General features: G+C 50.6%; 2 protein-coding genes across 2 annotated transcripts; both read right to left on the bottom strand.

The window, feature by feature from the left end:
• Nucleotides 1–9,603: 9,603 nt before the first annotated feature.
• On the bottom strand, nt 9,604–18,989 carry CENPA (centromere protein A). The gene is made up of 4 exons (XM_043604344.1): nt 18,715–18,989; nt 12,628–12,737; nt 12,032–12,109; nt 9,604–11,727 (listed from the first exon to the last, which is right to left on the bottom strand). Exons 1-4 carry the CDS (start codon nt 18,806–18,808, stop codon nt 11,593–11,595), a joined length of 417 nt encoding a protein of 138 aa, XP_043460279.1. The 5' UTR covers nt 18,809–18,989; the 3' UTR covers nt 9,604–11,592.
• Nucleotides 18,990–19,626: 637 nt separating this feature from the next.
• On the bottom strand, nt 19,627–37,342 carry SLC35F6 (solute carrier family 35 member F6). The gene is made up of 6 exons (XM_043604345.1): nt 37,124–37,342; nt 28,506–28,578; nt 27,577–27,748; nt 27,114–27,326; nt 26,193–26,303; nt 19,627–24,642 (listed from the first exon to the last, which is right to left on the bottom strand). The coding sequence occupies exons 1-6, from the start codon at nt 37,198–37,200 to the stop codon at nt 24,173–24,175; spliced, it is 1,116 nt and encodes a 371-aa protein (XP_043460280.1). The 5' UTR covers nt 37,201–37,342; the 3' UTR covers nt 19,627–24,172.
• Between the last annotated feature and the right edge of the window lie 15,184 nt (nt 37,343–52,526).

Below are 52,526 nucleotides of genomic sequence, written 5' to 3' on the forward strand. Positions count from 1 at the left end.
AGGAGACCAATCACATTGCCTTGGGGCCCACTCTAATGACCTCATTTTATCTTAATGACCTCTAAAGACCCTGTCTCCCAGGTACCGGGGTTAGGACTTGAAAAATTGAATTGGGGGGATGACACATAATTCAGTCCATAGCAAGGGCCAAAGGGATATTTCAGAGGGATCTCCGAAGACAGAATCTTGCACAAGTGAGGACAGTGCAGCAGGGAGGGGCCTGGGAAGGTCCCCTGACTCCTGCCTTGTTCTGCAGTACCTGGTGGTTGCTACGGCTTCAGCTCTTTCTCTCCTCACAGAGGGGCAGGGGCTGGAGTGCTCCCTGGGGCCCCAGGAGGGTTGGACTCTGTTTTTGGTGGGAATCGGTTTGGGGAACACAAGATCCCCTAGGATCTTGGCGGGGTGATTGGGGGCTGACTCATGTCATAGTCTAATGCTGTCTTTCTTTTCTCTGTCACTTCTCTCCCCTCCCTGTCTCCCTGGTGGGTCGTCCCCATTGCTGCAGCAGGACTGAGAATCCCTCCCTTGTCCCACCTCATGCCTGCAAAGTCCCCTTGACCTCAGGCAGGAGAAACTCTTTGCCCAAGAATTCACTTACCCTCCCTGGGCTTCTGTTTCCTTGGCTGTGGAATGGGGAGGCTGGGAGAGGCCCCAGGAGGAGAGCCCAGTGAGGCCCCAGGCCTATGTGACCTCTGGAAATCTCTTGTGGGTTCTTGCAGGACTGGCTTCTCCTGCTCGGTCTAGGTTCTGGGAGAGAGAATGAGATGCACTGGTTACCGCTAACGGCCCCTGGGGCTGGGTGTGCCGACCCATCCATCTAGCTGCTCCTTCTTCCCCAGTAAGTCTTCTGGGGTTGGTGACCTTGGGTTTGGTGTGTCATAATCCTGGTCCAGCAGTTAGCATGGGGGTCACCCATGTACGGCCTGCTCATCAGCACACCAAATTACCAGGCCGTCTCTTCACTGTCATACGTATTACTAATATGCCTGGGACACCTCTGTGTAAGTTTTACTTGGATTGTGCTTCTTTTTTCTTTTTAATTTGAGAGAGAGGGAGAGAGAGAGAGAGAGCCCAGGAGCGGGGGAGAGGGGCAGAGAGAGGGGAGAGAGAGAGAGAATCTTAAACGGGCTCCACACTCAGCAAGCAAGTGCATACACACACACACACACACACACACACACACACACAGGGTGTGCCCTGTGTGCATATACTTGTACACTGAGGAAACTGAGGAAGCTTGAAAGATTGAAGAGGCTTGGAGAGACACTTGTTACATGCAGGGATGGTTTCATCTTACAGTGGACTGAATTACAGTTCTCTCTCCACAGCCTTGGCTGGCATCTCAGTATATGGCCCTTTGCCTTCTGCTCTGATGAGCCCTGCCTCCACGCAAGCTGATGGTAAGACTAGAGAGGGTGTCCACGTGGACCTCTGCGTCTGGAGTGGTGCGGGGTCTGTCTAGAACTTAGTGAATGTACAGTGAGAGCCATCTTGTGAGTTCTCTTCAGCTCAGCTGGGGACTCTGAAAGTTTCTTGTTTCTCTGCTGGATTGAACTACATTTGGTTCTTTCTGGATGCCTCTAGAGGCTGGGCATTTGGAACCAGTTGTACATTCTCATCAGTTTAGCCAATAAGAACAACAGCTGTTATCAGCAGGGATTCAAACATATAAACATTGAGGCCCGAGTCTTTTTTTTTTTTTTCTCCCATTGGAAAGATGTAATAGTACAAAATTTGGAAAGCTATTTTATTGAATGTTTAAAATGACAAAACTAACATTCTCTGTGCAAAATATTCAATAATACAGACGTGGATAAAGGAAAGTTAATTATCCCCTCTTCCTCTCCTGATCCCAACCCCATATGGACAGCTTGGGGTGGATCTTCCTACCCTTTTCTCTACACCCTTGCAAACATGCACAAACACAAATTTAAAGTTATTAAGGAGGGGCGCCTGGGTGGCTCACCTGGTTGTGTCCAACTCTTGATTTTGGCTCAGGTCATGATCCCAGGGCTGTGGGATTGAGCCCCAAGCCCCTGCTTGGGATTCTCTCTCTTTTCCCCTCTGCCCCTCTACCCCGTCTGTGCACTCTATCTCTCTCTCTAACAAAAATAAAATAAAATAAATAATAAACTTATTAAAGAAAATAGCAGCTTTGGGGTGCCTGAGTGGCTCAGTCAGTTGGGCGTCTGACTTCGGCTCAGGTCATGTTCTCACGGTTCCTGGTTCGAGCCCCACATCGGGCTCTGTGCTGACGGCTCAGAGCCTGGAGCCTGCTTCGGATTCTGTGTCTCCCTCTCTCTGGCCCTCCCCCACTCATGCTCTGTCTCACTCTCTCGAAAATAAATAAACATTAAAAAAACCCAGCTTTATTGAGATATAATTCACATGCTGTGCAATTCACCCTTTTAAAGTGCAGAATTCTATGGTTTTTAGTATATTCACAGAGTTGTATACCCACACACGATAGATTTATTACCTCTTAAAATAAATACCATGTTTCACGTGTCTATCCATAATACTTAGTAATTTTCCTTTTTTACTTATTATATCACGAAAGTCCCTCCTGACCAATAGATATAGGTTTTATTTATTACACTAATAGCTACATAGGTAATATGTATATGGGTATATGGGCATACCATATTTCATTGTATGGATATACGATGGTCTATTTAAACATTCAGGTAATTTCCCATTTTTTGTTATAACTAACAGAAGAATAAAGAGTGAGCAGAAATAAATGGAAGTATCTATGGGAGCTTAATGTATAGTAAAGGAGGCCTTTTCATCCTATAGAGGAAAATTCAATAGGCACTTTACTTAATAAATCATGCAGGCATATTTTGCTGGCCATCTGGAAGAAGATAAAATTAGACACCTATCTCATACCATGTATACACAAATAAATTCTTCCCAGATGTCAAAAAATATTTGCAATGTATTTGATTTAGTAAGGGTTAGTACCTCTAATATATATGTTTCTATAAACTGAGAAAGGAAAGTAGGTAAAGAATACGTAGGGTTTATAAGGAGGGAACGTAAATGGCCAATAAACCTGCGTTCAGCTTTTCTGCTGGTTAGGAAAGTATGAATAACAGACAATAAAATACCACTTTTTTCATACTTGCATCTATGGCTCAGGTGTTTTCCCCTCCCGGTTGGGAACCTGAGGGTTTACCATTCAGGGCCACAGAGCCACAGTCTGCAGGGGACTCTCCACAAGCTGGTTTATGGCCCAGCCAGGCAGCAACGGTGGCTAATTGGACTCTTGGAGGTAGGTCATGAATGAAGGGGTACCTGAGTGACAGGAGAGTACTAATGTGATGAAGATGACGACAGCTCTCATACTACCCAAAGAACAGTAGCAAAGTAGATCTGTAAGTCCCGGCAAACTCACGGAACTGCGTGGGATGCACCTGGGGGTGGTGTGGAGACGGGTGGTGATGGAGAAACTTCATGGAGGCAGTGAGTGGGAAGTGAGTGGGGAGAGGAAGAACAGGGGCTGTGGGCTTCCCTTTGGATATCCAGTCTACTTCCTCTATGGATTGCTGATGTTCCCAACAGGGGACAGTCAACACTATTTCTTTTTTCCACGCTATGATCTGGCACCCTCTGCTTATGGGTCTTCTGTAATGGATAACTTGCTTGACCATAGAAGCAAGTACGTATTGTTGTCCACACCCACCTCTTCAGTGCTCTCTTGGTTACTTTGGGTTCCAGACATCATAATTTTCATAATTTAGAAACAAACCTGCCTAGTTTATTTTTTAATATATATATTTTGTAATGTCCATTTATTTTGAGAGAGAGAGAGAGAGAGAGCAAAAGCTGGGGAGCAGACAGAGGGAGAGAGAGAATCCTAAGCAGGCGCTACACTGCCAGTGAAGAGCCCAACTCGGGGCACAAACTGTGAGATCATGACCTGAGCCGAAATCCAGAGTCAGAGGCTTAACTGACTGAGCCACTTGGATGCCCCTGCCTAGTTTATTTTTATTCTTCTAAAGATTTTATTTTTTAATGTAATCACTACATCCGACATTGCACTCGAACTCACAACCCTGAGATCAAGAGTTGTATGCTCTACCAACTGAGCCAGCCAGGCACCCCAAAATCTGCCTCATTTAGACCTCTTGGACTTTGGAGAAATTTCCAGAGGCTGATAGATGCCCAGACATGTAGTCTCAAAATCTCTAACATCTGTAATATAATATGGGTTCTAGCCACAACTCATTCCTTCACCCACTCCCTCATTCATTTGTTCGCTCAGTAAGTAGTTATTCTAAGCTGAGAACTGGGCTAAGAAGTGGGGACACGGAGACAGGGATGACAGAGATTCTGTTTTCCAGGAGCTCAGAGGCCAGGCAGGGTTGCTTACCAGCCAGCTCTGTGAGTGAAGAAAAGCTCTTTACTCTCTCTGTGGCTCAGTTTCTAATTTTTTAAAAATGTATTTATTTATTCTGAGAGAGAGAGAGAGAAGAGTGCAAGTGTTCATGTGCACGAGTCAGGGAGGGGCAGAGAGAGAGGGAGAGAGAGAATCCCAAGCAGGCCCCATGCTACCAGTGCAGAGCCCAATGTGGGGCTTGATCTCAAGAAACCAGGAGATCGTGACCTGAGCCGAAATCAACAGTTGGATGCCCAACCCACTGCGCCACCCAGGTGCCTCTCAGTTTCTAATTTTTATTTATTTATTTTTGGGAAAATGCAATGGGGGAGGGGCAGAAAGAGGGGAACAGAGGATCCCAGTGGGCTCCACACTGACAGGCTGATAGCAGTAAGCCCGATGTGGGACTCGAACTCATGAACCGTGAGATCGTGACCTAGATCGAAGTTGGATGCTCAACCAACCGACTGAGCCACCCAGGCGCCCATCAGTTTCTGATTTAGAATAGAGAGGCTGTGCAGGATGGCTTCTAAGCTCCGATTATGAAGATTCTAAAATTCTGCATTTACTGAATGCAGAATGCATTTAAGACTTCCCAGGGCACATGTGTTACCCAACTCTTTTGGTGAATAGAGTGGCAAATGTGGTCTCTTTGTCACGTAACTGTGACTGTCTCCATCTTAAGACCATGAAAAAGGGGTGGTGTTCCGCTGGCATCTGGAGCCATCATTCCACCGCTGCAGACAGCTGACAATGGGTGTTTGCCCAGTGGAACCTCAGACGCACCCTATCTGCCAGCAGCAGGCAGGTTCCATTGTTAGGTCTCCTCAGGTGCCTGGTGCCTTCTGCTGGATGGAGGCTCAATTTATGTTTACAATATAAACTGGCTCATGGATACTATTTAAAAAACCTTTTTTTAAATTGTGGTATAATATGCATAACATAAAAGTTAACCATTTTTAGGTGTACATTTGGATTGTTGTGCAATTATCACCATCATCCATCTCCAGAACTCTTTCCATCTTACAAAATTTAAACTCTGTATCCATTAAGTACTAACTCCCCTTTCCTTCCCCCCCCACCCAGCCCCCGAGACCTAGGCTCTGCCAAGCACCATTTTACTTTTGTTCCTAGGATTTTGAGTGTTCTAGTACTTCATATAAGTGGAATCGTACAGTATGTCTCATTGTGACTGGCTTATTTCATGTAGCATGGTATCCTCAAGGTCCATCCACATCATTGTAGTGTCGGAACTTCCTTCCCCTTTAAGGCCGAATGATATTACATTGTATGTGTATATCACATTTTACTTATCCATTTGTCTGTTGATGGACACAAGTTGCTTCCACGTTGTAGCTACTATGGATAGGACTGCACTGAACATGGGTATACAATTTGAGATCTTGCTTTCAATTCTTTTGGGTATTGCTGGATCATATGGTCAGTCTATTTTAAACTTTTTTTTAGGAGCCTCTATACTTACTGTTTTCCATGGCAGTTGTACCATTTTGCATTCCCACCAGAGGTGCACAAGACTTCCAATTTCTCCACGTCCAACCAACACTTGTTATTTTGTTTTTGTTTTGTTTTACTAGTAGCCATCCTAATGGACATGAGGTGGTAAATTGTGGGTTTTGTTGGTATTTGTCTAATGGTTAGTGATACAGAGCATCTTTTCATGGGCTTATTGGCCATTAATAATATCGCTGTTGGAAAAATGTCTATTCAAGTCTTTTGCCCATTTTTGAATCACGGTATTTTTTTTTGTTTGTTTGTGTTTGAGTTTCGGTTCCCTGTATGTTCTATTAGTCCATTAGCCCATTATCAGATATGATTTGCAAATATTTTCTCTTTCTGGGGGTTGCCTTCTAACCCTGTTGATAGTGTCCTTTGATGCACAAAATTCTGAATTTTCATGAAGCCCAATTTGTCTATTTTTCTTTTCTGTTGCCTGTGCCTTTGGTGTCATATGCAAGAAGTCACAAATCCAATGTCATGAAGATTTTATCCTACATTTTCTTCTAAGAATTTTATAATTGTTGCTCTTACTGTTAGGTCTTTGGTCCGTTTTGATTTTTCTAGATGGTGTTAGGTGAGGGTCCACCTTCATTCATTTGCAGGGGAATATCCAGTTTTCCCGGCAACATTTGTTGAAGAGACTGTCTTTTCCCCACTGTTGGAAATCATTTGGCCATATATGGAAGGGTTTATTCCTGGGCTATCTATTGTATCTTATTTCATTGGTTTGTCTGTCTTTATGCCAGTGGTCATTTGAACCACTCTCCTACTGAAGATAACTGAAAAAAAAAATGGACAAATGTATTTTTTTCTTAAAAGCATTAAACTGCTAACAAGATAGCGATTGTTAGTCATTACTGATCCAAGATCAAAGAGAGGTTGGAAATCTAGAGATGAGCTTAACAGCAGCTTTGGCCTGTTTCTCGTGGGGATGTTTGCCAGTCCTAAAAGAAGTAGCCAAGAAATGAGCCATGCTTTTGACAGCCTTGGGGGTTAGGGAGGCAAAAGGTGAAGTACAAGCTTACCAAGGTAAGCAGGATAAGTGGACTGGTTGTACCTTGGGAATAAGGTGAATGAGAAGAAATTCAGATGTGAGATAGACCTTGGCTTTGAATCATCTGGGTGCTTCAGAAAATCTCAAGCTCTAAAATGGAATTATGTTGGTTCTAAATGTTTAGTGCCTCTTGGCACCTGGTAGGAAACAAAACAAAACAAAAAACAAATGCTCTCTAGAGAAAGATCTCCTTCTAAGTTTCAGATTATTTCCTCATATAGATGTGTCAGTCATACTATCAAATGTAATCAAGCACCAAAGAGAAAAAAGCAATGAGTGAGCATCAACAGAAAACACAAATAGAAACAGATCCACAGGGACCCGTTATCAGACACAGTCTGCAAGGCACTGTGCTTACTATGCTAAAAGATATAAAAACCAAGCTCGACATTTTCAGCAGGGAACCAGGAACCATTATGAAAAGTGACATGACAGCCTGGCTGGCTCAGCTGGTAGGGCATGTGATTCTTGACCTCGGGGTTGGAGTTTGAGCCCCATGTTGGGTGTAGAGACTACTTAAAAATAAAATACAATGTGACATCACAATTTTAAAAACAGCCAAATAGAAATTCTAGAACAGAAAAATACAGTAACTGAAATTAAGATATCGGTCAGCTTTAAAAGTGGATTAGACATAACTGAAAGGAAATCAATTAATTCCAAGTTAGGGCAGAAGGAACAATGAGGTGTGCAGCACTGATAGACAAAACGACGAAAGGCAGAGGCGGGAAGGAAACTTGGAGGATGTGGTGATAAAGTCTGGCAGGCAGAAAACCTGTGACCCAGAAAGTGAAGAGAGAGAATGGTGAGAGAGGCATTATTTGAAGAGTAACGGTTGAGAATTTTCCAAAATTGATGAAAAGACATCATTCGCTATCCAGGAAGCCCAATGAATGCCAAGCTAGATAAATAAAAGGAAGTCCACACAGAAGACAGGTCATAATGACATTGCAGAATACCAAAAGCGCAGAAAAATCTTTTAAGGAGAGATAAGTCAGAAAAGTAACACTGGCTTCAAAGGGGCAACTGTCGGACTGACGGCTGACTTCTCAACAGCAGAAACAGAACCCAGAAAACAGCGGAATCGGCTTTCTCATGCGAAGAGAGAAAATAGGTGTCGACCTACAATTCTCCAGTCAGAACCTCAACATGAACTCAAGGGATGGGGAGATGAGGAGAGAGGAAAACTAACACAATCCTAAAAGCCAGAAGGCAGATGGACAACAGAAATCGCCCCCACAAGCCCACGAGAGCGGGATCCCCAAGCCAGCAGTGGGGAAAGTCAGGACCATCACAACCCACACAGCAGAATCTTCTTAAGGCTCGACAACCGGGGGCACCGGGTCCCTCTGCGTCGGGGTGTGCACGGGGTGGGCTAGCAGAGAGGACTGGTTGCACTGTTCAGGAGGCAGCTCCCTTGGTGCTCCTCTCCTAGCACTGTCACTGGGTGACTCTCTCCCCCATCCCAGCACCAGCCTGGAGACTCATTCTCAACAGAAGAAAGAAATGAGGGTCTCTGGACCCCAGGGGAATGGGAGGCAAGGCCAGGGAGAATAAGGAAGTGTATGCAGAGCGGATTTTAAATATGGATGTCCTCACCTCTTGCAGCCAGCAGCTAGACCCAGCTAGGCCTGCCTCCTCCCCGCAGGCTGGAGGACGCTCCCGGGGGCTGCTGGTGAGCTTGAGAGAACAGGGCTGCTCAAAAAGGGCCCGGCCAACCGCCCCCCTGCCGCACGGCTGCCGGGCCGGTCTGTCTGCACACTCGGACTCCCCAGTAGCTTCCTCGTGTGCCATTCTTCATTGCAAGGGTTGTTAAACATTAAAGGAAAACCTCGCGCGAGAGACGAGAACAAAGAGGAGGGGAAAAAAAAATCAACTTGAAAGAATCAGAGACCATGTGGCAAAACAAAAACCAGTAACAAAAATATTGCATCTTGAACGTGGGCATTACACCCACAAAACCAGACTGGGACGTTGTGCAGATGAGGCCTCTGTAGGCTTCAAGCTCCCTTCTTGCCCTTTTGAGTTCTCTGAACCACAGAGGGGTTAGGAGGCGGCCAGTTGTATTCCCAGGCTCTCCTGCAGCTGCTTCTGGTTGCCAGTGGAAGATGCTGGTGGGGGCTGGAAGGTGGGAGGAAAAAGGGGAGGTTTTTCTTCTGCGGTTTGGCGGGGCCCGTGGCAGAAGCAGCAGAGGAGAAGGGCATCCTTGGGGTCAGTGGTGGCTCCAGCAGCAACGGATGGAGCAGGGGTTCCCCGAGTTACTGGTCAGTAAGCAGCAGGTGCGGCTTACACGGCGCTGGTGGGGGTGCTTCCGGCAGAGCACCCGCGGTGGGGGCTGTGGATGCCAACAGCTTCCTGATCTTTGGGTAGTATCCTCTCTTCCCGGCTGCTCTTCCAGCCCTCCTGGTATTATTTAACCAGTCCTTTCCACTAAGTTCTTCTTTGTTGGAAATATCCAGGTTGGTTTCTGGGTTTTTTTTGTTTTGTTTCGTCTTTTGAGTGAACACCGATTGGGATGCTACAATAAAGAAATATTTACAAAACTAAGAGTACTTAGACATTAAAAATGTGAAAGCAGAAATAAAATTGAACGGAAAGGTTAAAGATGGTGATGGAATCACCCAGAAAAACAAACGCAGAACTCCAACAATGTTAAGTACTGTTTATAGTAAACTGTAACATTATTATATAACATTATCATGATTTAAATTACTTATTCTGGTGTTACCCTGTAAATACTACTTGGTGGGTCCTGCCTGGCGTGTGACCAGTGTTGCATGTGTGTCCTGGGTAGTACATTTTATTTATTTATTTAAAAAAAAATTTTTTTTTTTTTTTTGGAAAAACAGTTCCATGCCTGACCTGGGCTTGAACTCACAAACCCCAAAGTCAAGAGTTGCATGCGTTGCTGACTGAGCCAGCCAGGCAACCCTGCTTAGTACAATTTAAGAGAGGAGACAGTCTTCTAATTAATAATACTCTGACAAGCATTTTAAATATATTCATTGACAGATAAGCGTTATTCAGATGTCTGCATAAATAGGAATTGATGTTGAACAGGAAGAAGTTTTTCCAAAGGGCTAAAGTTTATTCAGTGATAGAACTTGGTCCTTCCCTTCAGCAGTCTTGGAATTTGGTTGCCAGGCATATCCGTGTCAGAAGTCCACCCTTGCTAATCATTTCCATCACACGCAAAATCTTAAAAGCCTACTGGTGGCGCTTTCCATTTCTCTGCAAACTTCTTACACTGCTTTCAGTTATGACAACGGAAGGGCAACGTTTTTATCTGCTCACACATACTCTACTCCACGGGAGGCAAAAACACACCCCTCAATTCTCTTGTTTAAGGAGTGGCTACTTGCAAAACAGCGTACAAATGAAGAACTGAACATTCACACATACGACACGTAGTATCTCTATACGCTGTAACTGAAACTTTGCTTTACATTTTTGCCATTAAAGAATTAGTCTAATTTTTATTCTCTCTCCGCCAAGTAGTTATAAGAAACACTTGTAAAAACTTTGAAAAGGCGCTTTACAATCCTGGAACGACAAATTCTAAAGTATAAAAATGAAGACACGTCTTCTATGATTCACAAAGAAGGATAAAATAAAACCTGCAAAGCTAGAATTTCTGAATGCCTTTGATAGGAATTTGCTAAAAGGAACCAGAACGTCAGAACTTAAAGATTTCCTATTTTAACCTGAATTGGGTTTTTAAAAAGCTACACACTTGTGGACAGGTGAAGCTCACACGAGAACTGGCCGCTGCCGCTAACGATGACAGTAACTGAGGGACAGGGACGTAAGCGCTAGGCGTGCCCGGCTCTTCCTGCAACCGATGGAAGCGGTTGGCTTTTATTTTTTTCCCTTATGTTTTAAAGAAAAGTAAATATACATGGGGCAAAAAATTTAAGCAGTACAGGAAGATCTAAAACCATAAGGAAATATCCTTTTTTCCCATAACCCAGAAAATCTGAGGTCTTCAAAATCATTCAGCAGTCATGTGAATAATTTGCAAACCGAAGTGAACCTTGGAGTCTCATTAGCTAAAAAGAACTCTGAGTCATTTGGAATGATGTTGATTTTCTCACAGATCACCTCTGTTACAGAGGAAAGCCACGTAGCCTTCTCCTTCTTAAAACAACCAGTTACAAAAGCAACATGTACCCCGCTCCGAAACAAGTCCAGGCATCTCCTTGCACTTCGTGGATCGGTTCTTGGCTCTGGACAGAGTCCCTGGTATCATCCCTGAAATTCAGGCATCACATTTGACACCAAACAAGATATTTTCAAAAGTTAAGAAAACCTCTTCTTAATCAAAACGAGTCATCTGGTCCTTGTGAGATAGAGGCTGAACTCTGACAGATTCATGTTGCCTGGTGATTACTAAATAGATAAAGATCTTTATTCAACGTTGCACAAAAGCGCATGAGCCATAGAATCCCAAGCGCTCAAGCTAAAACCAAGTCAAACCTTTCCTAGAGAACAAAGGGAAGGTGAGACAGCAAGGGACCAAGGATGGAAACTCCTTCAGAGGAACTCCCATCCTGGCGATGAGATGCTGGGTGCTTCCTCCCCAGAGAGCGCTCTCTCTGGCAAGCAGGAAAGGCTTACAGAGACAGGTGGCGGGAGCTCAGCCAAGCCCTTCCTGAATGCCTCGGATCCTCCTGGCCAGCTGCACATCCTTCGGGAAGAGAGTAACGCGGCCGGCATGTAAGGAGAGAAGATAGGCGTCCTCAAAGAGATGAACCAGAAATGCTTCTGCAGCCTGGGGGCAGAAAGACAAGTCCAAAGACTGCCACATGGGAGGGAGGGAGCATGTGCTGCTGTTCTCTTGGAGCCCTGCTGCACCTTGTCTCCGAGGGCTCACGGGACTGTGTGAAAGACCGTCACAGAACGAGGGGGAACCCTGCTACCAGCAAATGAGGATCTGGCCTCCAAACCCAGGCGTTCCGTGATGCTCTCTCTCAGGAGGCAAGAGTCAGCGCATGACATTCCTCGGGCAGCCCCGTGGATTTCCAGAGTGCCTTTCTCCCATCGTCACCCAGCTGTACCTCGGCCCCCCTTCTTACCTCTTGTAGGGCCAACAGGGCCTGGGCTTGCCAGTAGAAGTCCACACCACGAGTGAATTTAACACATATCTCTCTTGCCTGTGAAGGAGTGGGGATGGTTGGGGGGGGGGGGGTAAGGGAGAAGGGGAGTGTGGGGAGGAGTGAAGAGTTAAAGAAGAGAGATTCAAGCGAAGACGGACTCTCTCCATGAGTTTCCATGAACCTTCACTTCTATTACACCTTCCTGCCCCTTAATTTTAGAACCTAAGCAGTAGCCGGTGTCAACTCCTGGGAGCTTAGGAACTGGTATGTCTCCTATCCGTGGTGGGGAGAGGGGGAGGCAATCTCCCAGGGCAGGAAGAGGGATCAAAGTGGGGATGGATGAGAGGGCTCCTATTTATACAATCCAAGAACACGGTTTCAGAGGTGGTAGGGTTAGAAATTGATTCCATGAAGAACCATAAGGAGCCCTTGGCGGATTCATGCTTTCAAAAGGTGAAGAGTCCTCTGCCAGGTTGGAGGGGAGGACCCCTAGCCATTCAGACAAGAGATGATGAGGTCCCCAATACCTGGGGGATTTAGAGAAAGAAGGCAGCACGGGGGTTGGTGGAGCTCACCAGGCGGCCAAAGGGGCTCTTCCTTAACAACAGGTCTGTGCTTTTCTGAAGCTTTCGGATCTCCTTCAGAACCCGACTTCTCCGGGGACCACGCTGACGGGAGGAAGCGCCTGAGCAAAAAAGTTCGGTCATAGAGTGTAGTGGTCAGTAGGTGGGGCCTCGCAGCCTGCCTGAGATAGGCAAACTGTCAAATCACTAGTCTGTAATATGCTCCACAGAAGCGGGCATTCCGGTCCATTATTTCCTGCCATTATCTTCAGCAACTAGAAATAGTAGTCAGATGCCAAACAGATATTTGTTCAATGAATGCGTGATCCTTTGAGGGTATTCTCTTAAACGCCAACTCTTTCATGAAGCCTCTCCTGATTCCCAGTCCCTTCCAAAATGATAGGTTACCTCCCTCCTCTGAGCCCCCTGGTACTTTGGGCATCTCTTCTACCTTTGCCATCTAGGTTGGAAACTCAGTGATTTTGTGTTCAGGTCTATTTTTAGAGCTGGAAGGAATTGGAGAGGTTATCTAGCACAACTCTCTGTCTCGGTTATCCTGAGGCTGAGAGGCGAAGACAATTAGCTAGAGCTTATGTGTGGCCAAGGAGGGACCTCAGATTTGGCATAACTCAGTGCCAGTGCTGGGTCACTGGGCTAATGGAGCCAGAGCCTTGGGCCTGGTTCCAACCACAACAAAAAAGAAAAAAAGATCTTAAAATATTCCCCAAAGTAGAGGTCAAAAAGCCAAACTCTCCGATCTGAAATTAAAAACACACGAAAAAAAATCTTCTAACTCAAGGAAACTTAATTGAAATTAGACTATTTATTTATTTATTTTAATGTTTATTTATTTTTGACAGACAGAGAGACAGAGAGACAGAGCGCGAGCAGGGGAGGGGCAGAGAGAGAGGGAGACACAGATTCCGAAGCAGGCTCCGGGCTTCGAGCTCCGAGCTGTCAGCACAGAGCCCAATGCGGGGCTCGAACTCATGAACCATGAGGTCATGACCTGAGCCGAAGTCAGATGCTCAACGGACTGAGCCACCCAGGCGCCCCTGAAATTAGACTATTTAGAAATGAATCAAAAGTCTACGTCTCAAAACTTACGAGATGCAGCTAAATAGTACGAGAAAAAAATGTACAGTCTCCAGATTGATTCTCTATTAGAAAACAAGGATGTGGGGCGCCTGGGTGGTGCAGTCGGTTAAGCGTCCGGCTTCAGCCAGGTCACGATTTCGCGGTCCGTGAGTTCGAGCCCCGCGTCGGGCTCTGGGCTGATGGCTCAGAGCCTGGAGCCTGTTTCCGATTCTGTGTCTCCCTCTCTCTCTGCCCCTCCCCCGTTCATGCTCTGTCTCTCTCTGTCCCAAAAATAAATAAACACTGGGGCGCCTGGGTGGCGCAGTCGGTTAAGCGTCCGACTTCAGCCAGGTCACGATCTCGCGGTCTGTGAGTTCGAGCCCCGCGTCGGGCTCTGGGCTGATGGCTCAGAGCCTGGAGCCTGTTTCCGATTCTGTGTCTCCCTCTCTCTCTGCCCCTCCCCCGTTCATGCTCTGTCTCTCTCTGTCCCAAAAATAAATAAACGTTGAAAAAAAAAATTAAAAAAAAAAAAAAAAGAAAGAAAACAAGGATGTTAAAAGACAGCTAAGTGTTCAACTCAAGTGTTAACAACAGAATTATTAAAATAAACCAAAAGAAGACAACCAAATATTCAAGATAATAAAATAAATTAATGAAAAAGAAAATAAAACAAAAAACAATACTGTTGCTAGGTCAATAAAAACAAGGACCAACAAAAATGAATGAACCTCTCATAAGCTGAACAAAGAATGAAAAAAAAAAACAAAAAACCATGAAAATGAACATCTTGAAGGATAAAATTGTTTCAGAAATGTTATTCAAGGGGCATCTGGGTGGCTCAGTCGGTTGAGTGTCCGACTTCGGCTCAGGTCATGATCTCGCAGCTCGTGAGTTTGAGCCCCACGTCTGGCTCTGTGCTGACAGGGCGGAGCCTGGAGCCTGCTTCAGATTCTGTGTCTCCCTCTCTCTCTGCCCCTCCCCACTTTGTGCTCAGTCTCTGTCTCTCAAAAAATAAGTAAACATTAAAAAAAAAAAAAAAAAGAAATGTTATTCAAGGTCCAGTCAAGGAGAGAGAAGCAAACCAAGTAGTTCTGTGGAAGGGATTTCATAGTGAACTAATTACAAAGTGTTAGAAGAGCTGCATGAGCAGATGGGGACAGTGAGACAATCCAGAGACGCCTGTGCCACACAGCTGGCCCTGGAGACTTTATCTCTGGTGGTGGGGGATGTGGGTCAGAGAAACAGGGGCAGTGTCCAGGGGACTGGGGACATTTAGGAGAAAGAGGGAGGCCTCAACTTCAGGAGTCAAGCTGCTGGCATCTGCCTCTCCCGACCACTGGTCCACAATCCACGGTCATCTGGAGGCAGCCTTTAACAGACCGGCGCAGCAGTCGCAGAGAATGGAAAGATTAGCACAACTAGGTATCACCCGTGCAAGAAGGACAACACCGCGGGAGGAACCGAGCTCAACAAATAACCAATGCTGGAGGAATCTGAGTGAATAGAGAAAAAAGACTTTGAGAGCCATATATGTAACAACCTCAGAGGGGTAAGAGAAGGCATGTAATCTATGTCCCAGAACAAGCGGTTATGAAAATGCTCATGGGAAAGATCCCGTGATCTTTTTTTTTTTTTTAATTTTTTTTTTTTCAACGTTTATTTATTTTTGGGACAGAGAGAGACAGAGCATGAGCGGGGGAGGGGCAGAGAGAGAGGGAGACACAGAATCGGAAACAGGCTCCAGGCTCTGAGCCATCAGCCCAGAGCCTGACGCGGGGCTCGAACTCACAGACCGCAAGACTGTGACCTGGCTGAAGTCGGGCGCTCAACCGACTGCGCCACCCAGGCGCCCCTATCCCGTGATCTTTAAGCGGTTAAAGATCATGGGAAAGAACTGGGATTAAATATTCAGTAGTTGGGGGGCACCTGGCTGGCTCCGTCTGTAGAGCATCTCGATCTCATGGTTGTGAATTTGAGCCCCTTGTTGGGTGTGGAGCCTACTTTTTTTTTTTTTTTAAACATTTATTTATTGTTGAGAGACACAGAGAGACAGAGCATGAGCAGGGGAGGGGCAGAGAGAGAGGGAGACACAGAATCCGAAGCAGGCTCCAGGCTCTGAGCTGTCAGCACAGAGCCCGACGGGGGTTCAAACCCATGAACCGCGAGATCATGACCCCAGCCGAAGTCAGATGCTTAACTGGCTGAGCCACCCAGGTGCCTTCGTGGAGCCAACTTTCAAAAAAAAAAAAAAAAAAAAATTCAACAGTTGGGTCTGGCAATGCCAACATAAGGAGTTGGGATTTGATCCTAAATAACAGGGAGCTGAGGGAGTCGGAGAGGTGATCTCCTTACATTTTAAAGAGGAGTCCACCTGCAGTGTAAGGAAAGAACTGAAAAGAGACAAGAGTGGAAGTGGAGTGCAGTCAGGTTAGGGTGCTGGTGGCTGGGACTAGCTGGTGGGAGCAGAGATGACAAGTGGTGCGATTAAGGATGTGATCTGGAGGTAGAATTGCTGGAGCTTACTTGTATACGGGGACAAGAGAAAAGAATGTCTCCCAGGGTTCTGGCTTGAACAGCTGCGGGTGGGGATCGTGCCTGTGCCATTTGCCGAAATGGGGAAAGCCAGGGATGCAGAGGTTGGAAGGGAGTAATCAAAAGTTCGGCTTCAGATTGGCTGCGCCAGACGTAACCACGAGCTCTCAGGCAGAAAGGCAGCTGGACACGGGGATGTGGAGTCAGAGGAGAGATCTGGGCTGGACACGTAAATGTGAGCGCCGTCTGTAGGGGTGGTACTGCCGGACGCGGTGGCGCGCGCCTGTAGTCCCAGCTACTCGGGAGGCTGAGGCAGGAGGATCGCTTGAGCCCAGGAGTTCTGGGCTGTAGTGCGCTATGCCGATCGGGTGCCCGCACTAAGTTCGGCATCAATATGGTGACCTCCCGGGAGCGGGGGACCACCAGGTTGCCTAAGGAGGGGTGAACCGGCCCAGGTCGGAAACGGAGCAGGTCAAAACTCCCGTGCTGATCTGTAGGGGTGGTATGCAGAGCCACAGGACGGGATGAGACCACATGGGGGGCCGGGGGGCGGGGGTGGGGTGGGGAGAAAGGAACCGGACAGCAAGGAAGTCCAACATCAAGTTGTTAAAGAGGGGACACAGACAGTGAAATACACCAAGCAGGAACTGCAGGGTGTGTGGGTCACGGATGCCAAGGGGATAGAGTGTTTCCAGGAGAAAATGGCCCGCTGTGTCCAATGCTTCTCGGAGCAAGAAAAGGACACAGGCATGTCTATTGGATTTAGCAACACTAAAGTAGCTGGTGACCCTGACAAGAGGACTTCAAGTGCACTAGAAGGGAGGGAAGTAGTTGTGAGGGGGTCAGACTGGAATGGATTCAAGGGTGCCTGGGAAGAGGGGAGACACACGTGTGTGTACTCTTACATCTGGCTATTTCTAAAAAAGATAGCTATGAAAGGCAGTAGAGAAAAATGGGGAGTATGCGAGAGGCAGGGAAGGTAGGGGCAGGAAACACCCCTGCCCTTTTTCTTTAGACAGAGCATTTGTGGAATGCCAATGTGGGGAGTAAGAATGTAATTCTAAATGCAGGTGGAGAGGATAAGAGAAAGCCCAGGGACGGAGAGAGAAAAATATGACCAAAAGCCCAGGCAGCAGGAGTGGTTTTTTACTAGGAAGGGGATACGTGGGTTCTCTGCTGTGAGAAGACAAGGGAATCCAGTCTGGAGGCTTCTTATTTCCTCAGTGAGGCAAGCATGAGACCAGGTCATCATCAGCTGAGCGTGAGTGGGGCGGGGGGCGGCTGGAGTTGTAGGAATTTGAAGAAGAAAAACAAAGGTGTGGAACAGTCACTGGGGAGAATGGAAGAGCCGGACTGCCAGACAAGTGCAGGGGGACTGCCAGGAAGCGTGGAGATAAACCAGGCGCAGCAGGATGCTTCCATACCACAACGCAACAGCAAACACACTTAACAGCACCCTGTTAAAATCGGGAACCGGACAAGGATGGCCAAAACGCTGCTCGTATTTCAATACTAATCTCAGGGCCTCCTTAGTACAATACGCTACGAAATAAAACGTGTAAAAATGAAAAAGGAGACTCAGAGGTCCTTATCTGCAGGTAATATAATAGCCTACTTAAACATTTCAGTTGAAGTAACTGAACGCTAGTTAGAACTAACGAGAGAAGTCAGCAAGTTGCCTGGATGCAAAGGTTATTAACGTTCAGGAAAGAAAATAACCCAGAATATATTTTTTTCACCCTGCTCTTAACTGTGTGGCAGAAGACAAGTAAAGCAGTTGTTGCCACAAAGGCACAGCTCTCGCCCTGTGGGTCTGCCACCCACCAGACCTCAGTACAGAAACAGGACCACAGACCAGTCTTCCTTCCCAGCCCGTGATCTCAGGAAGAGAACAAGGCGAGAGCACTCTACTTAAGGCCCAACACAGCCCTCAATGAAGAAAAAACAAAAATACATACAATACCTGGAAGGGCACCTTCTAAAAGTACAATAGTTCTTTGAAATGGTCACAAAAAGCAGACAAGAACTTTGCAATTTAAAAAAGCACAAACACTTATTTTTTTAAACTCCTGTCTGCTGGAGCAAGCCGTGTGTGACCCTGTTCAAGTTACCCGGCCTGCCCGCGCGTCAGTTTTCTCGTCTGTAAAATGGGCACACTATACAGTTGAGGTAATTCACGTAAAGCGTTGAACACAAGGTCTAGTTGGTGGTAAGTGCTCCATAAATCCTAGTAGTAAGAATTAATATTAGGAGCCAGGCCGCCTGGGCCAGCCCTTTCTCCCCCTCGGAACTGCTTTCCCCGGTTCCTCGCTGGGCCTGCACTGGGCCGGCCCGAGGCTGTGCCCGCCCGCAGAGGAGCGCCAGCCGGAGACTCGAACCCCGGACTCCGCCCGCGAGCTCGGTGTTCTGCTCCGTGAAATGGGCACGCGGATGCGGCCGTGCCCACCCCTCACCCCGGCTGCTCGAGGGCGAGGGGCCGCGGCCGGTTACCTAAGGAGGGGCCCCGCCGGGGGGGGCTGGGGGTCGGGCTCGCGGGGCGCCTCTTCGGGACTTCGGGCTTGCGGCTCCGGCGGCGCGGGCCCATGGCGGGCGCGGAGGGTGGCTGCCCCGCGGCTCCTTCTCGGCCTTCGGGGTCCGGGGACAGAGGCTGGCGTCCGGGAGAAGCCCGGGAGCGTCCTGGCCGCGTGCCCCGACGGGGTGCGTGCTCGGCCGCTCCCGGCGCCTCCGCGGTTCCAAGTTCCCGCACCACTGATTCACTGGCGGCGTTTTTTAAAACCCGAATTCAGCAACTCTTAGTGGCTGCCTCTGGAACGCCCCTGGCGCAGAGCGACTGCGGAGAGGACCAATCAGGGCACAGGACGGAAGGCTAGCGGCGCGCGGTGATAAGAGGAGAGCGCGGGGCTGTGGCGGTTCGACGGTAGGAATCAGCCAATGGGAACTTGGAGAAATGAAAGGAGGCGGGAACTTCTTCCGCCCTCCGCTTGCTAGTAGTGGTGCTCATTTTTGAGTGCCCAAATGGTCCAAAAAGGAAAGCTCTATTCTGAAGATGTAGACGGTGAGTTAGTAGAACACATTTCTCTAGAAAAATCACTTTGCTCAGACATTTTATGTTTTGCCCTGTCACCCCTGAGGTGGCTTTTAAACAAGAGGAGGCAGATTCACAGGAGAATGTGACAACCACATGTCGCCCCTGTGACCCTCCCAGGAACACCCCACGAAAATGGTTCAGAAGCCAGTTTAACTGCGTGGACGTTATTGATGACTGGGGTCGCGGGGCAGCCAGGTTCCGGGCTCTGGATCACACTCTCCAGCGCTGCAATGGAATCCTCCTAGAGAAACGACCCCTTTCCCTTCCCTTTACTATCGAGGATAGTACGCACTCAGGTCAAATGTACATCTGGGTAGTTAGAATAAAGGGAATTTTTATTTTCCACACGTTTTCTTGCAGTTCCTCAACGTTCTACAGTTAACACGTAATCAGGGGAAAATGTCGTTATAAAATCAGTGATTTCATGGAACTCTTGTTCACTGGTGGGAATGTAAAATGCTGCAGCCATAGTGGAAAACAGTATGTTGACTGGCCAAAAAAACTAAATGTGCAATTACCATATGATCCAGCAATTCCACTTCGGGGTATACACTCAAAAGCAGGGACTTGAACAGGTATTGGTACACTAATGCTCACAGCAATGTTACCCACAACAGCCCCCAATGTCCAAATAGATGACTAGATAAGCGAAATGTGGTACATACATACAATGGGATATTATACAGCCTTAAAAAGGAAATGACACGTTACAGCACGAATGAACCTTGAAGGCATTATGTTAAGCAAAGTAAAACAGACACAAAAGGAGAAATACTGTTTAATTCCACTTACATGAGTCCACTTTCACGAAATTCATAGAAAGTAGGATGGTGGCTGCCAGGGGCCAGGGGAAAGGAGGAATGGGGAGTTAGTGTTTGATGGGTATGGAGTTTCAGTTTGGGAAGATGAGGAAGTCTGGAGATGGTGTGATACTGCACAACAATGTGCACGGACTCAGTGCCACTGAACACTTAATAACGCTCAAAATGGTCAGTTTTAGGTTGTGTGTATTTTACCACAATTTTTAAAAGGAGGGACAAAAGGGGGCACCTGATTGGTTCAGTCAGGAGAGCGTGCGACTCTTGATCTTAGGATTGTGAGTTCAGGCCCCACATTGGGCATGGAGCCTACTTAATTAAAAAAAAAGGGTGGGGGGAGGAAAAGGAGCAAAGTAAGGAACGGAAGAAAAGGGAAGGAGCTGTACCCGGGGATACTCAGTGGGTCCACTGGTGGGGGGGGAATGGGGTGAACAGCCTGGCCTAGAAGACCCACTCTTTGGTGGTGCCGTACGCGACAGAAGATCCGAGAGCCAAGGGCTCTGTAATGTGAGCCTACTCTTTGGCTCTTGTATTCATCCTCTCCACCGTTTCTCTAGTTCAGACGCGAATCACAATCAAATGTTGTTTTACTTGTCTCTACCTTTAGTGATCTTTCCAAACAGCAATTTGGATCATGTCACTGCCTTGCCTAAACTCCCCATGGTACTCTACGGTCTACGGATTGAGTTCTGATCCCTCAGCAAAGTCTAAAATGTACAGCACCATCTGGGCGCCTGCCCACCTCTCTGACCTTGACTCTGGCCACTTTTAGGGTTGCGTGCTTATTGCCAGGCATACTGGTCTCCTTACCTACAGTTCTTGAATACGTCACTTGCATGTTTCTATGCTTTTTACAAGCTTCTCCTTTCTCCAGGAATACCCGCTCCCTCCAACCCCACCGGCCTGGGAGACTCCCTGCTCATTCTGTAACACCCAGCTCAAGTGGTACTGCCTCCTCTGTATCTCAAAGGCCTCTTACGCACGTCATGCTGTGCTGCAATTCTTTCCTTCCACACTCATCTCCTGTTTTCTTTCATGGACCCACAGTCCTTGGAGCACATCAGTTCTCAACACGGTTCAGTAAATTCTGGGATAGTAATCCTTTACTAAAGACTCTTGGACAAGTGTTCCTAATGAAGAAGGGTGATTTGTGAACTTTTATAGCTAGGGGAAACTCCTTGCTGACTTTTACGTTTTGAAAGGATGTAGTTAACGTAAGGCCAGAAGGGTTCTGAACCAAGGCAACTATGAAACGAGGTCAATCTGTAAAGCAGGTCAGGGAGGTGTACATATTTGGCAATGCTGAGAACCTCTCCTTTTTATAGGTAGCTAAGGTCTTGAGAGGGTGTCCAAGGTCACCCAGCCAAGGTAGAGGTGGGGCTGAGACACAGCTCTCTGACTTTGGATTCTGCTTCTTTCCTCTATACGAGGTGGCCCTTCGCTCCACTCCTCCTCCTGTCCTCAGCAGGGGTCAGAGCTTCTGACCTCTTTGAATGCTGTTTGCTTGTTAAAGTGGCAGAGACCTTTGGACAAAGTGAAGACAAAACAGAACCACTTGGCTTGGTCCTAAATCTCTGCCTTGTGGGCAGCTTCCTGGAGGAGAGGAGCCTGAGAGCTACTCCAGGTCCCGGATGGCAGTCCTGCAGGAAGCCCCTGCCCCCCCCCGCCCCCCCCCCCCCCCCCCCCCCCCCCCCCCGCCAGCTCTCCCAGGACCACCCTGCGAGGGGGATGGACTGAGCAGTCCACCACAATGCAGACGCTTAAATTGAACGTCAGTGTGAACCGATGTTTACAGAAGTCTGTTATCAGTCAATTCTGATTTGGGGGTTCAGAACCTTCACACCAAACTTCCACCATTCAGGACCCCCTTACTCCACTGAAAATATTCCCCAGAACCCTCCAGCTTCAGTGAGAGTGGTGGTCCTTACCCTCCCACCCACATGACCAGCAAAGCCTCGGGAACTCCCCCTCCAAAGCATCCTTGACAACAGGAGAGAGTGAACCTACTGTCACCGTAAAATGTTCTTGAGGCATCTTGTTGTCTTGAAATAGATGGGGATTTTACACTGGCCTCCATGATGGTGAATTTTAATAAAACCTTTCTTCCCCTCTGAGCAAGACCGATGCTGTGCCGGGCCTCTGCTGGGACTTCTGTGCCCCTGGTGGACCACCCTGGTGGGCAGCGCAGCCTTACAGGACGCTCCACTGTGTGTTGACACTTTCAGGCACCTTCAATTTATTATCTTATGTAATTTTCATGCTCATTCTGCAAGATGGAGGCTGGTTTTCCTATTTGGGAGATGTGAAGCCCCAAGCTCCAGAGGTAAAGTGATTCACCCCGGTCAGTGGCAGGCCTGATGTTTAACCCTTGTGCTCCTTCCCTCTCATTAAAAAAAAAAAAAGAGAAAAAAAGAGCTTACACTGCTCATTTCCCTTTTGTTTTTAAAAATAAAGCCTAAAACATTCTAAGGCCCCAGTTTTTTGGACAGGGCAGCTGGAGTCCCAGCACACTCACTCTCTGATTACACACTGTTGCCCGCAGAAGCTCGGGGGCCCCTGGGACTTGGAGCTGCTGATAGGGAGAGTCCCTCCTCACCCAAGAAACCGTAATAACCTGCTGATTCCCACACTGCCTGAAGGCTTTGCTTGTCAAATATCTCTTCCCCCAGAATCTATTTTAAGGAAGGCATTTGGTGTTTTCTTTTATGATGGAGCTGCCCAGAAAAATGGTCTGAGGCTCCAGAAACTGCCACGGAGTGAGGAACTCAGCAGTGAAGGGCTGCTCAGCTCCCTGGGGTCCCCACTGCCAGTCCCCTCCCTTTGTGGTGGGGTTACAGGGAGGACAACAGCACATGAAGCTTCTAACCCAGCCATGGGAAAAGTGCCCAGAGAAACCAGTAAGGTGGGTGGGGCTGTAGGTTGGGAATCAGGCAAACCTAGCTTTGGAAAGCTGGCTCCGTGAGGAAGTCACTTAACCCTCTCTGGGCCAGCGGTTTCCTCATCTGCATCCACCTGTCAGGCTGCTTTGCAAAAGTTAGGCCTTTAACACATGCCTAGGATACCAGAGTTACTTTAAATGGTGGAGTCCCGGTAAATTCATCGCCCTGGAGGGTAATCGGTGGAGTCAGGTTGCTGGGGGTGGGGCTGAGGTCCAAGTGCTCCGGATCCCAGCCTGTTGCCAGATCGGATCACGTGGCTGCACGGCTAGAGTCCACAGCCAGAGAGCCCTTTGCCAAACAACTCACATCTCTGGGCCTCAGTTTTCTCATCTTTAAAAGGGAAGGTGAAGAGATCATAAAAGCTGCTATTAAGGGCTGCCTGGAACTCCCCTCATGATCTCTGCCAGGCAGGGAGGCCTTGAGTGTGTGAGCAAGGACAGCAGGACTGGCATGGGGAGGAGGCGCCATGGGCAGAGGGACAATTCCCAAGAAGGGGCGGCTATTACTCCTTTCCCACAGAATGGGCCCAGCTGAGTCTGGAAAGCACCGAAGCCACAGCGTCTACACCCGCTGCTTTCTACAGGAGGACGCCGAGGCCCAGAGCAACTAGGTGATGGGCTGAGGGAACTTTCGCTGAGTTTATGGGACAGCCCAGCTAAAACTTAGGTCTCCAGACAGGGTTAAGGAATACCCTACACGTTTTAGAAAATATGGTGCTTAGTTCTGGTTTGAATTTGCTCACTGACCTCTCTTCTTTGGAGAACCACGTTTAGCTTATGGTTCAGGAGGAAATCTTAGGGTTGTTAGCTCCTGCGATCCCACTTCATGATTTAGTGCTAGGGCTGCAAGGGGGGTGGTGGTGCTGGGGGGAGCCTGCCGGGAGTGGGTCACTGCACCCAGGCCTGTGGGGGATGCAGGGGGTGGTGACAGAAAAGGACCTGGGTGTCTGGTGGTCTTCTGTGGCAGCAGCTGCCCCGGGGGTCTGTGGGGAGGGGCAGGGTGAGGCCTTAGGGAAGGGGCGCTGGAGGGTCCCCAGCCCGTGTGGCCTCAGCCTCAGGGTGGACAAGGCGCATCCAGGTAGCAGCAGAGAACCCACAAGAGGCTCAGCTGGCATCGTTGATGGGAGTCCGAGAGCCGCCGAGCAGTCTCTCGTGCTCGCCCTCCTCTGCGGGGGGCCGGCCCCTGGACAGGCGGACCAGCAGCGGCCGGTGCAGCCCGTTGTAGAGGGCGGTGCCCATCAAGAGGATGAGGAAGCCCAGGATCTGCAGCGGGTGGAAGGCCTCCCAGCCCAGCGCCAGGCTCAGGGCCCAGATGACGATGGTGCGCAGGCTGTCCAGCACCATGCGGGTGGTGGCGCTCAGTTCTTTGGTGACGCTGATGCCCGCGAAGTTGAAGAAGGCGATGCTGCTGATGTTGCCCAGCAGCGCCAGGGCGATGAGCGGTTGTCGGCCCACCTGGCAGAAGGCGTCCAGCGTGTCCTCCAGCGTCCCTCGCGGGTTTCCGCTGAAGGAGCCGGCGGGGATGTAGTACATGGGCACCAGCAGCAGGGAGAGGATCACGAAGCCGAAGAGGCCTGTGGGAGTGGAAGAAGTATGCGGCACTCTCTGCCCACCCCGAGATCCCCAGCTTAGCCTGCCCCGCAGGGGCTCCCCTGGTGTCCCTCCCGCCACCCCTCCCAGCTCCTCCCTCACACCTGCGCCTCCCTGCAGGGCCTGGGGCTGCCTGCTCATCTGGAATTCACGGCGGCCTGCTGAGGGGGCTCTAGCTGCCCTCTTCCGCTTTAATCGTGTTTTCTGTCTGCACCCAGAGTATCGTTACCAGTATATGTGTGCGCAGGCACGGATACGCTTGTACGCGCACTTTCACGAACCAACAGCCACCCTTGCAATGTTCTCTGGCTCTTTTAAATTCTATGGTATTCATTTAAAAAAGAATGGCCGCTGCCGCCACTGCACTGCTCTCCCAAGTGTGGAAAAACACCGTTCTCTAATTCAGTGCCATTGGTCTGTGACCAGGAGCTGGATCGGAACGTAAATCAATGCGCTGCTCCATTCAGAAAGTCTTGCAAGGGAGAAAAAAAATGAGTGGATCCAAACAAACTGCTTGATGATGTGGTTGACTAACTAGTCGATGATCCAGCCGATTAACACTGTGCCAGAAGCCCTCGGCGCCCTGTGGGCCAGGCGCACACAGCTCCCTGACTGGCCCGCAGGCCACACTTGGCTAGGACTGCTCTAATCTGCCCTGCTGGTGTCATACTTTTAAAGCTTATCTGCTTTGGGAGTTACTTTCCTGCTCAGACACCCTTCACGCTTCCAGGCGGCCTAGATGGCTCAGTCAGTGAAGCGTCCGACTCTTGATCTCGGCTCAGAACATCTCATGGTTCGTGAGATGGAGCCCCGCATCGGGCTCTGTGCTGGAAGCACGGAGCCTCCTTGGGATTCTCTCTCTCCCTCTCTCTCTGCCCCTCCCCCACTGGCATGTGCATATGCACACTATGTCTAATAAATAAATAAAACACGAAAAAATAAAAACCTTTGGTGGTTCCTCCCTGCCCATCACGGAAAGTCTAATCAACTTCCCGGACGTTCAAGGTTCTCCGGGATAAGACCCTGACCCATTCACTTCCTGATCACTGTCCCAACATCAAACCCATACCTCACCCAACTACTCCTCACTGGTTTCCACATTCATGGCCAGCTCCCCGCGCCTTCACTTTGTCTGGAGTTCCCTCCTTCCCACTCCTGTTGCAGCTCAAGTGCCACCTTCCCTGTCCTAAAGACACTCAGATGTGCTTGGCAAGTGACACATCATTTGAGCACAAGTGGCCTGAGCCCAAATGCGCTGTCTGGTCCTTTCTTGCTGGCCAACTCCTCTACAGTGGGGCATGTATCCCCTTCATCCTCCACCTCGGCCCCCCTAGCTCCTGGCTCTGTGCATGGCAGGCGTCAGAGTATCTGTCAACACACACGTGGTGAAGGGAGGGAGGAATGGGGGGGGTCACCCCCTCCCCGTGGACCCTGGCACCTTGCCCCGTGCTCCTGCTTGTGTGTCCCCTCCACGTGCTGCCCTCCGGGGTGTCCCAGCAGCAGCGCCCTGCTCCCAGCCCCCATGCTCACATACCCTCAGTGCCAACTGCTCGCAGTGGGTGCACATTGTGCCTGTAGACGAACTTCTCCTCTAGCACCATCTGGATGGAGACGATGATCTGGGCCATGATGATCAACAGGTCCCCTGTGGGGGAAGTGAGCCAGGGTGAGACTGGGCTACACGGGGTCGGGGGGCAGGGATGGAGGATGGCTGTGGAGCCAGAGGCAGGGTGGCAGGCCCAGTGCAGGGTTAGACGGCTCCCACAGGGACACAACCACCCCCACAGCCCCTGCCTTTTGCAGGGCACCATATAGTTTATGACGCAATCATGACAGTCCTATGCCTGGTTTCCTAGTCCCTGAGGGGTGGGGTAGCCCTGCAGGGCAGGCACTGTCACCACTCTGGGCCGAGGCTCCAGAAGGCCCAGAGGCCTGCCTGGGACTGCGAGTGGCACAACAGGGTGATAAGCAGGTCTTTTGAGAAGCACAAGCCTTTGTGATAGACATTTCTGGTTTAGTCCGTCCTCGGAGGACCAGAGGGGTCCCATCATCATAGAAGAGGCTGCAAGGCCTCCTTTCCGGGATGTGGGGATTACTATGATGATGACCTTCAGCACTCATGCCGGACTGGGTACTTAGTAAATGCTCAAGAGACATCCGTTCCCTTCCTCTCGCAGACCCAGTAGTTTGTGTGTTTATCATGGCACAGACCCTCTCCCTCCTGACCTCCCCTCCTTAGCCACCCCTCTCTCATGCTGCTTGTGCCTCTGTGCACTCTATCCGCCACCTCGAGAGCAGGTGCGTGCCCAAGTCGGCCCGTAGGTCCCCCATGTGCCCTCACCAAGGGCCTGGCATACAGAAGAGCTTGCAAAAGTCTGTCGACGGACTCTGTGCTTGGCTCCCAGGGAGGACAGGACAGGATGGGCAGCCCCTGGGTCCCTGGCCCTTGTCGTACCTGTGATCACTTCGCTGAGCTTATGCTGATCATCATGCTTGCTCAGAAGGTCAGCCAGGCCGACGACCACCAGCCCCGCGATGGTGGCAAGGATGCCCAGCCACTGGCTCAGCGCCAGCCTCCGCCCCAGGAAGGCCACCGAGAACAGGCCTGTGAATATAATCACTGCTCCCCGCAGCATCTGGAAGCTGGACGCACTGGTCATGTTCAAGGCTAGAAGAGGAGAGACACACAATGTTAGCTCCCAAGGGCCGAGGCTATCTTTTCACTGAGGTGTCTTCAGGGCTGAAGACACACCTTGCACATAGTATGTACTCAGGAAATCTTGTGTGTGTGTGTGCGTGCGTGCGTGTGTGTGTGTGTGTAAGTCTGGGAGTGGGGCAGGAGTGAGATGAACTGGGGTGGGGGTGGCTGTTTCACCAGTGGCCCCCCGGGCTCTTCTCAGCCTGGCCCAGCTACTCACCCACATACATGATGCTGGTACCCGTCATGTCGCAGAGGGCTGGGGGCAGGAAAAGAAGGGGATTGAAGGGCTGCTGGGGATCCATGCTACCCTCTGGGTGCCTCGCAGCTCTGCACCGGAGCAAGTAGAAGGCAGCCAGGCAGGAGAACTCTCCCAGGAACATGCCCACTGCCTGCAGGGGACAGAACACTAGAAGTTTAGAGCTGGAAGGAGAATCACCTTTGACAAAATTTTAACACAGCATTTCTTCAAACAAAAGCTCATCTATAACTTGATGCGTCCAACAGACAAAAGCAGAGCTACTGTGTGTGAAAGGCCAGACACTACCTCCTAGGTCTAAGCCCTCAGCTCTAGAAACATCCTGATGGGAACCTTAAGGCTGTGTACAGCTGGTCTGAAAACCATCAGGGTAGGCCAACCTCTGGTCAAGCTCCAGAATGAGAAACAGAGGCTCAGAGAGGGTTAAGAACTTACTTAAGGTCACAGAGCAAGTCTGCTGGCAGAGCTGGGGCTGAAATACTAGCCTCCCGCTTCCCAGCCTAGCGATAAGGTGCTTTCCATTTATGGTGTCTGCTCTATCCCAGAGGAGTCCGGGCTGCCCATGGGTGCAGAGCGGGCTTTGCTCCTGGGGTTGATGTTTTCCAAATGTGTCCTGACTTGGACGTGGGAGGGCTGGCCTTACAGCGTCCGGGGCAGGACTGCTCACCAGGACTTACGCAGGCCTTCCAGAGAGGGCTGTGCCCTCTGCCTTCTTCCACCGGCACTCACACCCTGGCGTCTGTTCTGGGGAGGGAGGGAGGGAAGGAGATGGTTCTCCCGGGAGCAGGGGAAGGCGCCACCCTGGGTCAGGAAGCAGCAGGGCCTGGTGGGCACACGTGACCTGAGGCCTGGGTGGTCAGAGGTGGGGAGGCAGGGACGGGGCTAGATACCTGAAGGAAGGGATGCTGGAAGCTGTGTTCCTTGCTCCCTCCACAGCCCGGGGCCACGAAGTTGTCTGCCCACCTGCAGCGGAGAGAGAGAGAAGGTCAAATCCTGGGGCGCGTGCGGGCTCTGCAAGCCTGGCTCTGGGGCCTGCGGACAAGCTGGCTCCTCTCAGAGCCAAGAGGCCAGACTTAGGGGACTTGGCCCAGCTTGAGACTCCCGCTCGAAGGGGCCGGATTCCACAGCACAAAGTCTTCATCTGGGACCGTGGACAGGAAGCGGGGGCCTAGAAACTTTTAGCCAAAACACAGCATTTCCTCAAACTGGGAACGTAGCCCCGCAGTACCTGTGACTTTGTCACACGCACAAGTCACAGTTATTCTCACCAGCCCATCGGAGTCCTTGCGGATACTGTGAAGTGCCAATTACATCCATCGCTACTACAAAATTACGGCAATTAGACCTACTGCTTATCATTTTGTGTTAAGAAGCATATACACACATATTACTCTATCACAAATAGGATTTTTCAATGTTCTGATAACTTTACTTCAACATAAGTGGCTTTTTCTGTAATCCTATCCTTTATCTGCACGTTTTAAAACAACATTCCAGGCTTTACCAGACTGTCAAAGGGGCCCATGGCACGAAAAATACCAGGCGCCTGTGGTCTACGAGGGCATCTGGGCCCTGGGAAATGACTGTCTGGCAGAGAGCAGCCGGTCACCTTCATATCACCTGAAGGGTCTGGAGGGTCTTTCTAGCACTGACTGTAAAGCAGGTGGCAAGTGCGTGGCTCTAGCAGAGGGCACGCCCAGCCGGCACCCTGGCAGATGGCATAACCGAGTGTGGCGTGCTTCCCCAGCAACCCAAGACACAAGCCCAGGACCCCTCACGGCCCTGTGCCCTGGCAGCTACCGCCAATCATTCTGCACCGTCTGCTGTCCGTGCACTACAGCTCCCGCCCCTGAACTTCGTTTTTGCTGGGCTTTGTCGTGTCCCTGAGGTCTAGTCTAACCTCTTCCATTTGAAAGTCCTTTAGATATTTGGAGACTTTTTCCACCTTCTTTTGAATCTTCTCATCTCCTGCCTAAAGAGCCACAGCTCCTCCTAACCTTTTAATCCCCTGGCTGCTGACTTCTGGAAGCGTGCAGGTGGGCCCGGGCCCAGAGCTGGGTGATCTGGCTTGGACTGAGCCTGGCAGGAGGGCACCCCCACCCCCCTCATGTTGCATATCCTGCCGTTCGTCGACATGGCTTCAACCGCGTCTGTCATATCACAAGCTGACTCAAGCCAATGCAGACCCAGGGCAATGTCCTGCGGGCCATGGACCTGCTCCTTGTGTAGCACCCCACGCATAGGTGGTGGCTGTCTGTAAACCGCAAGACTCAGGACTTTCTTTTTCTTAGATGTCCTTCCTTGCAATGTCTGACAAGAGCAACCACACGGTAGTACCTAGCCCTACTCTGCTGGCTCATTTCTGCAACAAGGCCAAGGTCCCAAAAGGTAAGGGGAGGCTTTTGTTTCCTGTGCCCTCCACAGTGCTACAAGTATGGGCCACTGGTTAGGGCCTGGGTTTGACAAAGATCCTGGCCAGCCCTGGCTTCTCTCTGCCCTGAGTTTGAGGAGGGGACCAGGGAGCTCTTTCCCACAGCCCGGGGCAAGGGCATAAGGCCCGGATGCTGGCAGCATGAAGGGCAGGTAGAGCTCCTGGGCAGCCGTGAGGGCAAGACCACATCCATTCACTGATCTGACCACACCCCAGGGCCAGTGAACAAAACAGGGCCGTGGCAAACTGATCTCGCAGTGAATGAGCGGGAGACCCCGGCACTCCAGAGATGCCAACAGGGGCAGGTAGGAGGGCCTGTGGTTCTTGGGAATGGTGAGGGTCAGCGGAGAGCTGAAGGGTGGGAGTTCTGACAGGACTGGTTGGAAATGTAGGGAGAAATCTGGGTCAGGGGACCAGGCTGTGAGCAGTCCCAGTACCAATGTGGCAAAGAAAGCCCCCACTACAGAAACCACCGGCTCTCTGAGGTCTCACTTCTGTCCGATTTGCGGCGAGTTCGGGCTCTTGGATCTCCAGGCAGGAAGGACTACTCTCACTCTGGGAGGACCTGGGGGTGAGGCACCCAAGTGTAACAGAGGAGATGCGAGGAGTAAAGAGGTTAGGCTTTACCAAGGTGTATAGCCAACTGCCCCAGGTCAAGTCAGAGATGGAAATTCCTGGAGCTGGAGCCAGGGCTCTGCCAGGAAGAATGGGGGAGGTCCTGCCAAGTCCATGAAGATCAGCCAGAAGCTCAGGGCGAGGGCATGCGTGCAAGCCCCTTCCTCATCATGGTACTACACCCAGCATACATGGTAGGCTCACGAAGTGCACCCCCCCCCCGCCCCCGCCCCGCCTCGATCTAGGGGTAGCGGCATCTCCCGGGACTCCCCCGGGGTGACTGCCTATGCAAGCTTATAGCAACGACAACTCACATGTCTCACTGTGTGTTCCAGAGTCACTATCACTTAAGAGAGTGGAAGCTCAGCATCCAGCAACTTCTCTATCTCTGGACCCCCAGCTCCTGGCACATGACTATACGGAAGCTCCAACATTTTGTGGTCGGATAAATGGGACTGCCAGACTCCACCTAGCAAACAGGCAGGTACTACAGTCCAGAGGCAACGTCCTCTGGGTCCTAATTGCCCACTTGGGTGAGGTGCCACCTGCTGGTGGGGCCGGCCGGGCTTGTCCCCAGGGGTGGGCAGCGAGCGCAGAGCCGGCTGTAAGGCAGATGCTGAGCTCCCCCTCCTGCCCCGGAGGCCTTCTTTGCTTTCCCCAAGGGGTGGGTCTGCCTCAACAAGTTGGGGCTGGCAGTGTTCCCAGCTTGGGAAATGGAGTCCTCTTGTATCTGAAGGCTCAGAGCAGGCTTGCAGCCCAAGGGATTGGGTGTCAGGACCGGCGGCCCTGGCCAGCCTCTCTGCAGGCAGGGAAGAGTTCGGACCTGCAGGCACTTAGGGCTGGAGTCAGGCTTCCCGTCCTGGTCCTGAGACAGGCTTCAGCTCACTGTGTCGGCACAGGTGGACCCCAGACAGCACAGAACAAGAGACCAAAACCAGCTCCAGTTCGTGGGGGGATGACAGCAATGGCCCCTAGGGTGGGGTTGTTGTTTGCAAAACGCTTCACTACATGTTTTTAGGAAGGTACAAGTCACTGAGCACCGACTTCGTGCCAGGCCTGTGCTGAGCACTTCACGTACTTCATTTTCCAGGCGGGGACTTGCGGGCTTGGGGTGGAGGGGTGGAGGGGTGGAGGGAGCCGGGCTCAGACTCACACAGTTAACAAAGGGCCGGGTCTAGCGCCAAACCCAACTGCTCACATGCTTTCCGAAGAGGCGGCAGGATACGTGGAAAGCTCACGACTTTTGAGCCTCATAGGTAGGACAAGTGAATAGGTTTCTCATTTATAAAATAGGGATGATGATGCCAATACTGACGAACTGTCAAAAGCAATAAATAATAGGAGATATGTAAGAGGTGGCCCATGGCGGGTAGTCAATGAAAGTCCTTTTCTGCCCCTTCTCCCTCTTTCCCCTCTACTGAGCAGGAGTCTCACCCCTCGTGTTGGGTCAACATTGCCTGCTCTGCTCCAGTCCTAAAGCTGGAGCATTCTCTGGGACCCACCCTGCTGGCTGAAGCAGGGGCGGCTGGAGGGGCCACAGGGCCAACAAGTGCCGATACAGGAGAAGAAACGCAACCATCATCTCAGGAAGCACCTTATTTGACAGAGAACCCGGGGACCAGAGAGGGCTGGCTTGAGGGACACGGGGCTCCTCGGGTGCAGAGGAAAGGCCAGCACCCAGGGGCCTCCTCCTCCAGTTCTGTGCTCCTTCCTCAGCACCTGAATTTCTCCCATCACCTTCTCATTCCAGATTCTTCCCACTCCCCTCGCTGAAGTGGAGAGAGGTCAGCTCTGCAGATGGGCCCTCTCTTCTCTCTAGATACTGTACCCTAAGGGAAAGCCATGGTCTCATGGGCAGGAGGCCTGTGGGACTCCGCAAGGGTCCGGCTCACGCTACATGAGTAGATGCCTTCTGTTGGCGGAGACTGGCTTCTTTTAGATAGGGTCTTGGCAGGCCGGTGGAGGGGGCGGTGTGGGCTCCCCGTGCTGGGGGTGAATCACTCTGGCATGGCCAAACTCAAAGCTCAGCATTCTGAGAAGCGTGCACAACCACGTGAGGGCAGGGGGTGTGGACAGACTGAGGATGTGGCTGATGGAGCTCCCTCGGACTGACCGGTTGTGCGTCCCATCCCCCTCACAATCTCTGCCACTTCCTCTGGCGCCCCCGGCTTGTCAAGCCTGGTGAGTCAGCTTCTTTCTCCTGCCTGGGATCTTTGGAAGGGCCACAGAGCTTCTCCACTCTCTGGGTGTCACAGCGGTTGGTAATAAACAGTCACGAGCCCTCTCATCTAAGCATTGCAAAATCTTCCTCAGTGGATCCCTTGTTTCTGGGTGGAAGGTGGGGAAATGATGCCCATTTTACGGATGAACCTGAGGCTTGGGGAGGCCCCATGACTCACCTACTCCCATAGCTTCCAAGCCTTGCAACTCTTTCCACTCTACATACGGCCCTCCTGAGGCTGGCAAAGGAACCCTCTGAAGCAATTATCCAATGCCAGCTCGTGGGATTTAAGGGTAGGGACAGCCACCAAGGCAACAGTTAGAGCTGGCACAGAAAGGCCATATACAAGTCCTTCCCTAATAGAGGCCCGGTGGTTCCAGGCCTCCTGCCACCTTCCTGGCAGGGTTCCTGCACCAGGGGCCTGACTTTGGAGGGGAAGTCACCCCCCACCTCCGCCCCCCACCGGCCCCTCCCGGGCCGGGTGAGCTTCCCAGTCTGCGGCGGTTTAGGTGGCGATCTGAGCCTTACTTAGTGAGTGTCTACTTGACACTGGTGTTTCCATGCAGCCCCCCAGCGGGATTCAGGAAAAGGGGGCTCTGAAAGGGACAGGACCCCACAGGCAGGCTCTGGTTCAGGCAGACAGCCCTAAGCAGTGCTGAGCGGGGGAAACGTTTGGTCTGCAGGAGACACATCAGCAGAAGGTCCCGGTGAGGGGTGGGGGCGAGGGCAGCCAAGAAAGGAGAAGCAGCTACTTCACCGGGAGGGGCCCTCTGCCAAGGCCCGGGGACAGGGCCACGGGGCCAACCTGATGGGCGGCTTTCCCTCCTGTGGGTATGTGCCCCCTGCTCCGGCCCCAGCCAGGGCAGGCCTGTCTCCTGCAGCCTCCCCAAACCTGCCGAGCGGGCAGTGGCCCCCTCCAGGGGAGAGCTGCCCTGTGCTCCCAGGACAGCAGGTGGCATGTGCTCAGCCACTTCCGTCTCTACTATGTTTAGTCTCCCCTGGACACCGGGGACAGAAACGTGCTCCTTTTAACAGGCCAAGGAACCGAAAGAGGCTACTGGAGATGCAACGTGGGAACCGAGAGCAGCCCCTGGCTCCGGGGGGGCGGGGTGGGGGGAAATAAGCAGGGTAACAGCAGGATCCCCTGGGCTGGGACACAGGCCTGCTGCCCAGTCCCGGAGGTCGGGCACTCTGGTGGCAGGGAGGGGAGCTGCCACTTGTGGGATCACAACTCCCAAGGGTCACGCTTGGCTGCTCTTGCCTGCGGAGATACAAGAGGAGATCCCCAAGGAAGAGCGGCTTTGGGGTTCTGCAGCTGTGGAAGGACTGGGCTAAAATGCGGAGACCCAGGATGGGGTGCCTGGGTGGCTCAGTCGGTTAAGCAGCCGACTTCGGGTCAGGTCATGATCTCGCGGTCCGTGGGTTCAAGCCCCACGTCGGGCTCTGCGCTGACAGCTCAGAGCCTGGAGCCTGTTTCAGATTCTGTGTCTCCCTCTTTCTCTGACCCTCCCCTGTTCATGCTCTCTCTCTCTCTGTCTCAAAAATAAATTTAAAAAAATGTTAAAAAAAAATGCGGAGACCCAGGTTCTGGTGCCCACTCTGACACCCGTCAGCTGGGCCACAAAAAGAAACCTCTCATGGGACCCTGACCACAGATCGTGGGATGAGAATGGGTGATTTCTACGTTTCTAACAACTTGAAATGCCCTGAAAAATGAATAGAGAAGTCTCTAGCCTCATCCCATATTGACGATGAAGAGCCCGGATTCTTGAGCCAGATCACTTTGGTTCAAATATCAACTCTGCCATTTGACAGCTGACTTGAACTTGGGCAAGCAATTCCACCTTTCCATACCTCAGGATCCTCATCCGGGGACAACGAGCATATCTCCTTCACAGGCTGGTTACAAGAATTCATTAAACTAACACGTGAAAGGTGGCCGCAGGAGGACCGGGCACGGGATGCTCTCTGGATAGCAGTTGCTTAGTTAGCACTGGCTGTGGTCACATTCTAGCCAGTCTGTCCCTGTCAGAAACTGCAGGTCAGAGTGTGAGTTCAAATTGCTAATTCCCATCAGGATGTACATAGTTGCTCTCTCACATTTTCTCTCTGACGGTGTCCTTCTCACAGTCTGGCCTTAGAACAATGTTTGGGGCCCAATTCTGGTGGTCCATCTGAGGTAGGGAGGCTCCTGAGAGACCCCACATCAGGTGACAGGATCAAAGGCTGGGTCCTCACACGGGAGTCTCTTTCCTGTCTCTGAGGCAGCCTCCAAGGGCAAGGCCTCCTGGGGCCAAGGATTCCCCTGGCCTCCTACCTGACCAGGAAGGAGCTGAGTTAGCACAGTTTACCCCAGTAGTAACTGGCAATCTCAACTCTCCTTGGGGACAGAAGCCTTGGCAGACCCACGGCCACTCTGGAAGCACTTGGCTAAGGCCTTAGCTAGTACGACAGATGGGCAGACAGACAACTTGGCCGCTGTGTTCAGATCCTGAGAATGGGAGCTCTCATGTTGAGTCACCTTTACAGTTAAGGGCTCAGCAAAAGCAGTGACCTTCAGGAGGCCACAGGGCCCAGGAGACCAGCTCAAGGCACAGACACAGCCGGCCATAACCCAACCAGAGACAGTGGGGTTCACCCAGAGCTTTACTTCCTTTGGAGAAGGGAGGACACCGTGGTTGCCAGGCTGTATATTCTAACCCCTTCACCTCTGATTCTAACCGTCTCAAGCTTTCTTTTGGTTGCTTCAGCCTCCTTCCTGAGTCCAGACAGTGCCTTACACCCTGTAGGTACCTTATACATGTCTGATCAACTGAACAGGATGCCTCTCTTCCAAACTCTCCCCTGGAACATGTCTCATATCACTGATGGAGTGTGCTAGGAACAAACACCTCAAAAATGAATAGGAGATGACTGCCCCCTTCCCCCAGCCCTCAGGGGGCCTGGAACACAGCCTAGAGGGTGACTGGCATGCCTCCCCCTTGCTGTGGAGGCTGGCAGGGCCCAGCTGGAAGTGAGGTCTGGCTGGGAGAGGGCCACTGTCCACTGTTCTCCACGTGCACCTTGGAATTGGTTCAGAGAGAGGCCAGGATCTGGGTACTGGGGGCTCTGAGATGGTAAACAGAGGGGGCAGGAGAGCCCTGTCTTGAGGCGGGGGCAGAGCAAGAGACAAAGCACTGCCCAGACGAGGGGCTGCCTCCAGGGTCTCCTGTACACTACAGAGAGGAGGCTGTGCTCAACCCCTCAGTCTCATGACAGCCCTGGGTCCTCAAGCCCTAACCTCCTCGGGACTATTATCTCTGTCCCACAAGCACCTCACCCTCATGCATCAGAGCTGAACTGCCCACCTGCCTTCCCTGTCTGGGTTAATGACACTTGTATTCTCGCAGGCAGAAACCCTGGACTGGTCATTGTCTCTCCATCCTGTGGGTCAGGGTTTATGGCTTCATTCTGTACCTGGTCTCTCCCACCTTTCCCTTCCTTTCCTACCTCCCTCATCTGTTATGTAGCAGGCTTGGAGTGGTATTCCCTGCACCAAACTACTCTTCATCTTGACCATCAGGTTCATCATACCATTTGTAACCTGTCACTTTCTGCTCAAAAGCCCTTCTTTGATTGTGGGATTAAGATGCGGCCTGGGCATTTGGGGCTGGTTACAATACTCTTCGATGTGACCTTGCTCTTGCCTGCCTCGACGTCCAGCCACATGTAGATATCCCACCGAAATTTCAAGGCCCAGCTGTAACCTCTCCTCCGTGAGAAGCCCACGGGGCACCCCTTCTCTGTCGCCCCCACGCTCACGGGTTACTCAGCCTGCATGGGTTCTACCGCAGCCCGTGTGCACAAGTGTGGGAGTGGCCCTTCACCCCACCTCTGCCTACAGCTCTTGGAGAGCCTGCCTCGGACCCCAGCGTTGGGCTCCACCCCTCCCGTTTAAAGACGAGGAAACTGAGGCACGGAGACGGAAGGTGACTCGCCGGGATCAAACAGCGATCAAATGAGCCGGGGCTTGGGTCCTCCAGCTGGCGACCCGGCCTCTGTCCATATTTCCCCGGGCCTCGCGCCCCTTGGGGGCCCCCAAATCGCTTGAACCGACCGGAGAAACTAGGCGAGCCGGTGAAGCCGGGAAAGGAGAGCCGAGGAAGGGGAGGGCGAGGAAGGTGCGCGGGGTCGCTGGCGCCCTCGAGGGCCGCGGCAGGTCCGGCTGAGCCCCCTCCCCTTCCAGCCAGGCCCGGACTCACTTGGCCGAAAGCGTGTTGATGGAGCCGGTGACGAGCATGAGCCCGGCCAGGAACAGCTGGTATTTGGTCCAGGCCATGGCGGCGAATGCAGGGAGCGAGAAACTGCAGGGACCCCCGGGACCTCCGCGCTCGCTCCAGGTAGCAGCTCCCGACCCCGTCACCAGGGGGTCTCGCGAGCGAGCGCTTCCGGGCCGGGCGTCACGTGACCAGTCCAGGTCCCGCCCCGCGCCGTGGCCCCGCCCCTCCAAGGAGGGCGCCGAGCAGCCGTGCGGAGGCGGTGCGGAGCCGCCCGGGGCGCGCCGGTCCCCACAGCGTGACGGTGGCAAGTTACGGACCCAGGTCTCCCCATTTGTAAAAGCGGTGAGAATGCATTGTCGATGTCGGAGCGTTTTGTAAACCGTTTAAAGAGTTTGAGCTGAGCGCTGTCAGAGACGAACCACAAAGTGGAAACGGCCTCTTGGGAGTCTCGTCTGAACAGGGAAGCGCCCGGGAGGCCTGGAACGTGTCCCTAAGATGTGTTGTTCACATCTTCCAGAAAAGTGGCGTAGTCCACTTTTGGTCCCCGGGAGACCATGTTATAGCTGAGGAAACCAAATCAAAGCAAGTCAAGTGATTTGCGTCATTACTATCATGCTAGTGAGTGATGGAGTGGGGGGTTTGCACGGGGGTTCTTCAGCCTCCTTCAGATCCCTACCTCTGACACAGCCCCTCCACCAGGGCTCCCAACGTGCATTCCCAGGATGCTGCTCTGAGGCATCCGCGGCAGAAAGACCTAGGTTTGGTTGCTGAGGATTTCCGGCTTTTAAGATCCTAGTCCTAGTTCCCAGCGCCCCCCACCCCCCATGTCCTCTGTTCTCTTCTCCAGGCCTCTAGTCTGCACCTCATGCCTGTCACATCACATGCTGGAGTGCAAAGCCTTGGGGAAACTGCTTAAGACCCAGGGGACACATTTTCCCCATTACTGCAGATCTTGTTACTTGAGGTGCGGACACAGGACCTGTCTGCCAGCTCCTCCTTCTTGCCCTAACACTGCATTGAACTTGTGAAAATGGCCAGGGTTGAATCAGAAAAACTCTGAAGGGACTGCACCAGACCTCTTTATTGCAGGAAGACCTGAAAGAGGAGGTGCACGAGTGGGGTCCTGGACAAAATGTAGGAGGTTACTAGGGGAAGGGCTTTCCTGGAGGAGGGAATGCCAGTGTGGTGGCACGGAGGCTCGAGTGGGCGTGGAGTGTGTCTGGGTCCCACAGACCTGCCAGGAACTTTTCGGCTTCCTTCACTGGAGCCTGCTCTCTTCTGTCAGCGGGAGACGTGCAGATACAGAGGAGGGTTCTTCCCAGCTTCTTGTCCTCAGTAATGCAACTAGTTTCACGTGACTTATATATTTTATTTATTTATTTGTTTGCATGATTATTTTCGTTTTTAAAAAATATTTATTAATTTTTGAGTGAGAGAGCACGAGCAGGGGAGGGACAGAGAGAGAGGCGGGGACAGAAGATCCAAAGCGAGCTCTGGGCTAACAGTCGTGAGCCCGATGTGGGGCTTGAACTCACGAACCGTGAGTTCATGGAGATGATGACCTGAGCCGGAGTCAGGCGCTCAACTGACTGAGCCACCCAGGCACCCCCACTTTACTTTATTTTGCAAGTTTGTTTATGTAAGTAATCTCTACACCCAACGTGGGTTTTGAACTCACGACCCCAAGTCAAGAGTCGCATGTTCTTCTGACTGAGCCAGCCAGGTGCCGCATCATGTGATATTAAAAGGAATCCATGCAGTTAGCAAAATATATTCACCGAGACGCTGAGGCCTGTAGAGGTGCATGAAGGCAGACAGACAGACCGCACCAGCTGGATCGCCCCATCCTTATTGGAGACAGTTCCTACAGGCTATAGTGACACACTGGATGGGACTCTGGACCATTTTCCCGACAAGCCAAGGGCTGTGTCCTGACGTAAACATTCCTAATGACCAGTGGTGTCACCAGCCCGACATGATGTCACTAACAGCACAGTCTTTGTCTGGGTCCACAGCCACATCATACAATGAATTTTAACTTATCACAGTGTTCTGACCATTCATCAAGCTGCTGTCCCTGGAGCCCAGGAGACAGGAGGATTTTCGGGGCAAATATACATGGAACCCCCTAAGTGTCAGGCCCTGAGTCAGGTGTGGGGCCCCAAAGACAAGCAAGACAAGACCCCTGCCCTCCAGGAGTTCAGGACTTTATGGAGGATAGGGGTGAGCACGCGAGTAACGACATAGTAGTGTGAGGAAGAGGCAGAGGAAGTTGGGAAGGGGATGGTTTCCCTAAGAGGGGCAGGAGCGAGGGCATGACAGTGACAGTCAGTGCTGTCCTGGACCAGGTGCCCCTGCCTGTGCCCACCTGTGCTTGACCTTAGTCCTCACAGCAGCCCCATGAAGCTGGAATTCTAGGGATATTTGAGCAGGGACTTGAAGGAGAAGCAGGATTGTTCCAGGTGGAGACGGGGGCATTCCAGGCAGAGGCCACCATGTGGACACAGTGGAGGTGGCCAGCCAGCCTTCCTACTGACAGCCTAGCCTGGCTAGGCTGTTTACAGGTGAAAACTAGGGTTGACATTAGTGACCATAGGTGGCAGTGAGCCCAGGACAAAGGCATTGGAGTCACAGGAGATAGAGATTCCGAGAAAAGTAGAGAGGAATCTGGGCGGGTATGTTTGCAAAATCCTCTGGATTCTTATTTGATGAAATTCAGGGATAGAGCTTAATCCGTATGTTGGGTACAAATTTGCCTCGTAATTTTGGAAGCCCTGGTTTCCTGGGTTAAGCAACGTGTCCACAAAGCAAACCTTAAAACTTTCTGAGCCTGCAGAAAGTCAAAGGTGGGTCAGTCTTCTCTGTCTGGTGATCTTGGCCATCAGAGGAACGGCTGTCTTATAATTGCTCAGATTTGATTGTCTTGATTAAAGGCAGCAGCTTCTGTGAAGATTGGAGTTACATGAAAGGGAAGAAATTTAGCAAATTTTTAGCAAAGGGAGGAAATTTACTAAGCGTTAGGAGTGCTCCTTCCACAGAATCCTGTGTGTGGATAGGCTGGTAGACGGACAGACATACGACGCTCTTCATGATCCTCTAAAGGTTGCAGAACCTAGAGGAATGGAGTAACATCTGTGCAAGCTGTCCTAGACTAGGGAAGAGAGAGAGGGTGGCCTCCAGCGGGCTCTGTCCCTTAGAGTAAGTTGACCATGGGTTAGTCGCTTAATCACTCAGCGCCCTAGTTACCTGTCTGTAAAGGGGAAACAATAGCCTTCAGAGCTTGTGTGCAAAGGGAAGGAGGGCAGACGCAGAAGTGCAGTTGGAGGCCCCATGGGGAGGATCAGTGTAGCTGCTGTGAGGTCAGGGCTGGTCCAGCAGAGGGGTACACAGAAGGATCTGAGGCAGTGCATTAAAAAGCACTTCGCATGATTTGCCTAAGTGCATGATCCAGGCTTCTGGCCGGGGACGTTTTGAATCAATTTGCATTACCTCCAAAGCACCTCTAATTTCCGGAGTCAAATACAAAATGTGTCACTGCAAACTCCTGCATTTGTATGCAGAGCTTACTGCCTGCCCATGTCTTGTCTGAAAGATTGAACATTGTCCTGATCAATTTAATCACATTTTGGATGAGGAGAGTTACTTTACCCAGGAAGGGACAGAGAGATACGTGGACAGGGAGTCCAGGACGGGCCTGTTTTGTTCTGAACAGGCTTTTGCTGTATGTCCTTGGGCCATTTCCCTCCTGGGTACTGTTCCCCTGCTAGAATGTGACCTCCCTGTGGGCAGGTGACAAAGACTTCTTTTGCTCAACCAGACTTTAGTCCTGAATCTTCTCCTAGGCTCGTATGGGCACTTCCATATAAAATCCAGTTTTGGTAAGAGCCCTGCTAAGTTAGTGTAACCAGAACCCTGTATTCTCCATATCTCTGATCGACTTCCATATCTTACCGGATTCTTCATCCCCCACCATCTCCCAGGTGTCTGATCACCTGGGCCTGTCTTCAGCACGAATCCGGTTAGGTTGGTTTAGCCAGAATCCCCGTTTATCGCTGAGGTTTCTTCTTAGTCGTTTTCCATCCGCCGGCCCCCTGCCCCCACTCCTTGGTTATAAATTCCCACTTGCCCCTGCTGTATTTGGAATGGAGCCCGATTCTACACCAAGGTCTCTTGTCCTCTAGCGCAATAGTCCTGAATAAAATCTGTTTTTATTGCTTTAACTACTCTCTGGCCCTGGTTTTTCTCTGACACAGGGTTAGGTGTTCAGGTGCCATCACTCACAACAGGGTGGGTGCTTTGGGGCAGCCATCTGAGGCTGGGAGGAAGAGGGCAGGGTCAGGTCCCAGCTGTTTCCTGGGAGAGCAACTGAGACCGTAGATCCCGTCCGACCAGACCTCACCTAGGAAGGGAATGTGAACGATCTATACTGGTGGAGAGGAGGTGGGTGTTGGGGTTCACCAGCTCTTTCCGGCTGACTTTAGTGGTTTCTATGGTGACTGGAGATGATTAGATTAGGAGTCACCTGCTCCTCCCAGCTTCAGACTCTCATGAGGTCATTCTCAAACCTTCTCTCTGCCTTTCTTCCTTAGCGTCTTTTTTTGGAGCCCCTTCCATCGGTCCTTTAGAGCCGGTCACTAGATCCTGGAAGCTGGTGTTTGCCTTGGTCCTCTGGGAGCATGATCAAGTTGGATCCCAATAAAGCACAGACTTCCAGTTAAATTTGATTCAGATCAGCAATGAATCATTTTTCAGTGTAAGCATATCTCCAAGGTTGTGTGGGAGGGTACATTTATACTAAAAGTGATTCATTATTTATTTGAAATTCAAATTTAACTGGGCATCCCGAATTTCATCTGCTCACACTGGCACCCAGCTCAGTCCCCTCACTCACAGAGAATGAGCCATGATGGTGGCTGCACTGAATTGGTGTGTCTTAGGTAAACATCGTCCTTTGAATATGCTGCTGAGTAAGCCCATGATGTTTTCTTTTTCTGACTCTGTTAAGTCTCTAAATTTACATCAACCTCTAGGAAATGAGCCTCACACAGGGAACCCCCCAGGCTCCTGTGTTTAACATCCTTCTGGCTAGGGGTGAGGGCATCTGTAGGGGATTTTTTTTTTTAACGTTTATTTATTTTTGAGACAGAGGGAGACAGAGCATGAGCGGGGGAGGGGCAGAGAGAGAGGGAGACACAGAATCCGAAACAGGCTCCAGGCTCTGAGCCGGCAGCACAGAGCCTGACTCGGGGCTCGAACTCACGGACCACGAGATGGTGACCTGAGCTGAAGTCTGACCGACTGAGCCACCCAGGCGCCCCTGTAGGGGATTTTTAAGACACAGACGGGGTTGAGCACTCTCCCGCTTTTGCATACGGTTTCCCAGGTCCCATGCAGCCCAGACCCGGAGCCCACATAGGGAACACCTCATCTAGCCTAATGTTCTTGCTTTTCAGGTTAGGAAGCCCAGGCCCAGAATGCAGGCGACTTGCCCAGGTCAGTAGTGACTTTGTGAGCTATGTTTATTTATTACGTATTTATTTATTTGGATTCAGTTTTTATTAATTTAGTTTAAACCAGATCGTAATAAAACAACTCACCGGCCCTGTATATGCTTAATTTACATTTAAAACAATACAACCTGTGGGGGCACCTGGGTGGCTCAGTCGGTTGAGCATCTGAATCTTGATTTCAGCTCAGGTCATGATCCCAGGATCGTGGGACCAAGCCCTGTGTCGGGCTCCTGGCTGAGTGTGGAGCTGGCTTGGGGTTCTCTCTCTCTCTCTCTCTCTCTCTCTCTGCCCCTCCTCCCCCTCAAGTTCTCCCTCTCTGTCTCTCAAATATATATATTTATTATATTTAATATATTTATATATAAATATATTTATTTTATCAAAATTTATTTTTATATATTTATATATTTTTTAATATAAATAAAAATAAATAAATAAATAAATATATATATACACACAACCTGTGAACAGACTAACTGAAAAAAGATTTGAAACATTTGGGAAAAATTGAACGTGGGCTGGACAATGAGTTATTTCTAATTTTATTGGTTATATTCGTTTCTAATTGCTGCTGTAACCAATGGCCGTAATCATAGTGGTTTAAAACAATACAAATTTATCGTCTTACTGTTCTGGAAGTCAGAAGTCTGAAATTTAGTCACTGGACCAAAATCAAGAACTGTGTTCCTTCTGGAGGCTCTAAGGGAGAATCTGTTTCCTTGTCTTTTCTAGCTCCTAGAGCCTGCCTGCTTTCCTTAGATCCTGGCCCCACCTCACTCTGACTTGTTTCTGTAATCACATCTCCTTCTCTGACCCTGACCCTCTTGCCTGAATGATCTAGGACACCCTCCCCGCCACCATCTCAAAAGCCTTAATTTATTTTTTAAAATTTTTACTTATTTATTTTTTAAAGTAAGTTCTAGGCCCAACGCAGGGCTTGAACTCATGACCCCAAGATCGAGAATCACATGCTCCACCAACTGAGCCAGCCAGGTGCCCCTCAAAAGCCTTAATTCAATCACATCTGCAAAGTCCCTTTTGTCACATGAGAGAACATATTCACAGGTTTGGGCAGTTACGACATGAATATCTTTAGGGGTCCGTTTTTCTTCCTACCACATTTATGATAGAGGTGTCTGAATTACATTTCTGAAAAAAGTTCTTAGCAATTAGAGACGGGGTAGTCCCAGGTGAAATGATTTGCTTTAAAATGCTCTTGTTAGGGACTGAGTATTTATTCCTGCACCCCCAACCTTTCCATTCATTTGCTGAAGCCTTAATCCCCAATGTGATGGTATTTGGAGATGGGGCCTTTGGGAGATAATTAGGGTGATATTAGGTTAGAGGGTAGAGGCCTCATGATGGGTTAGTGGCCTCATAAGAAGACATTTCTCCTCATGCACACACCAAGGAGAGGCTATGTGAGGACACAGGGAGAGGGTGGCCATCTGCAAGCCAGAAAGAAAGTTCTTACGACGAAACAAACTGGCCAGCTCCTTGACTTTGGACTTCCCAGCCTCCAGAACTGTGTGAAATCGATTTCTGTTGTTTAAACTCCCCAGTCTACGGTATTTTGTTATGGCAGCCGGAGAAGACTGAGACAACTCTAGAACAAGGAGAAAAGAAAAAAAAAATCCCCCAAACCAAACAGGAAACAAGAATGGCAGAAATTGCTGGTTGTTGAAGCTAAGTTTTGGAGACGTGGGGCTCTTGTACTATTTGAAAGATTTTCTGCGCGTTTGAAATTTTCCACAGTAAAAACAAATATGCAAGTTTTAGAAGAAATTTTAGAAGTTTTAATTGAAGTAGAGCTGACATATACTATTGTGTTAGTTTCAGGTGTACAACATAATCGTTCAGTGATTACATACGTCACAAAATGTTCACCTCGGTAAGTATAGTTACCACCCATCACCATACCAAGTTATTACAGTATTATTGACTGTATTCTTTGCGCTGTACTTTTTATCTCTGTGACTTCATTACTTTACAACTGGAAGTTCATACCTCTGAATCTTCTTCACCTATGTTTTTTTAAAACTTTAAAACATCTTCTTTATTTTGAGAGAGAGAGAGTGCTAGTGGGGAAGGGGCAGAGAGAGGGGGAGAGAGAATCCCAAGCAGGCTCCATGCTCAGTGCAGAGCCTGACCTGGGGCTTGATCCCATGACCGTGAGATCACAACCTGAGCTGATATCAAGAGTTGGACACTTGGGGCATCTGGGTGGCTCAGTTGGCTAAGCGGCCAACTTCGGCTCAGGTCACGATCTCACAATTCGTGGGTTCAAGCCCCACGTTGGGCTCTGTGCTGACAGCTCAGAGCCTGGAGCCTGCTTTGGATTCTGTTTCTCCCTCTCTCTTTCCCACCCCTGCTCTTGCTCTGTCTCTCTCTCCTTCAAAAATAAATAAACATTAAAAAAAGAAAAAAGAGACACTTAACCAATTGAGCCACCCAGGGGGTCCTTAATCCTCTCCCCTTTGGCAATCACCAGTTTGTTCTCTGTATTTATGAGTCTTAAACATGTAATCTTTATGAAACTAAAACACAAATAGATACGTAAGTCAATGGAAAAGAATAGAATGTCCAGAAATACACCCAAATATTTGTAGGAATCTAGTAAATAAAAGTGTGGCATTTCAAATCGGTAGGGATATCTAAAAAGTATTGGGACAGTTGGTTAGATATGTGGGAAAAAATCTGGGTTCTTAACTCTTGCCTTATACCAAAATTAATTCTAATTTGATAGAAGATTTGATTAGAAAAAAATTAAACCATAAGTTTGCTAGAAGTAAACATGTGAAGCCATTTAAAAAATTGTAACGGTGTTGGCGGGGGGAAGGGCCTTTCTAAGTATGATACAAAACCTTGCCTGGACGTAAAAAAAGCATAAATAAAATGAAAGATCGATGCCTCTGAAAAATATTTGCAACTCATGTCACAAAGGGCTAATTTCCTCGGCATGTAAAGAGGTCTCAGCAATCAGTGTGATAGGCATTTCTCCAAAGACAGTATATAGATGGCTAATAAGAACAGGAAAAGGTGCTCAGCCATGCTTAGCCATTAAGGAAATGCAAATCAAAACCACAGTGAGGGGGCCTGGGTGGCTCAGTCTGTTAAGCGGTTAAGTGGCTGACTCTTGGTTTTGGCTCAGGTCATGACCTCACAGTCGAGGGATTGAGCCCCGAAGCAGCCTGTGTGCTGGGCTTCCTGCTGGGTATGGAACCTGCTGAAGATTCTCTGTCTTTCCCTCTCCATCTGCCCCTCCCCCCCACTCTAAAAAAAAAAGAAAAGAGTGGAGCAGGGAGGGGAGATAACAAGTCCTAGAGAGGACTTGAGAAACTGGGACCCTCATACATTGCTGGTGGGAATGTAAAATGGTACATCTGTTTTGGAAAACAGTTTGTTCCTCAAAATGGTGAACATAAACATAGAGTTACGTAAGACTAAGCAATCCACTCTGAGGTATTTTTCAAAGAGAAATTAAAAGATACATCCACCTAGGGTGCCTGGGTGACTCAGTTAGTCGGGCAATGGACTGTTGATTTCAGCTCAGGTCATGATCCCAGGGTCGGGGGATGGAACCCCATATTGGGTTTGCACGGAGCATGGAGCCTCCTTGGGATTTTTCTCTCTCTCTCTCTTTCTCCCTCCCTCTGCCCCTCTCCCATGCTTGCTCGATCTCTCTCTCTCCATTACCTCTTTCTCTCCCTAAGCAAACATATGTCCACTCCAAAACTGTTACAATAATGTTCATTATTTATAATAGTCACAAAGTGGAAACAACCCAAATGTTCATCAACGGAAGAAAGAGGAATACCAACTGAGGTGTATCCCTGCAATGGAATATCATTCAACAATAAAAGGGAATGAATTTCTGACATCTGCTGCAACATGGGTGAACTTGGAAAACAATATGCTAAGTGAAAGAAGTCAGCCATATGATTCTATACGTGTGAACTAAACATCCAGCATAGGCAAAACTATGTCGAGAATAGATTAGTGGTTGCTTCAGTCCGGCAGGGGTGGTGAGGACTGGAGTTGGGGGGCAGGGACTAATAATGGGTACCCTGGGTTTCTTACTGTGAGGGAGACGAAATGTTCTAAAATCCAACGGTGGTGATGATTGCACAGCCTGCGAAGAGACTAAAACCCCTGAACTGTACAACTTTATGTAGGTGAGCTTTGTGGGATGTGAATTGTTTCTTAATTAAGATGTCAACCAAAATTTAATACAAACAAGACCAGAAACAAAAAGGAAAATGGACGTGAACATAAGCAGACAATCCAGGGAAAGGGAAGTGCCTCTTAGACCCATGAAAAGAGGTTCAACTTCACTCATAAGAAGAGAAATATAAATTAAAATGATAATGAGTACCATTTTCACCTATTTGGGAGATTTTTTTTAAAATATTTTTTTAAGTTTATTTTTAATTATTTTGAGAAAGATATGGAGAGTGTGTTGGGGAGGGGCAGAGAGAGGGGGAGACAGAGAATCCCAAACAGGCTCCACGCTGTAAGGGCAGCGACAGATGCGGGGCTCGAACTCATGAATTGTGAGATCATGACCTAAGCTGAAACCAAGAGCTGGATGCCTAACCGACTGAGCCACCTAAGCACACCTGGGAGAGTTAAAAAAAAAAAAAAAAGTTTATTTTTGACGAAGGGTGCACATGCAGGGGTGGGGCAGAGAGAGAGGGGGACAGAGGATCCGAAGCAGGCTCCTTGCTGACAACAGAGAGCCCAATGTGGGGCTCAAACTCATGAACTGTGAGATCATGACCTCTTACATGCTCTTTACATGAAGTCGGACACTTAACTGACTGAGCTACCCAGCCACCCCACGGTTGGGAGATTTTAAGCAAAGTGTGACAATGTGAAATTTATCGGCCAGACTGTAGGGAAACACTTTCACGCCAATGATGGAAAGAAAGACACACGACCTCTGAGGAAGGCTATTTGGTGACATCTATTACATTTATATAGGCACACCTGTGCCTGCACGGGACTGCCACGCACCTCTGAAGCCATCTGCCTCTAGGCTTGTCTTACATGAGAGGCCTTCGGTATTAAGGTCCTGTTATGCTGGGTTTTCTGGTGTATGAGACCAAAATGAGTCCTAACTGATAATCCCAGCAATGCTACTTCAAGGAACTTATAGAAGTTGTCCGATATGTGTGTTATAGGAGCGGAGTGGAACCACCCCAATGTCCATCAAAAGGAAAGTAGTGGGACGCCTGGGTGGCTCAGTCGGTTAAGCGTCCGACTTCGGCTCAGGTCATGATCTCGCAGTTCGTGAGTTCGAGCCCCGCATCGGGCTCTGTGCTGACAGCTGGGAGCCTGGAGCCTGCTTCCGATTCTGTGTCTCGTTTCCTCTCTGCCCCTCCCCCGCCCACCCTCTGTCTCTGTCTCTGTCTCTCTCAAAAATAAATACACATGAAAACATTTAAAAAGTTAATGAAGAAAGTAGTTAAATGAGTGGTGGCACCTTCGTACACGCTCCCCCAGAATGCAGCGTGGCTTTACGCGGGAACGAGGATGCTCTCTATGTGCCAGTGTTCGATGACCTCCAGGATGCCTCGTTGAGTGCTCTGTGTCGGAAGTGCGACCGTTTGTGTAAAGAGTGTTAAGAAATGCAACCCTGTAAAAGATACAGGACAATTTGTGGACTGATGTGTAGAAACTGATAACACGGGATGCCCCTGTGGCTGGGGGGCTGGGGTAAAAGACTCACTTGTCACGACACGCCCTTCTGGTACCTTTTGGATTTTATACCATGTACCTTTACCTATTCAAAAGTGGTAAGCAGAACAAAGGACGCAGCACCAGGAAGATGGTACACCCCGGGGATGGGACCGTTCCTTCACACTCGAAACTTCCAGGGGTGTCGGCTGCTTCCACGCCCACGGCTTCCCCAGAATACCAGGGGAGTTGGGAAGCACAGTCTTGCTGCCCGAGAGACTGGCTTCTAACTTGCTGTGTGCCTTTAGGCCGGTCACTTCCCCTCTCTGAACTTCAGCCGGACTACCTGACAGCTTAGGGGCCTCCCAGATCCCGGGCTCCGCACTTGCCGGAGGGCCAATGTGAGGGTCACTGCACTGCCGCTAGATGGCGCGCTGCCCCTGCCGCTGAAAGAGACGCTGTGGCTGAGGCCCACCCAGCTTTTAAAACCAATTGAGTCACCTGAGGGACTTTTTACGTCAAAAAGCAACCTCCCCGTCTTGAGCATCGTAGGGTGAGTGATTCAGAGGGGTGCCGAATGACAAAACAGAGCGGCTGAAGGCTGAGGTGGAGGATACAGTCAAGTGGCCTCAACGTGACTGTATCCTCAGTCAAGGGGGGCAGGGGGGCCTGGCTTGAGAAGGTGGCGGGACCCCAGGCCTGGCTCAAGGTTTCAGGCTCCCTGTCAGTTCAGGGATGCCTTGGCCGGGGGGCAGGGAGCCTTGAAGGGCATGCGCTGTGGAATCAGGGGTGGGCGGTCTGCTGACCTTTCCGAGCCTGTGTTTCTCATCTGTAAAATGAGTTTAATAATCACAGCTACCCTACAGGGTTGATCTGACAAATAAAGTGCTGCGTGTGGTTCTCTTTCGTAGTCTCTACCCTTGACACATCAGAAGGGTCAGTAGGTATAGCTGTCATGTGGATAAAGAGTGGAGAGGCCGCCTTTACAGAGGACACCTTCTCCTGGGGATTGACATCCCCAGCCCCGAGCCCAGATGGGGCTCCTCAGAGAAAGGAGCTTCCCGGGTTTGAGGCAGCAGTCTTTCCGCACTATTTTGCAGAAGTTGCGAATCGTTGCTGGGCTCGGAAGGCATTCCCTAGCCATCTGATGTCGATGTTTCCCAGATTTTACTTTTTATGGGGACAGGAGAGGAAAGTACTGCATATCTTCGCTTAAAAGCAGTTCTGTTTAAATGTTACAAAATGTAAACGCTATGGAATAAGAAGGGAGGATGGCCTTTTTAAGAAGTTTTTGGCCAAAGCCAGCATTTGAAACTGCTGGAAATCAGTAGGGCCGTTAATGTGTACTTTTTAGCGGCTCCGGGGGAAAAATGACCTTTTCTTTGCAGCAGAGATAGGCTTTAGCAGGGAGGGGGCAGGCAGAAAACGTGTCAGGGGATGACAGTCTTCTCCTGGCTGAAAAAGTGACCGTGTGGGAGGGGCGTTGGCAGTGCTGGCTCCCTGGCCCAGCGGAGCATCCCCCTGTGCGATGTGCCTGGAGGAAGGGACATCCTTTTTGCCGCACAAAGAGGCTCTTTGCTCAGCCCATGAGGTTGTCCCTCCCAGGAGGGGCTCCTTTTCAGTTCTACCAAAGGCGCATCCCTGCTTGCTTTAGCCTTCAGAGGGTAGAGTGGAAACTGGTTTTCCTTTCCCCGATGGAGAGAGGCCCAAAGAGCAGCAGATCTCAGACTTTTTTTCACTTTGTTTCTTCAAAACAGTGCTTCCAGAATGTTCCTGTTAGAATGTGGATACCCAGGTCGACTACCTGGAGAGTCTCAAGGGGTGGGTCTGGTGAGTTGGTCCTGGCAGGCCTTGGGCTGCCTTAGCCCTGTGTGATGATGGGAATCTTGCGCGAGGGGCCCTGGGGCAGGGGCCAGGGGCCAGGGGACGGCACGGAATGATCCCAGAAGCAGGGGCTGGGGAGAGCCAGCTGAGGGGCCACAGAGGCCCAATCTCAGGGATGCTGGCTGAGCAGATGAAGTGGACCATTCCATCCCAAAGCAAAGAGCCACCCAGGAGCCCAGGCTGGGGGGAATGAGGGGCAGGGGAACACTGTATTTTCAGTCTGCGCTCTGCTCCTTCCCACCCTGTGACCGCGGGCAAGTTAGTCAACCTCCCTGAGCCTTGGCGTCATCTGTAAAAGGGGGAGAGTGATTGCTGGCATCTGGTAGGTATTCAACAGTGACAGCTGTTCTCTTCCCTGTAATAGGTCCTTTTAACTTGGCCCATGGGTCCCTGGGGGCAGGCTCGTGTCTGCCTGTGCTATGGGCACAGGGGATGGTGGGGGGCAAGCCTGTGCTCCTCATAACTCTGCCCATACCCACCCTTCCCCTTGCCAAGGCCCCCCTGGGCCAGCATGGCTGGCCTTCTCTGACTCTTAGTCTCTCAGTTCAGAGCAGCTGAAGGTGCAGACTCCCACGACCACCTCCTTGGTTAGTGCCTCAGTTTCCTGATGAGTGAAATGAGACAGGTTGAGATGCCTTTGGGGTTCCTTCCAACTCTGGCCAAATTTGTACAATGATTAGTTCTGTGCTATGCTGAGGCAGGGAAAGGGGAGATCCACGCGGATACCTGACGACCCTGCTGTAGATGTGACCTGGGGCCCGCACTGACTCCTGACAGCCCTTAGTGCATCCTTGGTACGACGGGGCATTGTCTGGACACAGGGGTTAGATTTTTGGCCCTGGACTGACAGGAAGGAAGGGGACAAGGACTCTCCACGATTGTGAAAGCCAGAGAGGTCTTTCGGCTAGAGCCTGGCTCTGCCTCTTCCGTTGTATGACTTTGGACACGTTATTTCGGCTTACTACATCGAGTCTCCCGATTCGCAAATGGAGGGGCAGAGTCAGGTGCTCCCTTGTCTGGCCTTTCCGTAATGGCAGACCCGCAAGGTTGGGACGGGTTGGTCCTAACCTGAATTGTCTGTAAGTTTCCCCATGAAGGTCCATCCAGCCCTCATTGTTTCCGGGCTTGGATGCGAAAGCTTCCTCTTCCTAGGTGTTTTAGCTGTGGGATTTTGGGCAAGTCCCCCGGACTAGCTGAAGTGTGGAGACTTCATCTGCAAGGTGGGCATGACTTCAGCCGCTTCATAGGTTCAGGGGGGGCAGATGAGGGGCTAAGTGTAAAGTGGGGGGCCGGGGATAATGGATTACAAGGCCCATCTGAACACCTCAGAGCAGGATGGAGTGAAAGCGGCTGCTGGTCACTTGTCGATGCTGGAAGTGGGAATAGTAGGACAGCAGTGTGGTCCAGGCACACAGCTGGCCCCGGCCTCTTGGGAACCCGTTTAATTGCCCACCCGACCCCTCGCCCGAAGCTGGCCCCGAGGGAGGTGTGTTCAGGGGAACTTGCCTTTCCTGAGTGTCTTCAGCTGTTGGGGGGTGGAGGAGCCAGGTGGACTTCGGGCACCTGCTCCTCGGGTCCTCAGCTCACTCCTGCAGGCCTCTGCCCCTCCTCCCTGCCCTGGAGGCAATGGCTGCCTCTGCCGCTGCCAGGGGTCTGATTTGTGGGCTGGAAGCTCCTGTGAAACGTGAGGCCAGGGAGAGCCAGCGAGGTTCCATCACAGGGTTTTAAAAAATCTTCTCCCTTCCGGACTCTGCCGCGGGCCCTCCTTGGCCTCCCTGGCAGGGGGAGTAGCTCGTTCTTGGCTCTAGAAGCAGCAGCTGGGCATCCCAGGCCCTGCCAGCTCTTGGATCGCTGCGTGCTCCCCGCCACTCCTCTGTCTAGGCTGTGTGGAGTGGGAGCCCCCCTCCTGGGGAGCTGGTGTTTCCATCAGCCTGCACTTTGCTGCCGGGCTCGTTTTCTGGAAACTCTAAATCATACGCATTGTTGCCCTGTTCTGAAGCTTCCCCTGGCTCCCCGTTGCCTGTGGGCTAAGATACCCACTCCCGGCTGGGTGGAGGCCTCCAAGATCTTTCTTCCATTCTCCTCCCCATCCTGTCCTTCTTCCTTCCCTCCCTCTCACACTTGCACACCATCGTTTGATGCCTGTGAGGCCCCAGCGACATAGCCACGGACGCGACGGATACAGAGCTGGTCTTCTCAGCTCCACTCCCTTCCCTTCCCAAGGCAGCCTTCCCATTGTTCCAGATCCTCCCGAGAACATTCCTTTGCCTGAGCCCAGCTCAAGTTCCTGTCGCTGAAACCACAGCAGAGTG

The sequence above is a fragment of the Prionailurus bengalensis genome, chromosome A3 (assembly GCF_016509475.1).
Source record: "Prionailurus bengalensis isolate Pbe53 chromosome A3, Fcat_Pben_1.1_paternal_pri, whole genome shotgun sequence".
In the NCBI taxonomy this organism is placed as follows: Eukaryota; Metazoa; Chordata; class Mammalia; order Carnivora; family Felidae; genus Prionailurus; species Prionailurus bengalensis.

Excerpts from the sequence above, each read along its gene's own strand:
- SLC35F6 (XM_043604345.1), bottom strand. The coding sequence starts at position 37,200 with ATGGCCTGGACCAAATACCAGCTGTTCCTGGCCGGGCTCATGCTCGTC. Across the intron at positions 27,327-27,576 it reads TACCAGCATCATGTATGTGG|CCTTGAACATGACCAGTGCG; the intron begins GTGAGTAGCTGG and ends CTCCTCTTCTAG. Across the intron at positions 24,643-26,192 it reads GCGAGCAGTTGGCACTGAGG|GCCTCTTCGGCTTCGTGATC; the intron begins GTATGTGAGCAT and ends CCACTCCCACAG.
- CENPA (XM_043604344.1), bottom strand. The coding sequence starts at position 18,808 with ATGGGCCCGCGCCGCCGGAGCCGCAAGCCCGAAGTCCCGAAGAGGCGC. Across the intron at positions 12,738-18,714 it reads CCGGCGGGGCCCCTCCTTAG|GCGCTTCCTCCCGTCAGCGT; the intron begins GTAACCGGCCGC and ends TTTTTTGCTCAG. Across the intron at positions 12,110-12,627 it reads AGAGCCCCTTTGGCCGCCTG|GCAAGAGAGATATGTGTTAA; the intron begins GTGAGCTCCACC and ends ACTCCTTCACAG.